The sequence below is a fragment of the Phytophthora sojae genome (genome assembly GCF_000149755.1).
Source record: "Phytophthora sojae unplaced genomic scaffold PHYSOscaffold_14, whole genome shotgun sequence".
Lineage (NCBI taxonomy): Eukaryota > Oomycota > Peronosporomycetes > Peronosporales > Peronosporaceae > Phytophthora > Phytophthora sojae.
The window spans coordinates 651,118-716,933 of record NW_009258128.1 but is presented as its reverse complement, the minus strand read 5'-3'; the positions used below and the strand labels follow the sequence as shown (position 1 = coordinate 716,933).

Below are 65,816 nucleotides of genomic sequence, written 5' to 3'. Positions count from 1 at the left end.
GAGCTCTCGCGGTGAACCAGTACAATGACCCGCGGTTTCTCACGTGTGTGTACGAAGGTGTCGACTATTACGCTCGGTACGGCATGCAAGCTGGAGAGTACTTGCTCAGCGTCTACGGCGTGCCAACCGAGAAGCACTGGCTCTGGTTTGCCTTGGTGTTCTTGGCCGGTCTTTATGTGACGCTGGTGCTGCTGTCGTGCTTGGTACTCGAGCACGTGCGCTACGAGAACCCGACCAGCTCTTCTCTTAGTGAAAGCACTACCTTTGAAGCCCCTGATGAAGACGGATACGGTCAGCTGAAGACCCCAAAAAGTGGAGTTACAAGTGATGGTAACGTGGTGGTTGCAGTTCCTCCGACCAGTAACTTCGTTCCGGTTACTCTCGCGTTCAAGGACTTGTGGTACTCCGTCCCGAACCCCGTCAATGTCAAGGAAGACATCGACTTGCTCAAGGGCGTCAGTGGGTTTGCTCTTCCTGGCACGATGACTGCGTTGATGGGGTCTTCGGGTGCAGGCAAGACCACGCTCATGGACGTGATCGCTGGTCGCAAGACGGGAGGCAAGATTCGCGGGGAAATTATGCTCAATGGGCATGCCGCCACGGAGTTGGCAATCCGTCGGTCCACGGGCTATTGCGAGCAGATGGATATTCACTCGGACACCGCCACCTTCAGGGAGGCTTTGACTTTCAGTGTGTTCCTCCGCCAAGGCGCCGACACTCCCGACAGCCAGAAGTACGACTCGGTGAACGAGTGTCTGGACCTCCTGGACCTGAACCCGATCGCGGACCAGATCATTCGAGGCAGCTCCATGGAGCAGATGAAGCGCTTGACCATCGGTGTTGAGCTCGCTGCTCAGCCGAGCGTGCTGTTCCTGGACGAGCCTACGAGTGGACTGGACGCTCGGTCGGCCAAGCTCATTATGGATGGAGTGCGGAAAGTGGCGAACACGGGTCGTACCATTGTGTGCACGATTCACCAGCCGTCGGCTGTGGTGTTCGAGCTGTTCGACAGATTGCTGCTTCTGAGGCGCGGGGGTGAGATGGTTTACTTCGGAGATCTGGGGGCAAAGGCTTCGGAACTGGTGAACTACTTCGAGGCGATCGACGGCGTGGCCAAACTGGAGTCGGGCTACAATCCAGCAACGTGGATGCTGGAGGTGATCGGTGCAGGAGTGGGCAATGCAAACGCCGACCCGACCGACTTTGTTGCTCTCTTCAAGGACAGCGAGAAGTACCGACAGCTTTAGTGCAATCTGAACTCGGAGGGAGTCACGCGGCCGTCGCCTTCACTGCCTGAGCTAACATTCGGTCGCAAACGAGCTGCCAGCAACACGACACAGGCCAAGTTCCTGAGCAAGCGCTTCGTCAACTTGTACTGGCGGACGGCGTCGTACAATTTGACTCGCCTCATCATCTCCGTGATCCTAGGCTTGCTGTTCGGCGTAACGTACATTGGGGCGGACTACAGCTCGTACCAGGGCATCAACTCGGGCATGGGCATGATCTTCATGGCGGCGTCCTACATCACCTTCGTCACGCTGAGTGGCGTCCTCCCCGTCACGTTCCAAGAGCACGTGGTTTTCTATCGCGAACGCGCTGGACAAACATACTCTGCACTTTGGTACTTCGTTGGCGCCACCATCGTTGAAATCCCGTACTGCTTCGTCGCGACGCTCTCTTCCTCGTCATCTTCTACCCCATGGTGGGCTTCACGGGCGTTGCCAGCTTCTTCACGTTTTGGTTCTGCCTGGCGCTGCTCGTGCTGATGCAGGCCTATCTGGGCCAACTACTGATCTTCCTGCTACCAACCGTGGACGTGGCCTCCGTCTTCGGGCTGCTCATCAACACGATCCTCATCCTGTTCACGGGCATGAACCCTCCAGCGGCATCGCTCCCTCGAGGCTACGTGTGGCTGTATCACGCCGCCCCGAACAAGTACACGTTCGCCAGCTTGACGGCGATCGTTTTTGCGGCTTGAGACGGCGACGGAAATGGCCCGGGATGCCAAGAAATGACTGGTACTCCCCCAACGCTGGCGGATGGCACGACCGTGGCCGAGTACATGGAGAGCTTGTTCTGGATCAAGCATAGCGAGATCTGGTCCAACTGCGGGTACGTCGTCGCGTGGGTCGTCTTCCTGCGAGTTCTAGCTCTGTTGGCGCTGCGGTTCGTCAACCATACCAAGAGATAAGGTCCGCCGAAATGCGAACGAAGTCTTATTGGTGCGAGCGGTCGCTGTGGCGCTCAATGAATTCCCCAAGTTTGGTATCCGATAGACCACTAACATTTTCTTTTCGTGGTACTTCGTGGCTGGCTGCGCTCAATCAAGAGACTACCTGTTCATTAAATGTCTTTACATGAAACTGACCAACCATTTGTTTTTATTGTTGCTGTAAGTTCCCTGGATGTTGCCTTTAGATTATCCCGGTCTTCCTGTTGTACGTGTATCCTGCCTACGAGACGCTGTTCCGCTTGAGGAAAAACTCGTACTATCAGCTTCTAGTGATTTTACTCCTGCCAGCTCTCAAGGTGATCGTCAAGAACATTGTGCGGCGGTGCACTATGCACAAGGAAGACTTGGTGCCGGAGTCCGTCATCTTCACTGTGGACTTCTTCAACGCGATTTACGTCGCCACGTGCATGCAGAGCTCCTCCTCTCTCGTCGGTCACGAACGTGACAGTAGCTACGAAGAGAGAGCTATCGAGAATATCCCCGGTGTCGCGAAGATCGTGGAGAAGTTGACGCCCGACAAGCAACAAGCTGCGAACAAGCTCTTCTCCAAGTTAAAGCTCGACCAAGCCACCTCCGATCTTCTCGCGAGTCGCCAGTTCCAGAAGTGGGTGAAATCCGTGACGAAAGCCTACAATAAAAACCCCGAACAAGCGACTGTGACGATGCTTTCGACGTTGACGGGTAAATACGGCGACGAAGCGCTGGCCAAGATGCTCGCTACCGCCAAGGAAAATCGCAACACGGAGACAATTGCCACTCAGCTGGAGGCCCAAACTATTCAAGAATTGGGCGAAAGAAAAGAAAACGGCGGGCGACGTGTTCAAGTCCCTTGATCTGGACCAGGAAGTGAGCGTTCTCTTCAAGAGTCCCTCGCTGAACTCTTGGGTCTCGTACGTGAATTTCCTCGACGAAAATCCGTACGAGTTGCTGCTCACTAGGTTGAAAACTCGCTTCAGCGATGAAGGACTTGCCACTGTTCTAGCTCTGACGAAGCGATACTACACTACAAGGAAGATTGCTGAGAATTTGGAGAAGGCCCAACTGGATGGGTGGCTGCGCCATGGCGAAGATGCGGAGTCGATTTTTAAGCTCCTGAAGCTCAACAAAGAGGGCGACAAGCTCTTCGAGAGCCCCGTGATAAGCACTTGGGTCTCGTATGTGAAGAAGATGGACACGGAGAATCCATACACTTCGATGCTATCGACGCTAAAGTTACGCTACAGCGATGAAAACCTTGCGAGTATGCTTGTGGCGGCGAAGAAGACTGGCAGTACGAGATTAATCGCCGAAAACGTGGAGACCGCGCAGTTCAAAATGTGGAGGAGCGATGGAAAAACCGCGGACGATCTTTTCACACTTCTTCGTCTCGACAAGGAGGGAGAAGCGCTGTTTAAGAGTACGATGTTTAACACTTGGGCCTCTTACGCGAAGCTTCTGGACAAGGAAAACCCAGAGAAACTCATGGTGTCGGCAATGAAGACGCACTACAGCGATGGAAACCTGGCGAGTATTATCGCTGCAGCAAGAGAAAATTCGCGTACGGAGGCTGTTGCCAGTCGGTTGCAGCAGGAGCTGTGGCTGAGTCAAGATAAAACGTCAAAGGACATTTTCAAACTCCTGAAACTGGACAAGGATGGGCAGCGGTTCATTGAGAACCCGCAGTTGGGTACGTGGGTCTCGTACTGTTCCAAGCTCGCCAAGACCCGGGGCGACTTCAGAGCAATTTCGATGCTGGAAAAAAAGTTTGGAAGCGAAGAGCTGGCGATGAAGATTTCTGCCGCACTGCAGCATGCTTCAGAAGGCAACCAAAACGTCATTCGTGAGTTACAAAAACTGCAGTTCCAGCAATGGGCGCTACTGGACAGGAACCTCTAAGTAGTTACGGCATTGCTGCCCCCACCGACAAGAGGAGGAACGGTGTTCTTCTCGCGCTCAACGATTTTTTCAAACCCAACCACCCCTGAGTTGGGGCTCAGTTTATGGGAACTTGAATAGAAAGAGAGGGGTTTGTCGACCTGCGTTTTGCGTGTTCATCTATCTCGTCTAGAGGTACTGCGATTTCTACACAACCATCTTTATGACTTTTTCAAATACGTTTTATGTGGGCTTAGTTGTTACTTAATGGGTATCATCACAGCTGGGTACAGGGGTCATGACCCGAGTCACTATCAGATTTGGGACCTAACTATGATACTTTTCTTTTTTTACCTGAACTCATTCGAGACAACACAGAAGGTCGCAATATGGGGAGGAAGTCTGGCATCTCGATCCACTCCTATGCGGCAGCAACGGCAGCTTCGGGGCAGGGGCAGCAGGCTGATGACAGTGCGGTGCAGATGCAGATAGAAGCGAGCGAACGGGCTACCCTACAGGCAACTCTAGATACGCGTCCGATCAACACGAAGAGAAAGTATGAAAGCTATCAGACTGAGTTTCAGAGTTGGTGCAGTGAAAAGCATTTCTGCGATGGAGCTACGGTCACATAAGGGAAGCTTCACCTTTTCCTGACGGAGCAGGTGGTAGGTCGAGAATCCAAGAAGAAGAAGGGCACGTTCGTTGGCGGTTCGACTGTTTGCGGCTACGTGAATGCAATCATCGATCTCTACAACCAACAAGTCGCGCTGAAGATTAACTCGAATGTCCATCCCCGGTCTGCTCAAGTCAAGCAGCTGATAAAGAATGTACAAGCCCAAACAACGGAAACACGGAAAAAGAACTACCAAGATCGTGGTGTTGGTTCGTTGCTCGATGGGTATCACTCTAAGGAGCAATTCCGACAGATTTGTGACACCTTTTTTCTTTTGGGCGATCTGCGTGGGCGGGCGGCGTTTCTGGTATCGCACTTTGGGTTGCTACGCGGGGAGAACGCACGTGACCTCGAGCTGGCCGACATGTTCTCTCAGGTGCTGGATGGAGAAGGATTTCAGACCTGTATCGCTCTGGTGATACTAATCCAGCACGGAAAGACAAACACGTACGGTAAGCTCCAGCACGTCGGCTATATTCGCAACAAAGATGTTCACGTATGCCCTGTTGGTGCAGTTGCGTTTTACCTATTCGAGCGCTTTCATATCGATTTGGAGCCCTTTCCTTTCTTTCGTACAGCAAAAGATTGATATGACGTCAAGTTTTTGCGTGGTCGCACTCGTACGAAGTCAATTTCGTACAACACCCACAAAAGACGTTACGAGAGTGTGTTCAATCGTCTCGGATTAACTTTTAACAAGAAGACGCACATCATAGACAGCAGGGCGTTCGGCAGCTTGAACGCTGCGATGTGGACAGCTCCCAAACTCGTAGACATGGCAGATGGGGGCAAGACACAATGGAGGGTGTATACTCAGCTCCGCTCGCACGGGAAGCTATGCGCGCCTTGTCAGGGCACCCCGCACGGTCGCGGCTGTACTATCTGGAGCGAGCCTGTGTGGATCCTCCCCAAGACCTGCAACGGAAGATTTTCCCTGATCTTGAAACATACAAGAAGAAAATATTGGATGGAGACTGGGAACAAAATTTGGCAGCACGTGGATTTATCGAGTTGCTGGAGTACTTACGGATCGCCGTGCTTGAGGACGCTGCGTTCCTGTATGAGCTCCTGCCCACTACTGTTCAACAGCATGAAATCTTTGGTGAACAGTTCCAGCAATACCGCTCTGAGGCACTTGCCAGGGCCAACTCAACTGAGCACCCCGTGGAGATGCAACTTCAAGTTGCAATGCCTTTACTCGCGCAGCAACTAAGTACACAGCACTCCACAGTCATGGATACGATATCATCAGGTCACCGGCAACTAGTCAACTTGGTGGAACACTCGGAGCAGCAACTTACCTCGTTTCTCCAGGGCGAGGTTACTTTCCGGTTGCAACCTGTGCCGGACTCCTCAGGCAGACTCCACAGCCAGACGACAGTACGAGGTGGTGACGGAGTTGAACAATCAGCTGATACCCAACAGCAGCAACAACTGACCCCGCCTCTCAGCTCATCGGCTGTACCACAATACAGTATGAGTCGTCAAACATCAACGGTAAAAGAGCTGTGGGTTGAATGGCGTGAAGGCTTGGCCAACCGACCTTCTATTGAATATCTAGAGTCGACATTTGGGACAAAATGGAGATCATCAGCAAAGGAAACGAAGTATTTCTCGAGACGGTTGTATGTCATCAAGTACGTACGCAAGTTGGTTGAGGGGGGATGACAGCCGATGTAGCCATCGCCAAGGCTGACTCTGAACGGGGGCGTCGAAGCATAGATGGATTCTCGAAGTTACTGCGCAGCAAACAAGTTAATTAGTACCCTTCGTGTAGCATAACATCATACTAATAAAACAACTTCTTACCTGACTGGAGGCTTGAGTGTCTAAATTGAAGGGTCAATCAATGGCTTCTCATCTTCTGGTGTCCATGTCACCGAATCCGATAATGCGTTGGTTAGCCTCCAATTAAAATTCACCGACACTAGAGGGCCTTTACACCCACCCACTTACATGCTGTGCTGCTGTGTTGCGCGCTGGGCCTGGTAAGTCGAAGTCCAGCGACTCGGTCTCAGGTAGGCACAGCACCACAAGGTAGGTGTGCTCATACAAGCGTAGTTTGCTATAGTGCACGTCCAGCCTCATGCTTGTGGATACATGCACACCTAGTGAGCTTGTCCTGCAGGTCGAGCGGAAGCAAGCCAAACTGCAGCAGCACCTGCACGAACACCTGCACGAAGTGCTATGTAAGCTTTCCCTCACATACAGCAACTTAAACGTGATGGGGCACGACGATCACCTTCTTGTGGGGCTGTCGCAGCCGCTTGGTGGCTATTGGCCACGCGTCGGCGCTCGTGATGTAGAGGACGGTCCCGCTAGCAAAGCAAAATGAGGTAGGTTAGATTCATCACCACGGCTACGAAGAGAGAGCCGAAAAGAGTATGCATGCACAGCAACTCACCGTCCATAACGGGCGTCGTACGCGGCGGCAGCGTCGCGGGGTCGACTGGTTCTGGAAGAGTTGTTGAGAAAACGCGAATGTTGAGCCAATAGGAACACAGCAATTAGGTCATGACCTGATTTTGATATTTGCCAGGTAACACGGGGTTAATGTGGTGATACCTACGAATACCATGTGTCTAGGTCATGACCTAGTCGTGACTTGGCCGCTGATACTTAATAATACTTCATGCACTATTTCATTTTTTTTCATTTCATTTCAAGGTTGAGGTTAGATTAAGTTCATTTATCCTAACTAAGATAACGACCGACGCATCCACCGTCAACACCGAGCTCATATCTCCCGATGCCCCGCCGAATAGTTGAAACGGTCTACTCGACTTCCGTCGATTTGGTACCGCGGACAGCGAACGCGGTCCCGCTGCTCCTTCAGCAGCGCCTGCCCTCCGAAGCTTGAGTTCTCCACTGCATTTTCCTGGGCCGACTTGCGTTCCTTCTTCCCAATGTGTTGCAGGCCACCAGCGAGCGCCCCAGCAGCGCTTTATGCGGCGACGTGTCGTCACCTTCCCCGAGTCAGCCGTATCTGGGTCTCTGCCACTGCGATTTTCTTCGCCCCGCCGCGCCATGAGTGCACCATGAGAGGACCACCCCGTCGCAGCCAGCTCCATGTAGCGCAGGCCACGTTGACTGACAGCATGCTCCCGCGCGTCACTACGAGTGCTGTGGAGGGTGTGCGCACGTTGGAGTGCCGCACACCCGACGATCTGGTGACCTGCCAGTATCGCACGCAACCTTTGTAGGCTATGACTACCAGGAGGGCCCACGGCGTCACCCGTGGCCTGGTTTGTAATGGGACACGGCGCGGTGGGCTACATGTAGACCACCGTGGACCCCCCACAGGCCCCGCCTTCCGGCTGACGGTCAAAATACCGCCGCAATACGCCGCCGCACACAGCGACGCAGAAATCCAGCTTGGTCCGCGGCTTCACCGCCGAGCTGCCCAGCCGTGGCATGCAAGCACGCCGGCCAGGTGCATGCCTTTCGCTGGAGCTCCGGTCGCCAGGAACGACTGGCTCCACAAGGGAGTCGCCGTCGTCCAGTCGTGGCCAATCAGAGCGCTCTCGATGCTCGCCGGCGCTCTCTGATTGGCCGAACCGCTGGGTCAGCTGGCTCTATGCCGCACTGCCCGCTGATTGGTCCTCCCGGCGACTTGAGCTCCACGGTGCAGATTGACGAGTGTACTACTTCATGCACTAATACGTGTACATGTACAATAGAGCTAATTTCAATCCTTAGCCTCCAGTCGAGGTTTGTTTGTGAAGTCAAAGATGCCGCCGCCGCGTTGTACTGAGTATGATGGTGTAGAAAATTTCGCATAAGCTTAGATAGCCTGGTCATTTAGCTAGCCAAGTACTCCAGGAGTAACCGTTTCGGGGGATCCGTATCCAGAAGTTGAGAACTGGAACGTGAAGTCGACACCTACGCGCGAACCACAGCAGCTAATCAGAACACCAACCGACCCTGTGAAGGAAGTATATAAATCAAAGCAAGCTTACCGAAATGAACCACGCGGAAGCTTAGAGTGAGAACCATCCACAGCATGAGCTTGCCCTGCACCAACGCTTTCTGTGTCTCCAGCATAAACGCGAGCTGGTACAGCGCCTTCATCCTACAGTTGCGTTTGATAACGGCTAGCAGCACCACGAACCAAACCACTTGAACCAGTCCGAACAAGAAAACCGAGAATACTGTGGATCCAGCATTGTCACGGCTGAGGCCAGCCATGTCGGTATGGTATCGCGCGCTGGGAATGCGCACCATCACACAGACGTACAGGCTGTAAAAAAGCGGGACGAGCACTTCCAGGTACGCGGTGGCAATGAGGCACTCTGTCGTAAAGAGCACCGCCAGTAGATCTTCCTGCAGCGTAGAATTATCCTCGGTCGAAGCCGGTGAGGGCTCTGGCGGCCGATTTTCCTCTGCAGCCTCGAGCTCTAGCGACTTGATAGAGTCTGGAGACGGTTGAACAGTATTTCGGCCCACAAAGCACCGTTTGCATGGCTTTATCTTGCATCTAAGCTTGTTGAACACACCCCAGCTTGGCCTTGGGTGGGACGATGCTTCATTTATCGTATTCTTCGACGAATTCTCAAATACTGGCGCTGTTAACATCTCCGGATTCGGACACAAGAAGAGCAGATGGCTCAGTAAATCGTCTTCGAGTTGACTTCCTCTCATAATCTGGCGCGGCTTTCGAGTCACTCCGGTCGTTTGGCGATACAACCCGTAGAATGTGAACAAAGCCTGCGAGACGTCCGTCAAAGTGAGGGCCAGAATACCGACGAGAGAGGAGGAGCTCTGCATGCACGTGGCGACGTAAATCGCGTTGAAGAAGTCCACAGTGAAGATGACGGACTCCGGCACCAAGTCTTCCTTGTGCATAGTGCACCGCCGCACAATGTTCTTGACGATCACCTTGAGAGCTGGCAGGAGTAAAATCACTAGAAGCTGATAGTACGAGTTTTTCCTCAAGCGGAACAGCGTCTCGTAGGCAGGATACACGTACAACAGGGAGACCTGGGTGGCCACAAATACTAGGAACCGAACCAATTGCTCACGCTGCGCTAGCATTTCGTGGAACATCCGTCTGCCCAGTGCAACTCGAAAGCCAATAACCTGGAGACTATTGAAGATCGGGGCCATCGTGAGGACGACGAATGGAACGGGGAAGGGGAGAACATCTCCAAGAGCCATTAAACACGCGAGAATACTGAGCGCTACCCCTATTGACATGAAGATCAGTCGGCGTGCGAGCATGGATACAACATCGATGAAGTGTATCGCTTGACATCCAGTTGTATGCGATATCAGGAACGTCATCACCACGCACCGAATCCAGATGCCATAGCTCACTCTCCACCCTTCCCTCGGGTCCTGCAGCGGGACAGATTCTTGTGCGAATTCGCGGATGATCATGGGCAGTGGAGTCCCAATTCACACGATTAAAACTCACAGGAGAGAAGTATTCCTCGTGTAAGTTTCTAACGCATCCAACCGCTGAGTGGAGTACTTGCCGCCGTAGTTGCTAACTTGCAGTCGCTTCCAGACGCGAAGGAGTGCAGACATCTTGTAAAGCACCATCCAGCCATTGTCACGAGAACCGAGTCACTCAGTAAAGGACGCAATAGGGGGAGTCGAACCTTAAAAATGGCGACAAAAATATCAACAGAGACGGGGCCGAATAATCAGCAACGTTCTGCCCCAAAAATCAACAAATCAAAGTAGGGTACTCACTCTCAGTTTTCGCATGTAGTTGGTGAAAACAGCGAATTATCACTTCCTTTTTCGCCAGCACGCACAGGCTCTTGCTTAGTGCATATACATCTTCTTATATTCAGCTTTATACCTAGCAATGGCCGACTCCAACGTAACACTGTCCAGCAGCTCACAACGTCTCCATCATCGCGAGTTGACATCTAAAACTTGTTTATAGTGATAGTGAACATGTTTATTTGGAGAGGATTCGTGTGAAAACTTGCCTAAACACATACACAACAATTTCTAGTTGAGGAGGGACTTCAAAAACAGCTGAAATTGTGTTAGAGGTCGAGGAGGGAACAGCAAGCGGTACCACTTGAAGTTCGAAATCATCATGATGATTTTTCAAATCAACAAGGTTTCGCCGAAATAATCAACATCAAATCGCCCTAAAAATCAGCACGTTTTTTGCCAGGTTCGACTCCCCCTAATAGCGTCTTCCTGAAAATCAGAGAGGGGGGGGGGCGGGGGCAGGGGGGGGGGGCTTGACCGGTATTGTCCGGAATATCCCGGGACCAAAAGTCACCAAAAGTGACCGAAAGTGACCGAAAGTGACCTATTCCTGGCAGTTTTCCTGCTTCCCCCGACAACAATTTTAGCCAATATAATTAGCCCGAAAGCAAGCAGGAGCTTACATCACAACAAGTATCCAGGCAAATTACCAAGACAGCGAAGCTCCGCATAGCTCACTAAACGTGACAACCAGCTCGAGAGAGCCGCCGACCATGACGAGATGGCACTAGTACTGACGCTAATGCTGCGTCTTCGCTCAACGCGTCAACGAAGCTCGCTGTTCTCAACGTCGAAGATGGCGACTATCAGTGTGGCGCCTGTGGACGGGAGCAAGACCAGCTCTCGGCAGACCAAGCACCTAGAAGTGGTTTTCATGCGATAACATTAACCCACCGCACCGGTAAGCGTTCCAATGCACCCCCACCTACTCTGAACTGTCTGTGTACTTATGTGTTGTTAGCAAATCGAACAGCTTGAATACAGCAGTATGGAGATTAAGGCATTCGGCGAGGGTTTGGATGCAGCTTTATTCAATCGAGCCGAGCCATTTGCAAGTGCCAGTGACATAAAGAATAGCAGGGCTTTTGGTACGAAATCAATAACATGATGCTCTCACAATTTGACACAAATACTAACTTGGTCGAAGATGTTTGCATGTAGTATTTATTTATTTTGATACGAAAAACGTGGCGATGGACTGGGTTTTAGCTTTCTTTCGCTTTTCGCAGTCTGGGTTCTTGCTGTTTGCGTTGCAACCTCGTTTTCGGGTCCGACAACTCTCGCACGCGGGGCCGTTATCGTTTTCATTGTCTTCCGCTGCTGCTAGCTGCTGCGGCTCTGGCGGCTGGGCGATCTGCTGGAGTGCAAGACTTGGCTGGACAGCACGCGTCACTAGTGCAGATTGTGGCATCCTTTCTGCTACTACGGTACTGCTGTTCACTCGTAGCTGCTTCGCATTCCGACTCCGTTGCTTGAGTCGACAGCAAAGAGCATTTTGGTTTAGAGTTCCAGCCGGGTTCATCTTCAAGTACAAAGCATGGATATTAGCCCACTTGCCGTGTGTTCCTTTGGGTATAGTGGCGGCATATTCTAGCAGCGCGGTTTTCGTTTCTTCGCCGAGAATCTCGTGCGCAGGTCTTGTTGGCGGAGTCACCGACAGATTCGGCTCCCTTGTCGACGGAAAAGTAGGCGCGCCAGACGAGGACAGCTCTGCAGATGAACGCATCGGGATCACGACCGCAGTAGAATCTTGAGGCCTTGGCTGAACGGGTTGCTCGCAGACTCTGCCTTCGACAGAATCAATTTTTGGCTGCTTCAATTTATTTTCTCCAGTTTTCTTGTTGCGACTGTAGTTTTGAGCTCGGCGCAGAGACTCCCAGCGCCGCTCAAGAAACTCGTCACTCTTACGATTAATGTCGGGACATGTGCATACTGCAAAATCATATACCGAGCGGTATACTTGCTTTACACTTTTGATGCCCGTCGACAATCTTAGAATCTGAAACAAATTTTCTTGAAGCGAGCTCTCGCCTCCGCGATTTTCTTCATCGTTGACCATCTTGTTTTGCACCATCAGGGTCTGAGCCTCTTTGCTTAAGGCTTTAGGCGCGCACTGCGTCAGCTGCAAATCTATAGAGGCTAACCGCCGAGCAATCGCTTGGTGACTGTGCTTCCTGATGGCTAAGCTGGGGTTATCCATCCGCCTGGCCGCTGAATTATACAGAATCGTTGTGCCCACCTCACACTGCTCCCACTTTGCTTCTTTAGAAGCAAGTTGCTCAGCACGCACTTGTTTCAACAGCGCAAACTCGTGAGCAGAAAATTCAGAGGTACTCTCGTACTCTGGCTCCAGACCCAAGTTCTCGGTGAAGTCGTGCTGATTCATTTGCTTGCACCCTCGATATGCGAATATAACATTGTTCGGATGTCGTCGAGCGCAGAATCGTTGCGGAGCATATTCCCCTCAGCATATTCAACCCGCAATGGAATCATGTCGTACAGAGTCTCCCACGAACGATGGCCTTTCCGCCTTCTTTAAAACGTGTGAGCTGATGAGGCACCAAGTCATACCCCAAGGGCCTTGGTGCCGACCACCCGTGGCGCACCATGCCGCGCCACGCCATGACGCCGGTCACGACGCTGGACGCGCAGGCGCGCTACGCCGCGGGCACAAAGGAGATCCTCGAGCGCTTCTTCGACGGCAAGCCGCAGCGACCCGAGTACCTCATCGCCGAGGGCGGCAAGGTCACCAGCCCCTCCTACACGCACGGAGACGCCACCTCCGGATCGCTCTAAGTTGGCGAATGGCGTATTGGCGGCGAGTGCGGGGTTATCGACGATGGCCTTGGCCCAAGGCTAGCAGCTACCTGTCTCCCGCGCTCGGACGTCTCCAACTTTGGGAACGCATGACGCAGTGTCGACTCACACAAAGCCATGTTCGTCTTCGTCTTGGCTACATTACAACCTCCGGGACCTTGCTCCACATTTGCAGCACAGATCTCGAAGCTTAGCTGCGAGAGGGAAATAAACCTCCCGTGCATGTACTCAAACACCGCATCCACGCCTCGTCCATTTCTCGACGAGCACATCCGGAGCCATCGTTTGCTGAAGAAACTCACGGTGGGCCCGAGACTCGTGCAATACTATAGTACATACATGTACTGACGTTGGGAGCAATGAAAGCCACTCGAATTGAATACTTCGAGGGTGCTTTCATAAACAAAAAGATTAGTAAAAGTAGCTTCGTCGGCAAAGTATTCCAACTTTGTTCTTTTTAAAAGCAATACGACACGTTCATTTTCCAAGTTACCCAACTCTTTGTTTCGGCCTTTGGTTGTGAGTATACGGGACGCGACTCCTTGAGCCCGTTGGCGTATAGTAGTTTGCAGCTAACACAGAGGGGGGGGGGGTTGGCACCTTCGAGGTTTTCCCTCCTCAATCCCAAAGTTGTTCAGTGGGAAGCACGTGTGTTCCTAGCGTCGCCTTCCTGCTCACTAAGCTCTTCCTCCTACCGACACTCGCCTGCGCATCGTGCCAGGTTATGAGCCCAACGCTCTGGGGCTTTGCGAGCAGTTCTCGTGTAGCTCGTAGAGATGTCTGGACCAAGTGGATCGTCGTCTGGTGGCGGCACGCCAACTGTAGCTGCTCGCGGCCAAACTAGTGCTATTTCGTCGGGTTTTGTGGTGAGCTCAGTAGCTGGAGCGATTGAAATCGCTCCTCCGGCAACTGTGATGACTCCTGCAGCTACTGGACCGAGTGTTGGGGTGAGTGTGACGACATCTGTCCCAAGTTTGATCTCTGCTGGCTCGAGTGGAAGTGCTGGCACGCTGACTGGAGGTTTTACGTTCTTGGGGACAACTGGAGGTGGTTTTGCGGGGGCGACTGGAGCTGGTCGACTTCCTGGGGCTAGAGTGGCAGCTGTATCGCCTGCGGCTTCGACTGCATCGAGCTTTGCGGCCTCGCCGTGGGGTACAGTCCCGTCGCTGCCGTCGCTGGGTTCGCCTGCATTTGCATCGTCTCTGGCGGGTGCTAGTGTACATGCAGCTCCTATGATGGCTCCTCATTTCGCTAGTAGTGGCTGGTATGGAATGAAAATGGAGAATAAACCGCCTGTAATGTCGGGAAGTTTTGACTTGTATGCAGAGGAGCTGAAAACTTTCTTGACCAACATGGACATTTGGGGTGTTGTGGACAATGCGTCAGCGGTTCGTGCAGCTGTAAGCTAGGAGCAATTTCGTCGAATGAATAATTTGGCTCGTGGTGCAATCTTGCGAGGCGTTCCTAAGGCCGATGCTGAGTTGATATGCCATCAGCAGAGCGCGCAAGATATGTGGACTGCATTTGTCGAAAAGCAGACCAAACGCGAGTATGCAAATTACATCTTCGCTCGACAAAGGTTGATTGCGAACGTGTACACCCCAGGGAGGAACATGAATGACTGGCTTCGTGAGATGCAGCTCTATCGTAATGAGCTACTGCACTATCGAAGAGGGGTTTCTGACGAGGAATTCGCCGAGATTCTCCTTGGTAACGTGGTGCAGACACATCGCGACGTTGTTCGACAGTTCTCCAAACACTTTGACCCTGGTTACCAGCGATCGACTCCGTCGTCGGCTCAAGTGATGAATGCATTGAGAGCAGAGTCGGAGCTCGACGCCAGGATGGATGATCCACAGCAAGGCCGTGATATCTCTTCCGCGCAGGCTGGCAAGACGCAAGGCCAGCAGCCGCAAAAAAGGCAAGAAGCGTGGTCGAGGTAGATATAAGGCTAAAAGTGGTAATCCGAAGCAAGTTGGAAAGAAGCCTGGTGGTGAGGACAAACGTGAGTGCTGGAATTGCCATCAAGTTGGCCACATCCAGACAAATTGTCCGAATCCCAAACGCGATGACGATGAGTCTGATTCGCAGCTCCCAGAGCGGAAACGCTGGCAACATAAGAAGAAAGCTGGGAAAAACGGCGAGAAGCGTGATGTGAATATGCTTCTCGTTGTGATGATAGTTCGGCGCCTACGGCAACGCAGAGTTCTCTCGATGGTGGAGTTGAGTGGATCTTGGACTCAGCGAGCGACTACCAATAAGGACATGCTTAACGATCTACGCCAAGATGATGGACCTATGGTGTTTGATTGGGAAGGCAAGCCGTCCAAAAGCAGAGGGTTGATTGGAGAAGTAAATGTTCAAGTGAAGAACGAGAATCAGCCTGATATCCCTGTTTTGCTCTGTCTGGGTAATGTGCTCTACACAGCTGGCGGCACAAACAATTTACTGAGTCTGGATAAGCTTGAGAAGGACGGATGGGACTTCGTTAAGCTGAAGAAACAGAAGTGTGCGTGGCTTCGTAAGGGTAGAGTGCTGCTGAGACTGATGAAGACTCGCGGACGATATCGCTTGCAGTCGGCGGTATGTCCTACAAAGCAAGTAGAGGCAGTCGAGCAAAGCAAACCGGACAAGGAGCGAGCTTTGGTACGGTGGCACGCCCGTCTCGGCCATCTCAACTTTGCTGCTTTACAACGAATGGTCCGAGAAGGCACTGTGACTGGCTTGGAGTTGAGTGGGAGTGTGCGCGCGCCCGAAGAGCAGTGCTGGACGTGTGTGCAAGCCAAGATGCGACGAATGTCGTACAAGCAGGTGACCACTGATAGAGCGCGGGAGCCGTATCAGAAGCTCATGTCTGATGAATGCTTCCTTATCGAGCCTACCTACACTGGTTATTTACATTTTCAGCTTGTGCTGGATGAAGCGACTCGTTACGTGTGGGGCTTTCTTCTGAAGCGAAAGGAGGAAGCTGCCGATGTTGTGATGAAACATGTGGCTTGGATACTCGCACGAGGGCATCGAGTTGAAGCTTTTGGCTCGGACGGAGGAGGTGAACTGATCAGTAACCGGTTTAAGACCTTCTTGAGAACGAATGGAATTGCGCTGGCGAAGACCAACTCATACAGTCCGGAGGAAAATGGACTCGTTGAGCGCATGCATGGGGTGGTGTTGTCCCGTGTGCGGAGCTTGTTGACAACGGTGAATCTACCTAACCTGCTCTGGGGAGAAGCGTTTGATTTTGCGGTGGAGGTGCTCAATATTAGTCCAAGCCCTGCACTTGACGGAGAAACACCTTACACTCGGCGCTTCGGAGAGCGGCCGGACCTATCCAACCTGAGGACGTAGGGTTGTTTGGTCTACACCTTCACTGCAAAAGTTCTAAGGAAGAACAAATTAGAGAATCCTGGACAGCCTGGACTCTTCCTCGGGTACGGCAAGAAGTCGATGAGCTACCGTGTTCTTGATTTGAAGACTGGAAAGGTGAAGGAACTTAGGACAGTTGAATTTGCTGAGAACTGGACTGTGGAGTACAGTTATGATGAAAAACGCCTGATCAATCGATACAAGCGTGGCAAGTATCAGCTTCCGTCTCGAATTCCTTTTGTTCGGCTAGATGACTTGATGTCCCAGTCCAGCTCGAAGACCTCTCGGAGAGCCTGAAAAAGATCACAGTGATGAACATCGCGATAAACGGCGTTGCAGTGAGGACTTACGAGGGCAAGCCAGTACTGTAGTTGAAGGTCCGTTTGCTGTGGGTGGGCCGGCGTTGGCTAGCTCTCCTGCAGGCAGCACGTCGAGCGCGAATCCGACGGGTGGAGGTGAAACTGTAGCTCGGTCGTCACGTGCGCGTGGACTACGAGAAGTGGATCATGTGCCACAGCATGATGACACTGATGGAGACGGCGGTGCAGAAGGTGGAGAGAACCTGCCTCATTGCAGTTGTTCTGCACCTTTTGAGGACGGTGGAGGGCTGTCTAACCGCAGTGGCTCTGCGTCTTCAAGAGACTCGCTAGCTCTCAGTGACTCAGATGTTGTGGATAATGACCCAGATTGGAGTGACTCGGATGATGATCCTGTTGATGTTGTAATTGCGAACGGTGATCCGGTAGAAGAAATTCCTCGCTCAGTGGGAGCAGGAAGAGAGACTGATGACGAGGTAAATGAAGGAGTTGGTGCTTCGTTCCGACGGTCGACGCGCATCCGACGACCGAATGTCTGGCTGAGCGACTATGATGTAGATATCCCGGCGTGCTTAGTGATTCAGGCAGTGAATGAATTGCTAGAGCCGACTTCAGTTGAAGGGGCTTTGTCTGCTCCTGATGCTAAGGAATGGATTAAAGCTCTGGACACGGAACATCAAGAGATGCTGCGCAACCATGTGTGGGAACTTGTGGATCGACCTGAAGGAGTAAAAGTCTTGAAGAACAAGTGGGTCTTCGTAAAGAAGAGGAACGCACAAGGAGAGGTAGTGCGCTACCGAGCGCGACTTACGGTGAAAGGTTGCCAACAAGAGTTTGGAATTAACTTTTGGGAAACCTACGCTCCTGTCGCGAAGATTGAATCAGTGCGGTTCTTACTTCTGCTGGCTCTGGAACTCGGACTGCTGTGCAGACAAGTTGACTTTGTCACTGCAGTCCTGAATGGACCCATAGGAGAAGCAGACATATACATGGAGCAGCCAGACTATGTCAACGATGGTTCGGGTCGTGTCTGCAAGTTGCAGCAAAGTCTCTACGGTCTACGACAAGCACCGGTACCGGATGCTAGACAAGTATCTGCGCAAGTGCGACTTCAAGCGTACCAAGATGGACGCTGGCGTGTATGTGAGGACCGTGGGAGCGAACAAGGTCTATGTGGCTGTATACGTTGATGACCAGCTTATTGTTGGGAAAGAGCCTGACATTGAGATGGTGTTAGCTGAGCTGCGAAGCAAGTTTAAGATTAAGGACTTGGGTAACGTGAAGCACTTGCTGGGGATGGAGATAACGTACGTGCCGGGGCGCATGTTGACGATCTCGCAGAAGGGGTACTGTGAGAAGATCTTGTCGAGATTCAAGATGCAGAAAAGTAAACCGGTACCTACCCCACAGGTGATAGGGAACTTCCCGATGCCTGGCAATCCAGATGTGGAACCAGTGTGTGTTAATGATGACCCGGACATTGACTATCGGCAGATTGTGGGATCACTGCAGTATTTGGCACAGTGCACACGGCCAGATATTGCAAACGCCGTCCGGGCACTGGGGAAATTCCTGAACTGCTTCACGCACGAGCACCACGTGCTTGCAAAGAGAGTGCTTCGGTACCTGAGAGGGACTACAGATTACGGTCTAGTGTGGACACGATCTGAGAAACCCGACTTGCAATTTGCAGCCTACGTGGACGCATGGCGACCCTCAGTGAAAGATCTGAAAGTTGTAGCGTATGCAGACGCAGATTTGGGCAATGAGAAGGATGATCGGCGATCGGTCTCTGGTTTCGTGCTGCAGATGGAGGGATGCACCTACGCATACTCGAGCCACAAACAGCGACTCATTACAGATGACACATGCAGCTCGGAATTTGTTGCTGCAGCAGAGTGTGCAACTATGATACTGTGGACTCACAATCTCTGTAAGAAGCTTGGATTCCACCGCAAGAAGACGATTCTCTACGACGACAATCAAGCTGCTATCGCTGTAATTACGGCAAACACTGGGGACTACACGGTCAAAGGAATTGATCTGAAGTACCACAAGATCCGTGACTACGTGGATAGAGATGAGTTTACTATCGAGTATTGCCCGTCTGAGGAGATGATTGCAGACATATTGACGAAGCCTCTTGGGCCCACGCAATTCAAGAAGCTGCGACCGCTCCTGAATGTGAAGGCAATCCGGCATGAGCAGCAAGCAGCCATGGCCGTCGCCAGTGCCACGAAGTGGGAGTGTGAAGAAGGTAATGACTCTGGCTCCGCCCCAGCGTGCCTGACTATACAGTATACACCTGGGACACCCAAGGTTGCCTTTGGTTGTGAGTATACGGGACGCGACTCCTTGAGCCCGTTGGCGTATAGTAGTTTGAAACTGTGGTTGTGAGTATACGGGACGCGACTCCTTGAGCCCGTTGTAGTTTGAAACTACTATACGCCAACGGGCTCAAGGAGTCGCTAGTAGTTCAACTACTAGTTTGCAGCTAACACAGAGGGGGGGGGTTGGCACCTTCGAGGTTTTCCCTCCTCAATCCCAAAGTTGTTCAGTGGGAAGCACGTGTGTTCCTAGCGTCGCCTTCCTGCTCACTAAGCTCTTCCTCCTACCAACACTCGCCTGCGCATCGTGCCACTTGACACCTGTGAGTCGAAGAGGTACCACCAGCACATACCCCTAGGCAATCGACCGCCACCGATTTATCGTTCGTCAACTTAGAGCGATCCGGAGGTGGCGTCTCCGTGCGTGTAGGAGGGGCTGGTGACCTTGCCGCCCTCGGCGATGAGGTACTCGGGTCGCTGCGGCTTGCCATCGAAGAAGCGCTCGAGGATCTCCTTGGTGCCCGCGGCGTAGCGCGCCTGCGCGTCCAGCGTCGTGCCCGAGTAGTGCGGCGTCATGGCGTGGCGCGGCATGTTGCGCCACGGGTGGTCGGCGGGCGCCGGCTGCGGGAACCACACGTCTCCGGCGTATCCCTGGATGTGGCCGCTCTCGACGGCCTTGACGAGCGCGTCCCTGTCCACGATCTTGCCGCGCGCCGTGTTGACGAGGAACGCGCCCTTCTTCATCTTGCGGAGCATCTCGGCGTCGAAGAGGTTCTCCGTCTCCGGGTGCAGCGGGCAGTTGATGGTCACGACGTCGCACTCCTTGACCATGTCCTCGACCGTCGGGTGCCACTTGACGTTGAGCTCCTTCTCGACGTCGGCCGGCAGCCGCACCTTGTCCGTGTAGTGCAGCTTGACGTCGAAGGGCCGGAGGCGCCGCATGACGCGCAGCCCGATGCGGCCGGCGGCCACCGTGCCCACGTGCTTGGCCTCGAGGTCGTGCGCGTGGTTGGCGATGGCCGCGATGTCCCAGTGGCCGGCCACCACCTGCTGGTACGCGGGCATGTAGTTGCGCACGAGCGAGAGGATCATCATGACGACGTGCTCGGCCACGCTCACGACGTTGGAGCCCGTGACCTCGGCCACCGTGATGTTGCGGTCGCAGGCGGCCGCCAGGTCCACGTGGTCGGAGCCGACGCCGGCCGTGATGGCCAGCTTGAGCTTGGGCGCCTTGGCGATGCGCTCGCGCGTGATGTAGGCCGGCCAGAAGGGCTGCGAGATGACCACGTCGGCGTCGTGCAGGTGCCGCACGAACTCGGACTGGTCGCCGTCCTTGTCGGACGTGACCACGTACTCGTGGCCGCGCTCCTCGAGGAACTGGCGCAAGCCCAGCTCGTTCTCCACGCAGCCGAGGATGTCCGGGTTGCGCTTGCCGGCCTCGCCGCCCTCGTACAGCGCGCACACGACCTTCATGTGCTTGGGCGCGCTGGCGGTGAAGCTGCGCGTGGCCATGGCGGCGGCGGAGTGCGAGGCCAGGCGCGCGGTGATCTTGGTGGAGGCGAACATGCTGGGTGGGAGGAAGAGAGAAAGGCTGCTGGAGCTGGGGAGGCTTGCGATGCGTGGACTTGGGCGCAGGTTGCAGAATGACTCGGAAGTGCCGGCGGTTGACACGCTAACGGAGCGATGGCAGCGCCATGACCAGAAAGCTGCGACGACTACCGTAGACAAGGCTTAGAGCAATGCCGCCGGCACGAAATGACTGCTTTAGATTTGTCCAAGTTGAAGTGAGGCCCAGCTCGTCCGGTGATTTGCAAGGTAGCCGGAGAGGATTCAGCCAATCAGAGCCCGTGATTACTTAAATGATTATTGCTCTACCGACATTTTACCGACAGTTCGTGGCCGACGGGCAGTTGTCTTACTTTGTACTCTGTCTGCAGCAGTTCAAACCGCCGGCAAGCAACGCATTGTCGACTGGCAGTGTGCCGAAGTTATCTTGAACATGGGCTTGGCAGTCAACGAATTCTGACCCGTACTGTAGAAGCAGGAAACTTGAAACTTGTTGGGTGCCTATAGTCAGAGTCAAGTAGCACTTCGCATACGATGAGGGCTCCTAGTTCTTAGGATCATAAAGTGGAGGGTAGGCATATTATAGCAGTCAACAAGATCCGATCGCTGTCTACTTGGCAATCGGCGGCAATTGGCCGCTGGTTCGCGCGTCCCAAGTCCAAGCTGAGAGTTCAAACTCCAGTCGCCGTAGCCCTCGTTTGATTGGAGGAGCTGCTTGAAGTGAAGCTTTGCCCATCGCACTTGACGCATCATCCTATTATTCTCTGTGCCGCCATGTACCGCCAATGTACCGCCATGTCGGCACACCAAGCAGCACATCTTTGGCGCTGCTATGAGCTCACTACTGAAGCGTCCGGAGCGCTGGTCGCTGCGACTAATACAGGGGACACCAGCCCCACCCACGACGCCCGACTGCTACTTGCAATGAGTGCCACGCGCGGGAGCTGCAGGTCGGCCACCATTGGGTCCGGTTCGGCGTCACCTACGCACGACTCCGTCACACGAGCCGCCACGCGCTGGCTGGCGGCCATGAACGACTCAGACGCGTCCGAAAGCGAGTTTGAGGCGACCGTGACGCCCCAAGTGCATAACAAGCTGCCGTCGATCGCCAAAGCTCAAGAAATTGCAAGTGCGAACCAAAGCGGGCAGTGGCAGGGCGGGCACAAGCGCCAAATCCAGGAGACCAGCGATGCACCGCCCCAAACGCCGAAGAAGCGAGCCAAGCGCAAGTTCCGGAAGTCCACGATCGACATTCGCAAGGTAGGAGCGCCTATGGAAATGTTTTGGTAAGTGTAAGGGGTCTTAAAAGCGAATGTGCTGTGTGTCGATGAAAACGATGCAGGAAGAGATCGCGAACCTTTTGAAGGAGTTGGCAGGACTGCATAGTCGTATGGAGGAGCTGAACGCTCGAGCGATGAAGCCTTGTACAAGAAGCGAAACCCCAACGGAGGTAGCCGTCGCCGATAGGGTGCTTCGACGCGCGATTCAGAAGCAGCAGCTCGAGGTGACGCAGTTCCATGCGCTCATGTCGGAGTACGCTCTCTTCGTAAGCATGACTACTATGCACTTGTATGGTGCAGTCTCAGCAACCTTGTTCACTAACGGTACGTGCTCTTTGTGCTGCAGAGTATCCGCGTGGGCAGTCCAATCCACAGCGAAATCCGTCTGACGAAGGATAGCGAGTCACGACGTGCTACGTTAGCAGCGATGAAGATGCACGCTCTGCAAATGGGAGCTAATTTTCTGAGAGATCGCTGTCCTCGAATCGATCCCTGCAAACCTATACGAGAGGATCACGGCTACGAGGCGCCCAACGGCGATTTCTACGCCACGTACTTCTCGAGAACGCAGTTCGAGAACAATGTCAAGAAAGTGTTCGACATCCTTCTCTGCTACTTCAGCAGCATCGAAATCTGCGTGTCGGAGAAGCTCGGCAACGTCACCATCCGCGAGGACGACGACAACTTGGCCCCTGGGGTCACGCAAAATCGCCTGATATCGACGACAATGGGTGGACTGCGGATGGAGTCGAACACCGTCTACTTCTCGCACTACGAGGAAGGCGGAAGCGAACCGGGTCATGAACACGGCTACGGACTGTTCGTCGCTGACTTCGTTGACGAGGACGCCAGGAATCCGTATCACCCGCACGAGCGCATCCGTCGAGACTTCAGCGCTGTTCTCGAACTCACTTCCTACCCGATCCAGCAACGCATGAGTGGAACGAAGGCTATGAGCAGCTCAGGAAGCGGCAACGAGGAAGCGAGTGACTCGCTGGGTGCACAGCAAGGTGCACCATCCACAGTACGACATTCCGCACTCCGGATGGCACGAAATGCGAGAGAACACGGAGCGATGGATCCAAACGCTGCACCATACGATGATGGAAAGGTACTTCTCCATGGTGTAAACTGCTTGAATGGAATAATGAACACAACGTCAGACATTTAAACGTCAACTACAGCATCGAATCGAGTGCACGCTTTCCCTTTCGAACCCTGCTCGTTGAAGAGCTTACTGCCAGCTTTTTCGGCGGTACACTGTCGGCCCAAGGCCGGTAGAGGTTTATGCCGCGAGCTCGTCAATGCGTGCCGCCACCACTTCTCATTGGCTGGCGTCACAGCTGGCTACTCACCACTTCAACTTGGTCCAGCAGTTCCAATAGCTCCGTTAGCGTGTCAACCGCCGGCACTTCCGAGTCATTCTGCAACCTGCGCCCAAGTCCACGCATCGCAAGCCTCCCCAGCTCCAGCAGCCTTTCTCTCTTCCTCCCACCCAGCATGTTCGCCTCCACCAAGATCACCGCGCGCCTGGCCTCGCACTCCGCCGCCGCCATGGCCACGCGCAGCTTCACCGCCAGCGCGCCCAAGCACATGAAGGTCGTGTGCGCGCTGTACGAGGGCGGCGAGGCCGGCAAGCGCAACCCGGACATCCTCGGCTGCGTGGAGAACGAGCTGGGCTTGCGCCAGTTCCTCGAGGAGCGCGGCCACGAGTACGTGGTCACGTCCGACAAGGACGGCGACCAGTCCGAGTTCGTGCGGCACCTGCACGACGCCGACGTGGTCATCTCGCAGCCCTTCTGGCCGGCCTACATCACGCGCGAGCGCATCGCCAAGGCGCCCAAGCTCAAGCTGGCCATCACGGCCGGCGTCGGCTCCGACCACGTGGACCTGGCGGCCGCCTGCGACCGCAACATCACGGTGGCCGAGGTCACGGGCTCCAACGTCGTGAGCGTGGCCGAGCACGTCGTCATGATGATCCTCTCGCTCGTGCGCAACTACATGCCCGCGTACCAGCAGGTGGTGGCCGGCCACTGGGACATCGCGGCCATCGCCAACCACGCGCACGACCTCGAGGCCAAGCACGTGGGCACGGTGGCCGCCGGCCGCATCGGGCTGCGCGTCATGCGGCGCCTCCGGCCCTTCGACGTCAAGCTGCACTACACGGACAAGGTGCGGCTGCCGGCCGACGTCGAGAAGGAGCTCAACGTCAAGTGGCACCCGACGGTCGAGGACATGGTCAAGGAGTGCGACGTCGTGACCATCAACTGCCCGCTGCACCCGGAGACGGAGAACCTCTTCGACGCCGAGATGCTCCGCAAGATGAAGAAGGGCGCGTTCCTCGTCAACACGGCGCGCGGCAAGATCGTGGACAGGGACGCGCTCGTCAAGGCCGTCGAGAGCGGCCACATCCAGGGATACGCCGGAGACGTGTGGTTCCCGCAGCCGGCGCCCGCCGACCACCCGTGGCGCAACATGCCGCGCCACGCCATGACGCCGCACTACTCGGGCACGACGCTGGACGCGCAGGCGCGCTACGCCGCGGGCACCAAGGAGATCCTCGAGCGCTTCTTCGACGGCAAGCCGCAGCGACCCGAGTACCTCATCGCCGAGGGCGGCAAGGTCACCAGCCCCTCCTACACGCACGGAGACGCCACCTCCGGATCGCTCTAAGTTGACGAACGATAAATCGGTGGCGGTCGATTGCCTAGGGGTATGTGCTGGTGGTACCTCTTCGACTCACAGGTGTCAAGAAGGAGGAAAAAAGGAGTTGGGTAACTTGGAATATGAACGTGTCGTATTGCTTTTAAAAAGAACAAAGTTGGAATACTTTGCCGACGAAGCTACTTTTACTCATCTTTTTGTTTATGAAAGCACCCTCGAAGTATTCAATTCGAGTGGCTTTCATTGCTCCCAACGTCAGTACATGTATGTACTATAGTATTGCACGAGTCTCGGGCCCACCGTGAGTTTCTTCAGCAAACGATGGCTCCGGATGTGCTCGTCGAGAAATGGACGAGGCGTGGATGCGGTGTTTGAGTACATGCACGGGAGGTTTATTTCCCTCTCGCAGCTAAGCTTCGAGATCCGTGCTGCAAATGTGGAGCAAGGTCCCGGAGGTTGTAATGTAGCCAAGACGAAGACGAACATGGCTTTGTGTGAGTCGACACTGCGTCATGCGTTCCCAAAGTTGGAGACGTCCGAGCGCGGGAGACAGTTAGCTGCTAGGCTTCGGGGCCAGCGATCCGAGACGAGTGGAGTTGCGGTGTTCGGTTGGGATAACGAGGAAGGTCGGGTGCTAAGCGTGGGTAGTGAGTCAGACTAGCTGACGCCCATGTTACGCTTGTTTGGCAACGAGGGGGCTTATCTTACGCTAGACGGTCAACTGAATATTCAATAGTCCGCACCAGCTTCAAAGCGCATCGTGGCCTACTGTGACACTTCAACGCTGTTTGGGGAAATTGACCTAAACAACTATAATTCTGCGGCATTACCGTATTGTGCCCGATCAATCCATGTTCCTGGACTGCTACGCCACTTTTTCTTCTCTTAACCGTCACATCTAGTGCCCAGCAGCGTTGTTCCCGCCTGCGTCATGTGTGTGCGCTTCTTCTTTGAGCAGCACTTCAGGCCTGTTTGAGGTTGTCACGGCTTCTGGCAACGAGACATTCCCTTACTTAGTATCCGAAGCGAACCCGTCGTTGCTCCGGGGTTGACGCGAAATGGAAAATCATCATTAACAGGGCCGCATCCAGGCGGCCCAATGCACGAACAGCTCCTCCAGTTGATACGTTTCTGTTCCATCCGCTCTCAACTGCACTGATCATCGCAGCTTTTGCCTCTTTTGGGAACTTTTCCTTCGTTACCGGGAGGAACTCGCCATTGAAAACACTGAACCGCTTTTTGTCTTCACACTTGGAAGGCGAGTTATAATGCGGAACCACAGGTCCGAAAATACAGTACTATATTGAATTGAGTACGAGATCAGACCGTAATAAAAATTACAATTCAGCAAGGAGAAATAATAAAAATTGCCGCAATATAAATATACTGCTCTTCAATTTGAGGCATTTCTACAGAAGAAATAAACCACTTTCTGTGCGTCATATGATTACAGAGTCGTTTAGACACACTTTTTGGGGTGTTGCTTTAATAATCTTTGCATGGTGGATGCTTGAACAGTAATACGTGAGCGAGATAAATCTGGATCTTGCTATATATCGTAAAGCTGGTGTAGTGGATTCCAGGGTTTCACCTTAAGGCCTCGATAGCATGTCGCGGCGGTGACCCACGCGAGCCACAGGTAATGAGTTCACTGCATCACGACCAGTCAAGCTTCACACAGACACACTTCATAGTGTGTGCACCTGGTATGAGGTTACAGACTAAGCATTTTGTATGATCAACCGCTTCGCGGACCCACTTCGCTTTTTCTCCTACAATTGCCTCAAAGGCGTAATCACTATATCAAAACATTAAGCTCAAGTCCCTAGTGGATTGCCATCCGCTGCCGTCCCCTGATGTGATGTGTTCGGCGGGATTCACTTCATTGATGTTCTGACTTGCGTACATATTGGTTTCTAAAGATGTTGATTGCCGATTATGGCTTTTATCACACCTCAATCGTTGCGCATGCAGACCGAACTATCATTTTATGACGTACTTTGCTATGTTTGGCGCCGTGCAACCATTTTTCATTTTAATTGTCAATAATTGGTACAATACTGTATTGTATTGAAATCGTTGATCTCGATTAATAAAAATGAGTATTGCAAAACCCAATTATTTATTGGATCGCAATTATTATTTCGGACCTCTGATACAACCTTACTAACGTTTGCCTCATTCGTAGCGTAGAGTCCGTCAAGCACGTCACCAACGCGGACAGATCCTCTGAACAATACACGTACATAGTCATGATGGGCCATCGGCGCAACGCGTCGTTCGGTGGAGACACACGCACTCCAAAGTGCCTCAAGCGGAGATCTTCCAACTCCGGACAGGCCGTCGCCAGCATACATAAATCCACCTGCTTCTCTCGACTCCTAAGTGAGAGTCTGCGAAGTCCTCCCCCAATCAAGCTCAGCACCAATCAAGCTCAGGAGCTGTATCAGCACGGTTTCGCTTTCAAAAGGAAAAAGGTCCAACGTAAGGGAGGTGATACTCTTGAGCTGGCCGAATGGAAGGATTGGGCACACCGTGTCCTTTACAAAATTCACTTCATCCTCAATCTTCGTAGTACACATTCCAAATCCAGGGACAACCACATCCACCGAACCGTCCGTAGTGTCCGGGCAGTAAAGCGCTCGGTATCGCACGCCACGCGTAATTTCCAATCGGATACCATTTCTACCGAATAGTTGCGCTCCATCGTGAATGTCCACAAACCCATACTCTGGGGGGCGATGTAGGTTCTGCTCCAGAAGCGGTTGTGGGTGGTTTCTCCGCAAAACCTCTTGAATCATAATAATATCTTGACTGGTCAAGGACGCAAGAATCCTTACAGGCTCTCTTGAAGCACCGGAAGTACCGCAAAATAGCGCATATACCAACCACGCCCACCGGATAGGCCCCGTGGTTTGCTCGAATTCCCCTCTGAATTCAATATTCAAACGGTCTGCCGACGATGCCTCGGCCACGGCCGAACACAGTGAAGAATGTGCTCCAATGTCTTCCATAGTGCCAACCACATCCAATCGGGATAAGTACTCCCGCTCTCCATCTTTCTCGTACGGAGTGTAGTTCACACCCAGATATTTCGGAACCCCCTTCATGTCGACATGGTTATAAAACGAATCAGCCTTGCCGATAGCTTCTTGAATTAGTGACGATAGGGCTGCCTGGCCCACCGCCGCTGTCATTTCGGTGACATTAGGAGAAACACTTGCAATGTGCACAATAGCCTCGAGCGTATCTGCTTGAATGTTCCGGGACATCCCGCCATTTGGGTGTGTGTCTGAGTGGGGCGGCAGTGTCGAACAACACTCGCACTGACAGCAAGGCCGGATTCAGATGTTCATAAAGTGTCTGCTGGCCCGAGATCTGAAAGCCCGGGAGCTCACACTCCCATCGCACCGTGGATGGACCCAGCAAACGCTTTCTGCTTGCTCCATCAATTCCCAGCGCTTCCAACTGTTGTAAGGCCCCCCAAAACGCTTGGGAATATTCCCACGGATCGTCCGGAAATCCCAGCAAGCTTCCCCACGTGACGGGCGACTTCATTGAGGAGGTGACGCCTCGATGTGACAGCGTACCTTCGAACCAAAACTCCCAGGTAGGCTGGCAGTAAGCGCTTTTGCGAGTACGAGACGGAGACCAAAACTGATTGCGCGATTGAGAATCCATATAGTTCTCCATCAACTCGACAAATACGGCGTTGTCAGTCATCGCGAGGAGAGAAAAGAGCTCGATCGACTCACGTAGGCGCTGTAACTGCACAGGATCGCCTCTATCTTCTGGGTCCAAGGGGAGCCTGAACACGAACAAGACCTCGTATTGAAATGAATCACAATTTGGGGGAGTACGCCATGATGCCCGTAGGCGCGGAAACGGAGACCCCTGCCCCCACCATTTAACCAGTTGGCGACAGAGAGCTGTGTACCAAGGGTCCAAGATGCATTCATTTGAGCCTGCAATATTCTCCACTACGATGCTTTATAAGTGAGCAGATTGGAGTCAAACACAATCTCTATCCATCTTTCAGACAATAATGATTGACAGTGTCAATCATACTGAGTTTGATGGACCGGAACCATGCCCATATTTCCAATTTTGGTTGTGGAGACTACTACAACAGGCTAAAACCATGAATGCAAGCTGGCACTTTCTGACCCCTTGGTATGCCGCCCTCTATCGCCAACTGGTTGAATGGTGGGGGCCGGAATCTGTGTTTCCAGCCCTGCGTGCATCATGGCTTACTCCCTCGGACCCAGATACATCTCAAGTGGGGGTCTTGTTCGTGATCAAGGTCTCCTATGGGGATCGTGTGCAGTGGCAGCGCCTTCGCGAGTCGGTCGAGATCTTTTCTCCCCTCGCGATGACCAACAATGCCGCATTCATCAAGTTGATGGAGAGTTATATGGAGCCTAAGAAGCGGCACGAGTTTGTGTCTCATCCAGACTTTTACTGCCGCCCCAAGTGGGAGTTCTGGTTCGCACATGCAGATATCCTCTCCTCAGCTAAGTTGCCATCCACGTGGGGAAGCTTACTCGGCTGTTCAGATGATCCGTGGGAGTACTCTCGAGCGTTTTACGCGGCTTTACAAAAGTTGAGGGCATTGGGAATCGATGAAACAAGCAGAAGACACTTGAGTGAGTTGTCTACAGTGCGTTGGGAATGTGAATACCCAATTTACCCGGACTTTCAGATCTCGGGGAGTCAGCGACTTTGTGAGCCGCCGAATTTGAGAGTGCTGTCAGCGCGAGTGTTTTTCGACGCTAACGTCCCGCTTGATATCCAGCTTCGCGTGGGTTTGAATGCATGGGAGCACTCTCATACACTCTCAAATGACGCGATCTCCCGGTACATTGAAGCGGGTGCGCTCAAGGCTGTTGTGCACATTCCAGTTTACAAGAAGGAATATTCCACGTAACGCATCCACGACGACAGTAGCGGCGAGCAAGACTGCTCTATCGACGATCGTCGCTGATGCTAGAAGCTATCGGCAGGGTTCATTCATCTGACTTCCATGTCTCCGTGAAGGGACTACCGGGAAAGCTGTGCATTATTTACACCCCTCACCAGAGGATTGATAAATGGGCGTATTTATCTCGATTGGACGTCGTTTGCACCATGCAAGACATTGGGGCGAATTCTTCGCTGTGCTCGGTGTTGGCAAAGGCAACGGATGCAGACCGATTGAGTATTGAATTCAAAGAAAGGTATCGAGCAATGGGGTCTGCCCAATAATGGGTCTGGTTGGCATATGCGGTATTTTGCGGATCACCATGTGCGTCAAGAAAGTCCCCGTCTGTTTGTACGTCCCTGACCAACGAAGACGTTGTTATGATTGAGGAGGTGTTACGGAGAAAATACCCACAACCGCAAAACCAAGATCGTCCCGCAGTGTTTGGGTTTGTGGACATTCACGAAGGAGTTCGACTATTTGGTAGAAATGGCAACCAGCTTGAAATTCTGCACGCCGTGCGTTGCCGAGGGCGGTATTGTCCGGCCACTATGGGAGGTTCGGTGGATGTGGTTGTCCCTGGGTTTGGGATTTGCGCGACAAAGATTGCTGGTGGCGTGAATTTTGTCCCGGATACGGAGTGCCCAATTATCCCATCGAGTCAGTTCGAGAGGCTCACCTCGCTCACGTTGAACTTTACTATATGTATTCTCGAAAGTGAGGCTGCGCTGGTGCAACTGCTGAACTTGATTGGGAGAGGACTTCGCACTTTGGCGCTTGAGAGTTCAACGATCCATATTGATCTGTGTATGCTGGCAACGGCCTGGAGAAACTTGCGCTGAGGTTCAGCAGCGTTCATGTGTCTTCCCCCAACTACGCGCTGAGTCGATGACCTATCAAAACTATTCACATATGTGGCGTGAACGATGTATCTGCCTTGGCGACTTGCTTGACCGACGATACGCTACGAATGAGAAAAACGTTGGTCGAGCTGGATGTGACTCCTCTGGTTAGCGCTGGAGATTTGTATAATCAAGATAAAAAGCGGCTAAGTGCGCTCGATGGCGAGTTCCTCCTGGTGACGAAAGAAAAGCTCCCGAAAGAATCCAAAGCTGCGATGATTAGCGCAGTTCAGAGTGAATGGAATACTGGAGGAGCAGTGGGTGCATTTGGCCGCCTGGATGCAAGTGTATTGGGTTTAATTTTCACGCTCGCGTCAACCCCAGAGCAACGACGGATTCGAACGAGGTAACGTCGGCTTGAGAGTATTTCCGCAATTCACATCGACACGACCTTAAATGACGCATATTTTTTGTTAGAAAGATGTGAAAGGCTTGTATGAAAAGGGTGAAAAAAGATAGTCGTTGCCATTAAGTCCAAAGAAACCACCGTCTCCTGTGCAAGCCGCAGCGCTTTCACTTCCTCGCGTAGGCCCCGAATCCTTTTTTCATCATCACTCCGCTCTTGTCGAAGCTTGTTTGTAGTTCTTGATAGCTGACACTTCAGATGTAACAACGCCATTTAGTAGTTTGACTGTTGTGCTCAGCTCAGCCGCATCACCACTTAGCTTCTCGATCGTTTTCTTGCTTTTGACACATCCTTCACTCAACTGTTTACAGTCGAAGCGCTGGATTGAAGCAATTGTGGCGCCCTTGACGCGAAGGTCGGGAATTTCCTCCTCTAAGTCGCGCATTTTGGATTCCAGCACGTCAATGCGCTCGAGCGAAATCGGCTCCATTGTGAATTTGTAGGTCGCCAGGCAGGTTTGCTGCATCACGTTGACTTTCGTCGTCAGCTGCAGTTGAAACATATCCGCTTTGTGCCGCATAAAGGAGACCGAACTGGTATCCACGTTTTCCTCCGCACTATTGAGTATCTTGTGGAAATACTACAATAAATAGTAAAAGGGTTAGCAACGAGTCATGTTTGGTTGATGATCGTAGAGGTTCAAGCTTACCTTCACATAATCTGTAGCCGTCGCGTTAGGCAGCGCATTGGTAAAATCGACGAAGCCTTCGAGTTTCAGCCTACCTGTGCACCTACGTTCTCATAGTCAGTTTTTACTTCATGGAGTATGTCAAATTGCGACGATACTTACCACTGTTTTTTTGCTGTCAAGGTCCTCGAACCAAATACGCAGTCGTTCACTCTGAACTGACAGACTATATCGGTAGCGGGGTGCCGGGATTGACCCAATCGTGGCGGTACCTTCAAATTCGAGGAATTCATTCGAGCTCGAGTCGACTTCCGAATCGGGGGTAGACGTCTGGGAGGTGCTTGCTTGAAGTGGGGAACGTTCAGGTATGTTCGGCGACAAATCTACGGGAGGATTGCGGCTGGACTTCGTTGGGAAACACATTTCGAGTAACTTGGGTGACACGATGCAAAAGGACAAATGAAGCAATCTTCACTGATTCTCTACATGTAGCTGTTGTCGAATTCAATCAAAATGATGATTGATATCTACGGCTCCGAGACTGAATTGTTCTTACAAGTTAATATGTTGCAGCACTTATTGCACAATTGAGAGGGTGGTAAGGCGCGTGTACAGCGATTTGTTTCCAGATTTCAGAATCTCGTTGAGCATTTGACCCTTCAACCCAGTCGCAATTGTCTTGGTGGCCGGGTTTTGGGCTGCCTCGAAGAGCATTTTCACGAGTTCTTCATCCGTGTACGTTCTCATCAAAATTGGCAGGGCTGAAGCCTTTTTGCGAGGAGACACCCGATTGTACTCGTCCAAGAACTTCATCCAGTACACAAACAGCGGGTCCTGGAACAGTTGATCTCCGGCTTTGTCGAGTCTTAGCGCTCTAAAGGAGTTTGATACGGCGTTGCGTCGATCCATCCAGTTCTTAAACAGCACGCTTGTAACGCGTTTGGCAGTACTCGCAGAGCTCGGATCCTGTTCCGCCGCGAGTATCATGTTGACGATGGAGTCTATCTGTGACTAAACCACTGCTGGATGTGCGCTTCTTCCAGATTGGCGGCTATATTCCTTGTCGCATCAACTTTTTTTCCTGCATCGATCATCATAACCACAGCCTCGTCGACGTAATAACCCGTAAGCGTCCCGATCATTGTCCACTTCTCGTCAGGGTACTTCCGGAGGAAAGTGTTCAAATAGTTGGTCCAAGTGCTCAGAGCTGGATTCGCCAGAACGTCATCCCCGGCGCTGTTCAGCCCCAGCAGCTTGAAGACGTCGTCGGGAGTCTGCTTCCTGCTCAGCCAATACTGGGCTTGCGTCGCCTCGATTCGTTTCGCTAAACCTGCCATGCCTTTCACCTTCTTGGCCGCTTCGACCATCCGAGCCAGAGCGTCGTCGCCATAGTGAGTCGTCAGTGTTGCGTACACCGTCGCCTTCTTGACTGGGTTTCGCTGTTAAATAACTGCATGTACTTGGTCCAAGTGTTGAAGAGAGGACTGCTCAGCAGGTCATCCCCCGCCCTGTTCAGCTTAAGCAGCTTGAAAATGTCGTCAGCCGTGTTGCCACCAGCTAACCACCTCTGCATCTGAGAGAGCTCGAGTTTTACCGCGATTTCTTTTGTCTTCACGACCTTCGAATCTGCTTGCAGTAACTTCGCCAGTGATATGTCTCCGTACTGAGTTGTCAGTGTCGTGATTGCCGACACTTCCTTTCCGGTCTTGGAAGCTAGCTCGTCGGCATAATTAAGCCAGAGAAGGAACTGCGGCTTCTCCAAGAGCTTGTCGCCTGCTTGGTTGAGCTTCAGCCGCAGGAAAACATCGTCGAGCGATTCTCCCTTCTTCAGCGAAGCCTTGAGTTTCTTACGTGCAGACATCGTGGTGAGAGCATTGGCCTTCTGAGCAATAAATGTAGAGATCTTCCCAGCCCTCGCTTCATAATAATCATCGTCCGTGGGTTGAGTCCTCAAGAGCTTCCTGCCTGTCCTTGCCGTAACTTGAGTAAAGAGTATTGGTATGGGAAATACCGTAGTTGCCACTCTGCGCTTGGGAGTAAGAATCAATTCTTGCCAGGGCCAGCGATAGCAGTACAACGTAAATGACCCGCATTTTCAGGCTCAACCTGACGCTCGACGAGTGAAGTTGCAAAGTGAACTGCTGAACACGGTTCAGTTGTGAGAAAATTGCTCGTGCATCATCATACGATGGGGTGAGGGGGATTTATGTACTGAAGACGTCGTGCAAGTCATCGCCAATTGCGTAGCACTGCTCGTGAGGTCGGGAGAAACGAATCCAATTCATATTGTGGTTTTCCAATATTTTGCCGCCCGATTTGACGTGTTATCTCGGAGTCCGATTTATATAAAATGGAGCTCCTACATGATCGGTTAGTCCAATTTAGCTATATCTGGCCTGAGTTAGTAGCATAAGGCTCAGAGGGGAGGCATTCCAAGCTGGCCAATGGCCAGCTTGTGAGGTGAGGAGGTATGGCCAGTGGCCATACCTCCTCACCTCTCATGACGCATTAGAACTGCAAGACATTGGGGACAATAGTACACTGTATATAGCCACTTCATAGCACTATGGTCAGCTAAATCACCTGTGTGATCATCTACGGCCGCTACAACCTCGATCTGAGAGGGCCCCAGACATGTTTTCGCGGCGGTCCCTTTTGCCGGCGAAAAGCGGCATTTCTGGCCCCTGCTTCGCAACTCGCAGCCCCCAGACGCAAATCGGGCCAGATATAGTTTGCTTCCCTCAGCCCCTCCTGCTAAATCGGAGCCCTCCAGCAAATCGGGCCCATATAGCGGATCTTGGACCACCCGATTTGGATGAAAGCCACAATACTGTATATTACAGTGTGCGCGTTCTTAAAGTATGGTGCGAGTCGCACTAGAACTACTGTCTGGTAGGCCATATATGTTTATCAGCATGCATAATACTGTAGCAAAAGCACCACATTAGTATCAATAATAGTATGGATAACGTTGATATCACTATCATCCCATAATGATATTATGTTAGTACTTTAATTACCGGTGCTATTATCATAAAGTATTAAATACTACAGTATTGATACTTCTGTGTTTTCTGAAATTTATTTCAGAGCTAAGGGAGGATCGGGTAGCATACATGTATAAAAATTTGTTGATGGGGTACAGTGTCACTTCCCATAATAAATATCCGAGAAACTTCATAAATTACCTGAATGTTGCCTGTGTCGTCGCCCCCTCCGCTTATGTACGATCTTGATGTTGCTTGAAAGTGTGTTGAAGCCATCGCTGCACTGTCCGATACATCATTCGGTTGCCGCGTATTTGTGTTTTACACGGAACTCCGTGTGTTTTTTTGTGGGCATACTCAGCCCCAGTGCGGCGAGGGGGCACATAGTCCCGTGCACGGCGCATGGATACTGGAACCAAGTCCGAACGTCGACTTGTGTTTTTCGAAAGAAATCCGAGTGCTTTCGAAGAGCACTCAGAGACGCGCAAAACGCTACATTAGAACGCTGGAAATATGGATGGCTGCTAGTCCACACCAGCAAGAACGTTATGTGGTTGCCGATGGCTACTGCAGTGAGGTGCTCGCAGCACAACCGGTCATCCCTGTCGCTCTTACGAGCCTAGCCCCCCCCCCGTCCCCTGCATGGGGGGGCACCCGGTTTAACGTGGCGCAAGAGTTTGACCGTGTAGTCGTCAGCCGGAGCGTCGACGACGGCAAGCGTCCGCCGCTGCACACCGAGAAACGTCCACGATCGTCACTTTCGGTTTGAGCTGCGCCGTGCCGTGCCGACTGCGCTCGCCAAGCACACCGACAAAGGTCTGCCCATTTGGCAAGACCCACCTCCGCTCCCATCACAACTATGCCACTCTATGTAAAAGCTGGTGGGTCGCGGAACGCGACTCCCGCAGCACCAACCCCAATAGGTCGGAAAACCAACTCTGCATGAGCTAGCGGTTGCGTTAATTTTTCATTAAACCAGCGGAGCATCACGGTCGCTACGCTCATGTTGCTTTAGGGGTCGACCCCCAAAACTATGCTGACCACAGAGTTTTGGACGACGTCCCCACTTGAGGAATTTGAGTCGCTTGCAAATTCTAGCGCTTTATTTCCCCTTTCACGCTCCCCGATTTGCTGGCTATTTTGCAAACACACAAGTACCATTCATACGTTGTTATTAACGGTAGACTGATACACCTGACCTGTGGTTCGAATGCCAGAACACTTGTATTTTACTTACTTAGGTAAGTGTAATAGCAGAATGTGCACACTGGCACAATGAAAAGTGAATAAGGGGTTAACTTTCGATGTTTCAATTTCGTGGTGTGTTCATGTTCAGAGTGAAAACACGAGCGAATTATTCCAGTAACCTTTCGCGATCCATGTTGAAATTCTTCCTCCAGATGTCATCTACACCCAGCCGCAATGGCCAATGTTGCTGCCGCGACTATGACATGCACGGCTGTTCAAGCGAGGATGACTGACTGAAACACATAAATGTTTCATAGTGTCGTAGTGCAACTAAACTTCGCTGATGTTGAAGCCGAAGGTTTGCGTGTAATCATACCAAGATCTTGCTTACTGTATGACAAATGATAGCGAACCGTGACGGAAGTACTGCTGGTGAAAATGATAGTGCATCCCCATCCAAGCCTAGTGTTTACCGACAACATTTCGACTAATCAGAGTCCGTCCAATCGTGGTGCTTGGATGGCTCAAAAGCTTTTCGAACTACCGCTGCTAGCAAGTGCACACTACAGCGATCTCACACATTCCCATTTTACGGGTTCTCAAGAGGATCGAGGCCAATTGTACAAGACGAAACATAACCATGAGTGGCTGGCTGACTCTTCTCTACGTGGCGACTGCTCTCGGCCAAGTCATGCTCAACCTCAGCCTAGGACCGGACATGTACACTATCCATCGTCGTCGAAACATCGGAGAGCTCCTTCCACTCTATGCTCGTCAACTGTCACTTGTGGTAAGCAACTATGTAGTTATCCATCACCCTTATAGTCACTGACACTGGTTCGTTGTCAACAGGATGTGCTATGGCATTTTGCTGAACAGCATCTTCCCGACGGCAGCCTCACAGGCGGTCGGCCAGCTCGCTGCGATTGTGTTCAACGCCATCTACTTCAAGTGGAGCCCGGCACAAACGCGCAGGGACGCGTTCAAGCTGTACGTGGGAGGAGCCGTACTCCACTGCTACTTCGTCTTGGTCCTTGCTCGGGTTACAGGCCAAACGAACTACGAGGCGAGTAACGTCGTGGGATATGCCGCAGTCGTCATCAACATCTGCATGTTTACCTCCCCACTCGCCACGTTGAAGCACGTGGTGACGACCAAGTCGGCCTCCTCCATCCCGATCAACCTCAGCGTCATGATCTTCACGTCTTCGGCGCTGTGGGTTGCGACGGGTCTGCTTGATAGCGACTACTTTATCACGGGGCTCAACGCTGCTGGCGTTGTGCTGGGTGGCATACAAATAATGATGTACTATATCTATAGACCCGGTCGAGGTGTCAACGTGCTGCCGGACCGAGAGTACGGTGCGATTAGAGATCAGTTGTCCGCTGTGTCGCCGACATCCAAGAGCGCCATACAAGCCCTTCTCATCGCCGGTTGATAGAAGACGGTCTAAAGAACCGAAGAGCGCAGACAGGCAACAGAATGGGTTGGGTCATGCGAGGAAGACAGGAAGATACCGTATAATGGAAAATCACCCATATCTTTGCGCCATGCAGGAGTTTCCGTTCGTGGTATACCAAAAGTTTTGTCGCCTACCAAAGTATTTTATGTCTTTGCAAGGATGTGTATCTCATACTCCTATTGATGGTGACCGCCGCTCAAACGAAAAGCACAGCACGATGTGATCAGCGACAGTGATGTGCTGAGCTATATGAGCTCAAAGTGCATGAAGGCAGCCTCCTCAGAAAACCATAACGTATTTGTCGATCTGGCTGCGCGTGAGATTCAAACTACAGCAAGCGTATCTATTCATCGGAAACGCTATGGTTAGTGTTGGTTCTTCATCTTACACCGACGGGCTGAGCAGCAATCTACCCTTGAGGTGGGCCGAGGCAGGGTCGAAAACCAATGCCAAGTCCTCAACGTTACCCAAGAAGCGAAGCATCGGCGTGATCACGTCCGCCTTGTGGTGCAGGCTTGATACGCGGTCGTTCTCCTTGTCCCATTCGAAGTAGATAGACCCAGCGATCTCAAAGCGCTGTCCCTGAAGTTTCGTCGCAATGTACTCACCTCTGTCCGATCTAAACAGGTTTGGGAACATGGCTTCCAGTGTGCTTCGACACATGACCATCTTCGTCTTCGTGGTAGCCACGATGGAGCCGTCGGGGCCACTCTCCAGTCCGACCGACTGGATCTCAAAGTTGGGCTGAACCTGCGAGATGAACCGCCAGCGCTCGAGAATCGCCTCCACCCCGCGTTCTCCATCAACGTCGACGTCCTGGGTCATTGTGGCGAGCAAGAACTCTCGGTGGACGTGCGACTCGTACACATTCTCCGAGTCGGAAACACTGCACCGCTCTGCACACGGCACGTACGCCGTCAGAGCGTAGCGAAAGAGGCGGAAATATCCCGCCGCCACACTGAGAGGGGTCTTGCTTGGGTGCAGGCGGGGAGCAATTTTCTTGCGCTGAGTCTCGAGCTTGCGCACTTCGTCACGGAGAACTTGAACTTCCTCGTCCAAGGTTTCTCCGCGGTTCCGCAGCTTGGTCCTGTAGCGAACTTGCGTGAGCCGGCGGCGCTCTCGGTGGCGTTCCAGTGCGTTGAGCTCGTTTGAGTTGTGGCTATCGTCACGGCTACTGCTCGCACTTGAACGCCCTCCTCTAGTAGTTGAAGCGGCTCGCGCTTGACGCTTGGGACTGGGAGGGCTGTCGTCACGAAGATCTTCGCGGTACCCTTGCGCCCTCGTCGAGTCATGGATCTGGAAACGACGGGCGCTCGGCTCGAATGAAGAAGTTGCGTCCTCAAGGCTGTCGTCGTAGCCGGCTCCGAGATCCGCGTAGTAGGCGCGTTCCCTCTTGCCCAGAGATCGATTCCGCTGAACCACTGAGCCGATGACGTTGTCACTCAGCCAGTGACCGTTGGGCGGATATAGCGCGCTGTCTGTCATTTGTGTGGCCTTGAGAAGTCGTCGGTTGTCGGCGAAGAGGTGGAAATGGGAGTGATGTGGGTCGGGCCTCTTCACAAGAGTTTCACCAACGCGAGCGAGGGGGTCATCACGCAAATAGCGCGTGATCAAATCGTAAGATGGCAGCTGCTGCGTGTGCTACACTATCTAAGGTCTAACCGCTCGCAGCGTATACAAGCACATGGCGCTCTCTGTATCGAAATAGATGATGACCACGGCAAGACACACGCACAGCATCTCCAAATGCGTTATCCTCCGCCGTGGTAGTCGGTTCTGCAGTACAGTGCATGTACAGAATCTGTATATGTAGTTTCATCGTCGTCTTCACAGCCAGTCGTGACCCCTTCAGTGGGCTTGAAGAACAAGGACAGTATCCGTTCTGCCAGAGTTGTGGGACACATAGTTGTGGGACAGTACTTTTATATAGGATTTTGTATGGGGGATCAAATACGGCATCCTCGATATCTTCGTAAATCCCGCAGAACTAGCCAAGCCAGTACGGGTACAACCTAAACTAAAGTAGAAATATCGCTTGGGCAAGATGTGAGGTGGAAATATGCTAGGTCTATCAACTCTCGCAGGACTTGACAAAAAAGGCCGATACGGTGGTTTTGGGCGGCAATACTGCATGTTTGTATGCAAAATACATATGCTCGCTAATCTTGAGCCAAGCTCTATATGAACACATTTGCACCTCTCCTTCGCGACAGAGCTCGTTATGAGACGCAATAAGCACGGATTCGTATAATCTTGCAGCGATCTATTCACTGAAGCTGGTCATTTGGTTTAACCCTTTAGCTACGAGCCTTCGTACGGGTCCAGCCAGACCTATACGGCAGCTCATACAGGGTTGCAATTGGCTATAATACGCTGTGAGGGCTAGGTAGAAGCTGGTCGAGTCACCCAACAGGTCCAAGGCGACCTGTACCACAGCCATACATGAGCACATCAACAAGCAGATGCTGTCAATATAAGACTCGGACAGGTTCTCTTCCATTCTCAGACTTACTGGCTCCAACACAGAGCGATGAACGACGACATCACCGGCGACTGGGAGGTTCAGAGCGACGACGAACAATACCATGACGGCGATGGTAGCCCAACAATGGAGGAAGACGGCGATTTCTCCGACGACGACATGATGTTCGAGTTGCCGCTCGATCGCGGCAGCAACGACGCTTCGCGTCCCGATCCAGTGCGCGCACCATCGCCCGATCGACCTGTAGTGACGCCAACATCGGCGACGCTCGATGAGAATGCATACATCACCTCAATTCAACAAGAAACTGGTCTACATTTGGCGATGGACACCAGAGTAAGGAAAGCGTACGAGAAGCACGGCTCGTATGGGCTGTTCTCGCTGTTCGTCACGGCTACACTGAGCGAAAGCATCCGCGGGTGGACTTCGACTAAGTTAGAAGCTGCGTGGAAGAAACCTTTGACCGAGAGCGAACTCAATGCGTACCTGGGGCTCGAGATAGCGATGAGCTTGTGCCCACTCAACGACATCGCCGACTTTTGGTCTACGGACCGGTTCCTCGGGCAGCCGGCCCATGACACGCGACCGCTTTCAGCATATTTGGGAGGCACTGCAATTTCACGCGCCGGAACCAGTCACATTCAAGTCCGTGCGTGACTCGCTTTGCCGCTGCAGATGGCTGCTGCAGCATTTCCAAAAGCGCTTCGCTGAGACGGCGGTGCCTATGGGTGCTAGCAGCCTCGATGAGATTTCGGTGCGCACGAAAGCGCGTAGTCGAGCTCGGACGTATATGCCCTCAAAGCCAGACAAATACGGCCTTCGGTTCTATGCGGTGGTTGGGTGGGACGCACTGTATGTTCACTCTCTTTGGGACAATGGATCAGGTAATGCTACCCGGTCTACCCCTGCGGAACGGTACACAGAGCTGTTCCCGTCACTCCGGACGCCACTGCACAACACGCTATCGCTACCAGAAATCAATATTGAGCCGAAATCAGCTACAGCGCTGTGGGAGGCTATGGCCGGTCACCAAACAAGAACGTACCGATCGCCCAGTGGTCGACGCCTACTGATTTCAGACAACTTCTATACACGGCATACTTACGCCCGCGCGATCAGTGCATTTACGGACGGCGAGGTTAGACTGCTGGGGACGGTACGAATGAACCTCGTAGACCGATTCAACAAGTTTGCGCTCGAACCTGCTGTAGAGCGGATTGCAAACCAGGAGCGAGGCTCTTGGGAGCTCGTGGCTGCTGTGGACCCCGAGGAAAACTACAAAAAAAATGCCGCTGCTCATGACAAGAAACAGAAGAAGCGCCCGAAGCACTTGCGTACAGAATATATGCCGACGCTCACGTACGCCGAGCATGCCGGTTATATAGTCTTCAAGGACAGAAAGGTTGTCGTGTTTTACACGAACGATTTGAAGGCTACAATGTCGGCTAGCACGCTACCTTCAACCTCACCTGAAGCAGTATACTGTTGCCATGGCACTGTACCACTCATGCGCTGGACGGGGGACATCGCAAAGCTCTCGTGGCGCCGGCGCTAATAGCGGCCTACAATAAGTGCATGAACGCTGTTGATCGACTGGACCAGCTAAGGAGCACGAATCCTACCCGGCGCCGCGAGAAGCGCTTGCACATGTCTGTCTTCACATGGTTGCTGGACATCTCAATCATCAACGCGTACGCACTGCAGCGCGTCATTAGCGGATCAACATCAGCCCGCGTGACACCTCGAGAGTTCAAACGCGAAATTGCGGACACACCGACGCGCAATGAAAAAAACCTGAAGCAACAGCGAGATCGGCGACAGCAAAAACGAAAGGCTGACACACTGGACGAAGCCGTTGGCAGCGTGGATTCACTCCATATCATCACTCCAAATTCGACAGAGCACAGTAATGGAAAGCTGACGTGCTACTTGTGTAGCCTGCGGGGGATGGCAAAAAAAGCAAAATACGGGTGCACCAAGTGCGAACGCGGCTTTCATGTCGAATGTTTCAGCGCCTTTCATTACGAGGGTGTCTTTCGACCACACCAATGCACCACAGCTGCAGGACGCTTTAGAAGCTATTGCGCGCGCGCCGACGGGTGATCCTGTCGCATTCACGAGAAAGCGTAGCAACAGAACGATTACACCCATTAGTGAGCTGAAGCTACCGCAGTAGGAATAACACCACACCGAATACATATTCTACCTTGTCTGAGCTTTCAGAGCTGTCTGGCCAAAGCTGCAAAAGCTTTTTGCTCACACAAGCAGGCAATTGGCCGTGCATCCTCCCTGTTTCAAGATACATAAAGACACGACCGAGGGCCGTGCGAATAGACCGCTGCAGGTCTCCACGAGTGAGTCGGGGATGCATACGGGCTGCTCGCTCCTTCATCACAGCTTCGTGCGCGTCCCACGCGCATGGCGACCGCCCGCAGAACCCGCACAACGCGTCGCTGGTGTCGGGGGGGCATCTTGAGATCACGAGTGCCAAATCACTCTGAAGCCAAAATAGACAAATAGAGGTTTGTTAGTGGTACATGTCAGAGGCGACCTCTACTGCAGAGCTCGTAGCTAAAGGGTTAATTGTGTGGCCTAGAACCAAAAATTGCATTATCGGTAGGTTGCTGCATGTGGAAGCCCCCAAATAAACTTGGATTTAGTATTTTACAAACATATGTTTGATTATCACCGCTGGAGGACCGGTAAAAGGTATAGAGGATCCACAGAGGATGCCACAACTAGCAGTTAAGAGCTCCATCGCTTCGTGCGACCCGGTACTTCAAGGTATGCGGCCTCTGATTTGGCAACTTTAGTAGTTTTAGATTTGTTTTTGTATGAGCTTATTCAGAAGGTACCTCAACAAGCAACCTTCTTTAAATCCTGGCATATACCACGAACCTTCGACATACAGTACCTGTGCAGCTTTGATATTTAGAGAAAAAAATCGAGATTGAGTATGACAGGTGTCCAGTGTAAGTGTAGTGCACCACTAGAGGCAGCAGTGTCCCACAATCGCGTTCGTGAAATTAGCGCTTTTTCAGATGCAGCATTCTACTGTTTTCATGTGAAGAACAAGCAAAAGAACAGTACAACACAGTTTCCTTCTACTTTCTAAAGATGTCGTTTGGTCACCGCAAATCGTTCAGCAAAGTTACTTTTGGTGTCCCTCTCCAACTGTCCCGTAACTCTAGCAGAACGGATAGAAGCTGTGAAGATCCCGCAGCGGTCTTACTACGCTTGGCGCGTAGTCGGCTCTGGTGCTTTGACGGTGACATGGGTGAGCAAATACGCGAACTGGGCGTGGATCGTCGGAGCGTCGAAAGCTTCCGGGTTATGAGCCGCACTCATCTTGGCCGTGATGCGCGCGGTGTCTGGGAAGAGGAAGTTCGGCAGCGAGTCCCGTCGGCGGGTGTTGGACCTCGGAGCTAGTGCCAGCACCGGCTGATCTCGGACGTACTTGATGCCTTCCCACGGGGTCACAATGCCGTCGCTCTCCGCTGCGGCGTCATGCAGTTGACGCATGAGATGCCAGAATCGCGCCCACACAAGCTGCGACGACACTCCGACGTACGAATTGCGTCGACCTAAGCCCCCTGAAAGCTTCTGCTGCTGCTGGGAGAGCGCAAACTCGCGTCTCATCTTCTGGAAGCCGATGTATCCATCCAAGAGGCATTTCAAGCAGCCGCATCCAGCACCTTCACATATGCGCAAGAAGTGCGTAGGCGGGAGATCCCGAGCCAGAGCTTCCAGTGTTCCAACGAAGAATCCTCGGACGTGAGCCCACGTGGCTTCCATGTCTGTCACCTCGTTCACGACACCGTACAGATCTCCATCACCTTGCCACACCACGCGATCCAGTTCATGCTCGCGCGCAACCTGCAGAAACACTTCGGCGTTGAGCTGGTCGCACTGCGTGCGTCGCAGTGTATCACTGTACATCAGTAGAATATCGCCGAGATCCCGAGACGCGTCGATAGACAGCACGATTTGCGTGAACTCAGCCGACGTCAACTGCCCGTCGCCGTTCACGTCTCCAGCACGGAACGCGTCCAGCAAGTGGCGCTCGCGTCGAACCTGCTCCAGTCGCCACTCAGCGATCGCTAACTGCAATAAATGATCAACATTCAGCACTTGGTCCCCACTCGTCGGCTCTGCTGGTGCTGGTACTGCAGCTGCAGATGATAGCACTGCTGTTGAGTTGCCTTGAGCTGCGATCATTGCCAAATTATCGCAGAACGTGGCCACGTTCGCCTTTCGCATGTCTCGGAAGCAGAGCTGCGCGATCTCCTGCGCTCGATCGACTGAGATCGTCCAGTTCTCCTTGTCGGGAACGTTGAGGCGAGCACCGAAGCGTGATCGTTTCGTGTTGACAGGAGGCGTGTTCTGCGCCATGCCACGTGAATTACCAGTGTTATTCAGCATACTTCCTCCTCCGTTAGCAGAGGACGGCATTGTGACTGGTCCTGAGAGGTGGCTGGCCATCATAGTCCCTGTCAGATCGTCCGACACGATACACTCGAGAAACTCCAGATAGTTTGTCAGCTCCGACTTGGGCACTTCTTCGAAGCAGAATTGAGCGAACTGCTCCACACGCAGATGCTGGGCGCGGTAGGTCTCGATCGCACAGGAGAAGGCTAGGAGATGCATGTCCGCGATCCCTGGTAGTCCATAGCTGTGAAGGAAAGACTGGTACACGATCTGAGAGAGCGACAGCGTCCGCCCGCTGCCTCGTGGTGTAGCGTACGGCACTCGCTGCTGCTGGTTCTTACGCTTTGTTGCACTCAGCATCTCGCTGTACGCGTCCGCGATGATCTTGAGGACATTCGCCAACGACTTTTTGGCGAACTGGATGAGCTGGTCCGTGTTCATGCGCCACGAGGTGATCAGCCCAGAAATTGCACGAGGAACCGCGACGCTGTTGATCTTCTGGTACCTGTCCTTCTTGTTCTTGCCACCGCTGTTCTTCCCAAGCAACGCAGTCAGAGTCAATGGTGCAGCTTTTACGGGAGACGCGGGCACCCGAGACGATTTACGAGCGGAGGAAGCGCCGTTTGATGAAGCTCCACCGGACAAATCGCCAGGTTCACTCTCACTCTCGAAAGTAGTCTGACAGCCAACATCAAGACAACCGACTTTGACGTACTCCTGCCATTCCATCGGCTCGGACACAGCGGTGACAGCCGTGAGTCTGCGCTTTAGTCTCCGCGACAAGTTCGGCCCTTGCGTTCCTTCTGCCTTCCCACCTTCACCATTATCCGCCGTGCTCTCGTCGAGAGGATCAAGAGCATCTTGAAGGATCTCCAACACTTCTCCTTCCTTTTTCTGGTCGAGCAGCGACTTCAACGCCTGCTGGATCTCTGGACTAGCTACTCCTTGAAGAGAGAATTGTTCCAGCTCTTGAACAGGCGACGCCGCTCGGTCGACTACCTCGGATTGAGCCTTATCAATCGATGGAGGTGCAAGCTTCGCGAGCAGAGCTGCTCTATCCGCAGCGCTCAACTGACCAAGCAACTGCTGGATGGACTTTTCCGCAGACGCGAGAGTAACTTTGCCCTGTTGTTGTGGAGGTGGCGGCATTTTACCATTCGCAAACGGCTGGAGAGCCTGCTTGAGCGCTGCCAGCCTCGCTGAGCCCTCCGTCTCGTTCAACACGTAATCCATGATCGCCTCCAGCCAGCGCACCTTCAGATCCGCCTTCATACGGGAAATATGCACCGCAGGGTCACTGAGATCGGGAGGAGCGTTCTTGGCTGCTGTGGCGGCGCCTTTCAGGTCTTGGATCCTCTTCTTGTAGCTATCCGTCGGGTATTTAAAATTGAGCCGGTCAATCCACGCAGCTCGCTCCTCTCGCGACAACATCTTGAACAGTGTCTTCAGCATCTTGAGACGGATAGCGGCGACGTATTCGGAGTTGACGTCTAGCGGTGAAGCAGGCGTCCTCCCGTTGCCCAAGTCTTGCACCACAGCCAGAGCCTTGGTCCACTGTCCTTCCAGAGGGAAACGCGCCCAGCATTTGTCAATAAGCTGGCTGAGTTCCTTCTCCTCCAGCATCAGCAAGAACGTGCTAGACATGAGCTGCAGTAGCTGCGCGCTGGACAAGCTGTGGTGGCGCAGGTAGTTCAGCATGATCATCTGGAAGCGCTCGATCGACGCTGCTGTAGACGACTGTGACATGGGCCGCCCGTCGTTCGTGTCTTCTTCGATCTCAATGTTAAAGTCCGACCCGCTCATGCTGGCGCGTCGTTGCTTCCTAGTCTTACGCTCATTGTCGTTCTTCTCGTACTCCTTTGAGAGTAGAAGCCACTGCGCCTCGGTCAAGTACGCGGCCAGGTCGCTCAAGAAGAAGAACTCCATGTCGGCGCTCAGCAGCTTGAGGAAGAACACGTCCTTGGGACTAGCACGCGGCACTATCTCACCTCCCAATGCCTTCTCGTCCGGTAGATCTCCGACCCTGCCGGAGCACGTAGCGAGGTACAATCGGAAGAGCGACTCGCCCGCATTGGGCAGCGCGTCCACGACAAGCTCCAGCTGATCCATGCCTTCAGTGTAGGTCAGGTTATGCAGGAAGCACATCTTCCCGTGCAGGTCGAAGTGCTCAAAGACGTCTCGAAACGAGTCGGCGTCTACCAACCCCACGATAGCGCAGAGGATCATGTCTCGCCCGCTCGAGCTGAAGCTTGCGGCGTTGTGTGTGATGGCGCGACAGATCTGCGCACTCGTAGCCAGCGGAACATGTACAGGGTAGTCTGGATCATCCATCCCCATGCCTTTCCGTCTCAGTAACAGCAAACCTTGTTGCTCTTGCAGGGCGTTCACAAGCTGATCCAGCATGGCCGAGTTGGTGGCGTAGACCATTGCGATCCCCGCTTGGACGTGAGCGAACGGAACGTACTGGAAGATCCGAGCCACGTCATCCACACTGACGGCACGCAGCACGTTGGGATCCGTGATACTCCGACTTGCCAGCAGTGTCTTCTCCAGCTCGCGAACGCGCTCGAAGTACGGGGTGCGAGCGTAAAAGCTCTGCACGAGCGCGGACATCGCGTCCGGCGAGGTCGAGTCGGTGACTATGGATGGCAACGAGGCGTCTGGAAGGTAGATGGCGCCTTGGATCCCCGCCGACATCTTCTCCAACAGCGTTCGGTAGCACCCGACGATACCCGGCATCTTCAGCAGCGTCGCACAGCACGCCGCTGCTTCCACGGCATTTGGGCGGCCGACTTGCTCCACGTATCCCTCCTGCACCTCATCCAGCTTGACTTCAGTGAAGACAGCGAACGAAGCAAAGTTGCCTCGCTCCTCTTCGTACGACCAGATCCACTCTTCGACCGTCTCGCCCGATGCCAGGTGAGCATTCAACCGCTTCAGCTGGATCATTTCATCGTCCGACTCTTCAGGACCGTGAGCTCCTTTCGGTGCGCGAGGTGAATGGGGATAACGGGACGGCGATGATGGAGCAACTGAAAGATGTCGCTGCTGTTGATGGTGCCGTGGATATCGCGGAGACTCGCTCTCGAGAGGGTGGAGCCGCTCTCGAGCGTTCTTCTTGCGCTTAAAGTTCTGTCGCAATACCAAACCAGCGTGAGTATGTTTTCCAGACGCAGGGGGAATAGTGCACGCACGCACCTTGATAGAGCTCACGAGTCCACTGCCGCTACCAAGTGTGCTCGAATCGCCAACAGCTTCAGCAGATCTCGGGCTCAAAGCATTCGGCGACACCGGAATATGCACGCGCGAACTGGAACTCGAGGCTGTAGTAGCTGCTGCAGAAATCGTCGACACCTTGTCGGAGCGGGACAGCCCTGTACTGCCGTTCATGCCTCTTTCCCTCTCCTCAATGCAAACCTGTCCAACGAAGCGCTCGCTTCGACGACTTGACATCAAGAGCCCCTGCTGCTCGTTAGTTCACAGGCGTTTCAGACCTCAGCAGAATTAGCACCTCAACTCTGCACAACTCTGAACGAGAATGATACGTGTTAGTACGGATGGGGGCAGCTCACCTACGATTTCCAGACCCCGTTAAGCCTTGATCGGTCACCTTCTCCTGCATCTTAGATCTGCTCAATCAAGGACGCGTACGTGTCACGCAGCACCTGCTCCAGAAGCTGTCGCTGCTCTTGGGGCTTCCCAGTCGCCTCCGCTGCTGCCCTCCGACTGCTGTCCCTCTTGCTGCTACCCGAGCCACTCTGCAGCTGTCTCTGCAGCTTCAACAAGAAATGCACCAGCTCCGCGCTCAGGTCGGCGTTCTGCGAGCACGCGTGCACGATCCAGGGCAGCACTTCGCCCAGCAGGTTGACGTATCCAGCGCTGTTCTCGCCCGAGCTTCCAACGCCGTTGCGCAGCTTGTTCCAAACTACGCGCAGCGCCTGCTGCATCGCCGCGCTCTGCTTGCTGCCGGATAGATGCGCGGCACACAATGAGAGCACCACGCGCAGTCGGAAGCGCCACTTGGGGAGGTCCTTCTCAGCGCCTTCAGCTACGAACTCCATCAACGGCTTCGTCCCAGGCGTAGCCGAGCGAGACGACGAAGAACCTGACGAGTTGGACGAAGTTGGCGCCATCCAGTGGTCCCACAGCAGCTTCATCGCCGGCACATGAGCGACTAATGTAGGCACCAGAGTGACATCGTAGCCCTGCGTGTGGATCGCAAGTAGCAGTCGTGGTGGCGATGGAGAAGACACCTCGGCGTCTGCAGTCAGCAGCTCGTTGACGATGGTACAGAGCAGAGCGCGACTCTCCTCGGCCACTTCGTTGTCGCTAGACTCGGAGCTCAACGGCTGTAGTCGCTTCAGAATGCCATGCACCAGTAAGCAGTCCTGAAGGAGCTGGTGCTGCTGCACACTGGCAGTAGTGGATGCAGCCGCAGACATCCCCTCTACAGGCACCAAGCTCGGGTCGCACTTAGTCACGTGGACATTCGCCGCTGTTCGCACGTCGCGCACAAGTCCGAGCAGCACCCGCAGCAAGGCTGGCTGGCGGAACACGCCGTCGTGGGCGTCTTCGACAAGGCGGAATGGCTCCTCTAGCACCTGCATGTATGTCAGTAGCTGCAACGTCCCTTGGTTTGTCTGCACTTGTTGCTGACGCCAAAGCGCGTCCGGGAAGCAGAGTGCGTGGACCAACCGCATCAATAGCGAGATACTCGCGCCTTGTTCGCGACGCGCGCGAGTCTCATACAGAGCTGCCAGCTGCGCGCAGAATGCAGCCACTTGTCGACACGATGCTGACGACTTTTGCGATGACAGCACTGCGTACGGAAGGAATCCATCGACCAGCACCGGCAGCTCGCGCATCACAACTTCAATAGGTGCCGACTGCAGCTCCAGTAGCAACGCCTGGACAGCCGTCCAGGAAGCAGGAGACTGAACGACGCGGATGTCCGGCAGCTCGCCGCGTTTCCGACGTCGGCGGAACCAGCTGCTGGCCAAGTCACGCTCCGCTTCGTCACGAGGGCTTGCTGCCAACGGGAGCAAGTTCAGCGTCGTTCCTGACGGTACTGATGCTGTAGCAGCATCGAAAAGCTGCGGGTGCTCCTCCATCATGAGCTTCAGTAGAGTTGGCGCCACGTACTCAAAGGCGCCGCCTTGGTCGCCGTGGGCGAGGGCTTGCGTCACGATGTTCCTCAGCGGGAAGGCGCTCAGGTCGTAGTGAAGACAAATGTCGGCGCCTGGCCCCAGAGCGGCCGACATCGACGCACCCGAGACCACCGACGACGTAGAAACCAAACTGCTCAGCTTGCTACCCGCCACCATCGTGGCGTGACGAAGGCGCTGATTAAACTGGAGCGCGTACGTAAGTCCCAGCACTCCACGTGCCCACACCAACTCATGATCCTGGCCTCTCTTGGGGTCATATGAACGAGACAGGCACGGCGCAGCAAGCCACTTCGACAGCGTAGAGCTGCGAAGCGGGACGATGGACAACTGCAGCCGACGTGGAGCTTGTGCAACGGGGTACTCGAACGCCATGACGTAGTTCTCGATCCATTCCAGCAGCAGACTCACGAGCAGCGGGTGAACCGGCAAGGCAGCTTGCTCTCCGACCTGCGTAGCCAGCCAGCTCTCCAGCTTGTGTGCGTGATGGTGGCGCAAGAAAGACTTCTCACAGAGCAGCCCGTGCAAGCCACGCAGCGTGAACTCGTGTTGGCCATGGCCCGAGGACACCGCATCTAAAGCCGACACTCGAGCCGCCGGAGGGAACGTCAGCACCTCACGCGCAAGCAAGTTCTCCGTCAGGACCGGCTTGAGCACCACATCGCCGAACACGTGAAGGTATTCCGCCCGAAGCGCCTGCTGCACCTGGATGCCACATCCCGCAGCGGACGTCGACGCAGCGTTGCACGTATCACCATCAAAGCCAATCACGGACGCGAGGAAAGGCACGAGCGCTGGCGCCTTCGTGTAGAACAGCACAGCAGAGACGACGAACAGCGGTCCTGCCCTAGCACCTCGCGCGTGGAATAGCGCAGCCAGTACTTGCTGCGATAAAGCCACCGCAGTCTTGGTGTGCTCGTCTCTCTGGCCTGGCGTCTTGCTCAGCGCCGGTGCGAGCGGGTACCACACGAGCACCACCACAATGAAGGCCAAACTGATCGCGCGCGACGAGGACGACCTCTGTGCGAGCTTGTCGAGACTCTGCAGCAGCCGGATGCGTTCACTCTCCGTCAGTGGGAAGCTGCCGAGCACTTGAAGGCCGACGCACACGCCCAGCGCAGCCGTAAGTTCATAGGGCGTCACACTCGAGTCCGCAGTTCCCAGTACATCCAGCAGCACTCCTCGAATCTTGGCCATGTTGGTCGCCGCATCCTGTTGGAACTCGCTGGTCGCTCCCGTCGCCTCTCGACTCGCCAGCTGCACATACGTCCTGAGCGCGGATCCGGGCGCGCCGTCCCTCTTGAGCCACTGATACAGGAACACACTGACGTCCTCCCGACTCGTGCACTCCGTCAGCAGCTGAGCCATTGCCGCGCAGTGCAGCGACGCGGTCTGCGCGCTGAGTTTCTCCCTCAGTCTCGCCGCATACAGCGGCGTCAGCTTGGCCAGCTGCACGCAGGCCTGACGCGCGTTCTCCAGCAGCGGCGTGGACGCCGCCAGCGCCTCTTGCTCCTGCTGGGCCATCGGTTTGTTGTCCGTCGCTGTGGCATCCACCACGGCCGACACCACAGCGTCAAAAAGCTGCTCGACGTTCGTCGGGTCGTTCACCGCCAGTCTGGACAGCAGCGTGGGGCCCACAGGCACCGCCAGGGCACGGCGTGCCACCGCCTGCGTGCCCAGAGGACTCGGAGCACCGCGCGGCTGAGTCTGCAGCTTGGGGCTGGTCAGCGCGTGCGCCAGGATGGCGGCCACTTCCTCCTGGTAGATCTCGGTCACGAAGAGCTCGCTGCTGTCCAGACTTCCGGGCGCGGCGAGCAGCCACTCACACAGCACGATCTGCACTCTCTCGGCTGCTGATCCGCGCTCGAAGCGGCGGAAGGCGGGCTCTGCGGGCGAAGTTATTGACCCTTGAAGCTGGGACGGGCTCAGATCCGCGAACACTTGGGCGTATTGACGCCATTTCGACGCCTTTTCGACGCGCAGAAGCGTGGCGTCCAAGGCGGTGGGCTTGGGGATCGAATGGGACGTATGAGAGGCGCGGCGCGAGGTCTGGAGACGCGTGAGGAGGGGCAAGAAGGGCGTCAGAAGGTCGTCCAGAGACTCGCTCGCGTCGGCTGTAGTGACGGATGGAGGCAGCGATGGTAGCTCTCCTGCCGCGACGATGGAGAGCAGATCGGGATCCACAGAATGGGCTGCAGGTGGACGAGTGGACCCGTCGGGAGCAGCGGGGGGACCCATGACAACATCGCCGTCCGGGTCCGTGGTGCTCATGGCTGAACGTAGTTTCCGACGAATGAGGTTTTCGACGAGGCGGATGTCAATAATGGTGTGTACTTTTTGACAAAATATAGATTTGTAAGGGGACGATTTTTTTAAAGTATATCTTTAAAGCGTAGGTCTAGCGAGCTTGCTCTTCAGCAAACACTTGGACGTCTTCCATCTGTAGGAAAAGTCCTCCTCGAAGAAGCTAGCTGCTCGACGTCCGCGGAGATGCAGGAGGACCTCCTCGTTGTACTTGACCAATGCAGCGGCGGAGAAGTTTGCGGAGCCCACGCATACGTCATTGCCGTCTGCCACGAGGTATTTCATGTGCATCTTCTCGGACCTCGCTCGGCGGTAGTTTATCTCGATCTTGTTGCTCTCGATGAATTTTCTGGGCCATTTCGGACTCTTGTACGCTTGTCCGTGATCCAGGTAGATCTTGATTTTCACGCCTCTATCCGCCGCGCCGAGGATTGCCTGCCCCAACATATCTTCCGTAAAGGAAAAGACCGCCACAATCAGCGTGTTTTGGGCGTCTTGGGCGCCCTGAACCAGAGTCGTCCGTAGTGGGGTCCGATCTCTCGCTGTAGCGGCAGCCGCGGTCTCGGAGCTGGCGACCTCCTTCGTCTCCTCCTGACCTACAGGGCCGGCAGTAGCTGCGGGGCTGGCGTCCTCCTTGTTCTCCACTTGGGTTGCAGGACTAGTAGTCTGCAACAGGTCGTCCTTTCTTGGCGGGTGAAAGAGGACATTGATCAGTGAGTCGTTCTCATCACGAGGGGGAATGACAACTGGAGCAGGGCGTGGGCCGGGGCGGTGGGGCACAATACTATCTCGGCGTTCCCATATCTCCGAAATCGTCGTGCGGTGGTGGCCGAACTCGTTGCCCACTAACGTGTAGGGGGGTCGGCCCCGTGCAACGTGCGATAGTCGTAAATGTGGTGGATGATCGTCAGCCGTTCGTGGATCGAGAGCGGTGCGCCTGGGAAGAGTCGGGCACCTCGGGGTGCCTCCTGATCCGCTTGGGCGATGAAGCGACCGCGCATGATGCCGCGGCCACGGCCCCTGTTGCCCCTGTGACGCCAGCGCCTGGCCCTACGGGGAGCGTTCGTGCCGGCGGTGGCGTCTCCGTTGCCTGGGCTCATGTTCACACCGTCGTCCCCGTTCATGGTGTCCCCCGTCGATCTTTTTTCAAACTGGGCGAACGTCTCGCTCTTCAAAACTGGCGCACTTCAATCCGAATGCATCGGACATGTCGCGCTTCCACTCTAGAGTTGGTCAGCCCTGGATGAGTCATGTGCATGAAGCACGAAGCTGTTGCAGAGAGGAGAAGGACGCATTTGTTTTGGCGAAAGGTCCAAACTATACAGCTTTCAGTACGAAACATACACTGGTACATATTGTGGGTTCTACTCAAAATTTCCGAACCGAGCCAAATCGCTCCCAATCGCCCCGGCCACTTGAATTGTCTACTGGAACTCGATTAAGTACGATTTACATATGGCATTCTTGTTTGGAGCGGTTTCGATCTGTACTTGAATTTGTATTGGTCGATTTTCGAAATCGGCCCGATTTGGAAATTTTCAACGGAATTGACAATAACACCTTGCGAGCGCAGCGAGCCGATCCCGGCACCTAAAGTGTGACGGCCACGAGCTCCGAAGAACTCTCTCAGTGGTGCGTTCCAACCAGTGCCCGATGTCACTGGCCGCGTGCTGGGACGCATGTTGCCATTTGTCGGCGGACAGTAGCGGCAAGTTCGAGGGGCGTTCGTCTTGGGCCGACCGACCTTCCTTGGAGCTTGAACGGGAGCAGGCGGGCCAGCGACGCGCTTTCCGTTTCGTAGCAACTTGTCCATGAGCTAGATAGTGCAGCGTGTTGAACGTGAATGAACCGGAAATGTCGCCCCCTAACGACAGCGCAGCGACGCTGTCATAAACTGTCAGTTTTTTTCAAGGTGTTTCTGATAATTTTGTCGGCGAGTGCCAGCATTTGTCGAAGGTAATCATAATTTGACTAGATTATTGCAATAGTGCCAGCATTTGGCAAAAGTCCGCCAGTGTCGGAGCGGTGTAATGCTTTGAGTTCTCCGTGCGTGTACGAAACGTATAAGCACCGGGACTTCCTGCGGAAGACGATGGCTCCAGGCGTCATTATTGAAGATGATCGTGGGGTGGAGGCGATGCTCGAGCACTGGAGGCTCGTCTCAATCTCGCAGCCGAACTTCGAGATCAAGGTGGTTCGCCTGGAGAATGGGCCCGATAGCTCCATCATAGCCACGACCAAGATCAACATCATCATGTGCAAGAGCATGCTGCAGCACACATTCCCGAATCTGGACAAGTTCGAAAGAGGGAGGCGACTGGCAGCGAAGCTTCTGGGTCAGCCATTCGAGATCAACGGCTCCATTCAGTTCAATTGGGATAATGAGAAGAGCTGCATGCTGAGCCTACAGCACAAGTCGGACGTGATGATGCCAATCATCCGCTTCCTAGGCGACCTGGACGACGTGGCTTTCATCTTCGACCAGCAGTACTCAAGGCTACTAGCCAGGCGGTTGCTGGCCCCATCGGCTTGAGACTTTTTGTAAAGCCCGACGCTAAGGCTGTGAGCGTGGCCCTGGATATACTGCAGTGGCTACGACCAGGACACGGATGGTGGTGGGCGAATCGATGCTGACCAGCGCGTTCCGAAAGCTGACTCTGTCTGATGGGGGCTCTGGCCGCGAAGGCTATCGGACAAGGAATTTGATGTTGCAGGCTCGGCTATTTCGAGTGGGACCGCGGGAGACGCGTGCTGAGTGTGCTAGACTCATCAGATCTGGCGACGCCTGCTTGGCAGCCTCGAAGACCTGGCACTGGTTTCTTACGGGGCTCGCGTTACGCTCAATGGTGGACTGAGACTGCGTTCATCTCGAGAGATCGCGTGAGGCTTCAACTACCTTTAGACTAGGATCATGCGTGATAGACTATGGAGTGACTAACAACAGACTTAAGTTAGAGGTTATCGATAATTTTCCATGGCAATCGTACTTTTCACAGCCTGAAGAGCACTCTGTACGCAGAGTATACTGCTTGCTTGCGCTGAATTGGCCTCGTCAAATTGCCGTTTTGCCGAATAGATGTGTAGACAATAACGGCATTGATAATTGATGTGTGTGTTCATGCCAACTTGGGGCCTGGTTATCCTTCACAGGTGGACGGACTAACCACACGGCTCAGCTTTTCTTCGGAACCGCTAGCGTACGCCTCCGCCTCCGACGCCAGTTCTCCGAGATGCCTGAAAACCTATACGTAGTCTTTTAGGCTCGCTCTCGAACTCTCGCCTCACAGGATGTTAAGCGTCGACACGCTTCGGCTCATGGTCTGCATCGCTTTAAGGTTGGCGGTCCTCCAGCCGCTTCTGTCGTTCGGGTACAGTATGTAGTAAGTATACATGCACTTGAGACATCGCGGGCGCACATCCGTGAGAGTAAACTTCGGATCGACTTGAAGCGGTCGTACATGAGGGAGTACCGTCTACACCGTAGTTCATAACAAAAACACCTAAAGTGTTCTCTCAGCACCGTAATTCCTCAGATTTGCACCACAGAACTACTATCCGTACAGATTTGAAGGAGGCCATGTGCTCACCTCCGTTGATCGACCACTTTTGGTGAGGGTTTTGGAAGGCGTCCAGTGGCAAAACCCTCACCAAAAGTCGCGCATAAAAGTTTAATCACGGGAAATTGTTTGATGAGACCAAAAAGTGGTCTCATCAAACAATTCTAATGCGACTCTTAACTAGCAACGTGATTAAACAGGTGACTGAACTCCACTATACCCGAAGGTCGCATTCCAGCAACCGTTTTGGGGCGCATTAAACGCTTCGGTAATTTAAAATAAATTACGGATTAAACTGATCGAACGGTTTTATATGGGTTTTGGAAGGCGCCCACTGACTGGTCTCTCGAAACGGTGTTTTGCTGGTTTTGCAGCGAAAACGGACGGTGTTTTGGTATTTACTCGTCGTACATGTGCACACCACCTTGCGAAGAGTATTCACCGACCGTCAATCGCGCAGTCATCCCAGCAGCAAGATTGGAGTCCTCCACGATAACGACGTTCGTGATTGCACGCCTGACTGTACATCGGATTTGACTACCCGACATCACCACAAGTAAGCACTCCATCGATGAGGTTTCATCGGCTGCAGGTACCGGTATGCACAAGACAGCAGGCGTGCAGCGTGGGAGAGGTAATGTATAGTGAGATAGCCGGTCATCTGCCATCATAGGATCTGATCATCTGGCGTAAGCACGTTTCGCGTTATGAGCTCACTCTCGCTCCGACTGTACCGGTCACTCAGCCACTTGTCTTCTTGTCGAGTACTCTTCAAGCCCCAATGAGCAGCGCCCTCTACCCTCCCAACGCTCGCTGGCTCAGCGACGACGTCATCGACACCACGAGATGCGAAGTGCCATCCCACCGCCGCTTCGACCGCGCTCCAGCCCTCTACGACCAAAATCTCCAATACACGTCTCCCTACGAACATGCAGCGACGCGTGATGTCATCCAAGCACCGACGACTTCAGACCACGGGACTATACCTCGTTATACCGGCAAAAGGACGGCTCCTCCTGCAGCACCCGACACTCCACCGAGACAGCTTAAAGCTCCCAAACTCCAACAACAACAACTCAAAGAAGAAGACGCTGCAAAGCTGAACCGAGAGCGTCGTCGTCTGACTCAAATCCGGTACCGACAGAAGCTCAAGGACCATGCCGACACCCTCGAGCAGCAAGTCCAAGCGTTGCGTCAAGAAGTGCAGAAGCTCGAGTTCCAGCACCAGACCATCTCTCCACGCATCATCGCTGAGGCTACCCCCTGGAGTGTGGTGGCCGACTACTTCCGGATGTTCCGCTTCGCCATGACGGCATACATCCCCATCTCCGAGCGTTGCAATGCTCCTGGATACAAAACGCTGCACGAGTCGCACACTCACCGCGAGTTTCTACAGCGAGTGATGGCCCCGGATGTGATCGCGGGGGATGAACGAGGACTTGATGCGGTGCTGGAGTACTGGAGGTTTATTTCCCTGTCGCAACCGAGCTACGAGGTCCGTGCTACCAATGTGGAGCAAGGACCCGAAGGCTACATTGTCGCCAAGACGAAGAGCAAAGTGGTTGTGTGCGAGAAGATGCTGCGCCATGCGTTCCCAAAGTTGGAGAAGTTGGAGCGAGGGAGGGGTCTAGCTGATAAGCTACTGGGTCAGCGATTCGAGGCGAGTGGAGCTACCGTGTTCGGCTGGGACAACGAGAAAGGTCGGGTTCTGAGTGTGAGCAGCGAGTCAGACTTGATGACGCCCATGCTTCGCTTGCTAGGCAACGCAGAGGACTTGGCGCTTGTGTTTGAGGGGGCTTGCCTTACGCTAGACGGTCGACTCAATATCCATTAGTAATCAATTCAATTTGCATTGACAGAGCCGATATGCACGTAACGTTGGTGTCATTATGTCAGGTGAACTCGATAACACACGTACGAGTCCACTTGTAAAAATGAAAATGTCCGACTTGGAAGATCACGACTGCAGTATACAGGCCCCAAACGTTTGATAATACTTCACGCCAATAACGGTCTAGCAATGTCCTCATCGAAGCTTACGACGTGTACTTGAGTGCGTCTTCAAACGCGCATAATTGGACAACTGGCATTTTGACATACTACTTCTGCACCGCTGATCGAAAATTATGGTCCTTGAACGGCGCAACGATTAACTTCTCGGGAATTCGACTAGAATTTCCCTGTGGTCGTGCGCTTCTTGTCGAATACATGTAGCGACACGCACTTGCCTTTTTTTTTCCTTTCAGGGCTGGAAGTCTGACTTTATACTTTTGATTACCAAGTCCCGGTCGCCACCACTGCTAAATACAGTGTGCAGCGCTGCCCCAATTCAAGCATAACGCTTCATACATGTGCACTTCTTGTTTGAGAAGCCCCTCAGGTTGATTTGAGGCCGTGTCGCAGCTGCTTGGGAAGAGCTACACTTTCACTCGCTGTCTTTTACGTAGGTGGACGAATTGTGCCTTTCACTTATTCTGCCGTGATAATTATGGCATAACTCTAATCCCTTATCGACCTTAATTATGCCCCGAGTTAGCTAATTCCCATGTTTTTGTGGGTTTCAACTATTTTGCCGCCCGATTTGAGTGTTATCTCGGAGTCCGATTTATATAAAATGGAGCTCCCACATGATCGGTTAGTCCAATTTAGCTATTATATATCTGACCTGAGTTAGTAGCATAAGGCTCAGAGGCATTCCAAGTTGGCCATACCTCCTCACCTCTCATGACGCATTAGAACTCCAAGGCATTGGGGACAATAGTACACTGTATATAGCCACTTCGTAGCACTATGGCCAGCTAAATCACCTGTGTGATCATCTACGGCCTCGTGCCACGCCGATCTGAGAGGGCCCCAGACATGTTTTCGCGGCGGTCCCTTTTGCCGGCGAAATTCGGCATGTCTGGCCCCTGCTTCGCAACTCGCAGCCCCCAGACGCAAATCGGGCCAGATATAGTTTGCTTCCCTCAGCCCCTCCTGCTAAATCGGAGCCCTCCAGCAAATCGGGCCCGATATAGCGGATCTTGGACCACCCGATTTGTCAAAACGGATGAAAGCCACAATAATTCCGGGTCACCTATTCGTGGCCGACTTAATAGCGGCGATGGTGAGGCCGAGTTAATGCGGAATAAGCTAATCCAGCCTGCGTTAGGCGGAAACAGAGCGATTGGCGGTTTCCTACCCGCCAATCCATGCCATCCTGCTCGTATCTCCGTCGATTGGCTCTCAAATGCTGATCGCGGATGTTAGGGGAAGCGCTGACAATCCTTAGGCAGAATTAGCACTAAATAAGCGTTGATCGCCCTTTTATGACTCTAATTCTGCCTGAATTAACAGCTCACCCGCCAAAATACGTGAAAGGCACACAATAAACGCAAATTAAAAATTCGGCGCCATTGCTGCCACAAAAGTTTGTGGCTCAATTGTGGCTCAAATAAGGTGAAACAAAAATGGCACTATCTGCGAGACTTTATACTGGGATAGGAAGCGACGAAGTGCTGATAGCCCAGTCCAAACAGGATTAATTCGGGCGATGTCCCCCCGTCCAATCGACACCGGTGATGAACCGGTAACGTCTTTAGGTCAATTTACAGTAAGTGATGTCTATTGACCGAGTGTTTTAGACTTCTCAAGAATGATGGAGGCTGCTCCAGTTCATTTGCAAATTCGTCGAGTTAGATTCGTCATTGATTTTGCTCTGAAATCGGTTGTACGTCGTGACCATAGCGGCGATACATTGTCGGGCAGATTCTGCGGCTGCGAAGCAGGCGCAGGAGATTCCCGTGGAGCGTGCGGATTGAGTTTATCAATGGCGATCAAAGGTGAGTTAACCAATCCTATCCCAGCCTTCGCGAAGCCCTAGTTACATATGATAACGTATGGCATTCGAGTTCCCATATGACTACCGAGTTACCATAACATGGCGGACTCACCGACTTATCAAAACGCGGCAAGCCCACCAAGCTACCGGACGTTGGAGCACACTAGAGCTGTTGCATGACCCTCGATGCATGTTATACCTGCTCTGCAATCTATTTTGGATGATCTAAAACGGACATTTGAATCTCAATCGGTGTGGTTAGCGTGTGCACAAGGCAACATGCCTCCTAAGCACATAGCCGGTATCGGCAGACATCAACAAACTAGGATATTGTGCCTAATGCCCATTTGGACTTGAAATCGGCCCTTTGGAAATCTTGAATTAGGCACCATACAAAGATCTATATATTAGTATGGTAACCTTTTAGTGAAGCATATGATTTAGAGAATGTGTTCTACAAGTCGCTATTAACAATGTTTGTGTTCCTGGCAAGAGATATATTCATGGGGCCGAGTGTGAATCGTTCTCACACCGGGAATAATTCACGGGTAGTCCCGACACTGCGTCGATCAAGAATTTCAGTCTGTGTGGTGGTGATGCCAGGTCCACCAAGCTAGAGAGCTGTTGTTACCCATAATATGTGATAAATTCCATGATGCGCAACAGAGCGCAGGTACAGTGTAGCTGCTCCTTGCTCGTTCTGTGGTATCCACAAGCCAATGTAAGATATCGAAGATTTGATAATAAGTCGATTGCCAGGTTACATGTAGTTAGTTTATTATACTGGGATAGGAAGCAACGTTGTGCTGCTATCGCAGACCAAATAGGATTATATCCGTGGTACGTCAAGTCAAAAGGTGACCCCTCCTGACGCCTAACTGGTACATTGTCCTGAAACCGGTGTGACCCCGGTGCCGCACTGGGCCGTTTATATGCGTGGGCAAGCTGAACTGGTAGAAAACCCATTACCAGACCACTTTAAAAGTGGCAAAATCAGAAAAATTTCCACCTTTTCCACTTTCTGGCGAACCTTAAAGGTGGAGCAAATTTTGGTAAGAATGACCAGAATTCAAGTCCCTTCTGAACGATACCACGTACAATAGCACTTACATAGCTGTCAAAAGGGCGCTGACACAGTACAGATGCATGCCATATATGGCGGAAACTGCGAAAATGCTGTTGGAGTCGACGAACACGACTGTGCTTCTATTCGTAGCGAAATACACTTGAGGCATCGCACGTTATAGCTCATCAACGCAAGCAGTATGATTCATCGACGCAAAGGCGTCATAGGTGTCCTATGCGGTAAACGAAGCTAGGAAGCAAGACGGGGTTCCCGTACAGCCACGAAGGGGGACACCATGCCGCCACGCGTATGCAGGTATGCGGTTGCCGCTGTTGTCAATCTATACATTTGCGTATTTTAATCGATGTAAAACGAGGTTTGGAAGTGGCAGCGGGGGCAGCGATCCGATGCACAGCGAGCTCGCAGTCTAACACAAAAGTTATCCATAGATAGGGTTAAGTACTTACTACTGACCTGCAATGTGTCTGCCACCTGTAGGCTCGTACTTAGCCAGACGGTTAATAATTATACTTGTATGGATTCCACTTTTTCCACTTCCTGCCGCGAAAATGTGCCACTTTAAAGCAAAAAGTGGCGAAATTGACAATTGCCACTTTTAAAGTGGTCTGCCCATTACACCGGTATGGTATAATACCCAATCTATTCCAACCAAGGCTTGTCCATGTCATCCCCTACTTGTGAAGTCCACCAATGAAAGTGCCGGGTTACGATATTTTTATCCAATGATTGGTCTTACAGAAATTGTCCAGCATTCCAACCGATCCGACCATATTTGGTTGGAATTTTTACAGAATATTTCTTATGCTATACAAATTCTCATATAAACACATATTCTAAAAATATCGTGAAGTTTCCAACCGAGGCAGCTGTATTTGTGGTTTCATTAGTAGAGAAGAACCAACAGCGCAAAAGCGATGTCGATCGCTTCCCTTGCTCCAGCTAACAGCAAGAAGTCGAGAACGACGGCTCTCAACTCCTTCAACGCGTTCCTCGAATGTGAGAACGTAACAACCGACGCCGCTCATAAGCTTATTGACGCTGACAAGACCGGTAAGGTGCTGAAAATCATGTTAGATAAGTATGCATACTCCCTAGCTAGATCGACAGACAAAGTGTTATCAACAAATACGTGTCTTGCGTATTTCGGAAACGTGAAAAACTGGTTGCTGGATAAGTATCCACAACAGGGAGCAATCGTAAAACCACAGCTGCAAAAAATCCTGTCTGGGCTTGGAAAGTATTGCAGCAACCGCGAGGACGGTGCGCTGGAAAAGAAGGCCCCACCGTGTTCCAAACAAGATCTAGAAACTATAGTTCGACTGCTGTATACGTCGGATTCGGCGGATACCATCTACTTCGACGCTGCCGTTGTCGTCACGATGTGGCACCTGTACGGGCGTAGCTCTGATGCCGAGCAGCGCGAGAAACATCAGCTCTCAATTCTTCCTGGCAAGTCTTGAAAGGATAATTATTGCCATTGTTTTATGTTTCTACTGATAAAAACTATGCATTATTAGGTGGCGTACTCTTCCTTCGCTTCAAGAGACTTAAAACGGCTCTTCTCCAAGGAATTTCGCTGTTCAAAGACCCGGAAAACTTTTTAACATGCCCTTTATTCGCTATAGCTGCAGCACTTTTAATGCAGAAGGCTCCGTGCAAGCGCATGTTCCCGCAGTTTGTGGATACGAAACGGAGTGCCGCTAACGTGGAGGACGTTGAAGAGCTCAGCCTGGTGGAGCTCCTTGAGGCTGATGATGTCCCGACAGCACTGGTTGAAGCCGAGCAGGTGTCGGGGAAGCGTAAAGTCCCTGGTGCCAAGCCTATGTGAACCGGTTGTTAGTCAGAGTCAAAGATATTGCCGCAGCAACGGACGTTCGACTTACCCCAGAACTTACCTCTCACTCGTTTCGGCGCGGTGCGGCCATGCACGCCAACGACGGAAGCCTGGCCGAGAACTGGATTATCGAGCGGGGAGGCTGGCAACTTGACCGTGTCAACAAAGCCTTTGGGTACTTGCTGGGTACCACGCAAGCCGACCAAAACGTTGCCCGCGTTCTGAGCGGATGGAAGCCGAAGGAAGGTGCCCGCCTTCCTTCGCTGTGTGCACTCGACGACCCCATCCGTGAGCACGCAGGTAAACTACAGGCCCTAGTCTTCTCGAGCACGCTCGGAGGGGTGAAGGCACGCCGGATTGTTTCGCTCCAAGCCAGCACCTCCGACTCTCCTATGGCCCGAGCTTCCATGGCTTCTCGCATCCGGAGAATGAAGTCGTTCTGGTCGGACAGGATCAGCATGTCGGGGTAGTGCATCACGAGTGTCGCCATCAAGATATCAACTACACCGTCATCAAGATTGAGTGCTGTGTCGTCAACCCCCCCCTCCCAAGGTTGAGCCGCATGCCAATGACGCCCAGTCCGCAGCTGTAGTAGCGCTGTTAAAGCGCCAGTCGGAGCAGATCGATGTCCTCATTCTGCAAAACAAACGGCTTGATGAACGACTGTTAGCAGTGGAGGAGCAGCTTCGAGCATAGTCAGACGTAGCAGCACCAAACGCGCTTGAAGGAGCTTCAACGTCAGGCGGGCTGAGCCCTGTCACCGTGCAGCCACCGGCCACCAAGTCCGTGCGCCCGAAGAAGAAAGGTTCGCAGTCGTTGTCGGCACTGTGGTACGAGTGGCTCACTGCCGAGCCTCGTGTATACGCATCACGCTCTGTCAAAAAGACAACACTGTACGAGTTTAGACACGCCGTAGGATACATGATGCTGTTCTTACCGAATGGCTTCGCACTAGACGTAGCCGCCTCTGCGTTCAAGAACGAGGTGCTCAACATGGGGCAGCATGCGCAAGCGAACGCTCTCGCCTTCTTGAAAGCAAACGGATCTTCGGCTCTCGCTGCCGGCACCGCGTTGAAGGCTCTGCGCAAGCTACACAAGACCGGCAAACTGGATGCCCTGATCGCTGACTTCCACGAGCGCGTCACCAATGGTGCCATCGTTGATCCAACCCCTGCCGCCGCACTTCCAACCTTCATTCGACTACAACCAAACCTATAAACCCTACATCATGATGCACAACAATATAAAACACAATTAAGTAAAGACGATGACCGGATTCGAACCTGCCTGCAGCGAATGCTGCTCCTCCACCAAAAGGCACCATCGCGGGTACGTACATATGCACCGCAGCTACGCCATCAAATAGCAGCAGGGCAGTTGAAACCAGGTAGAAGAGAAACTGGTAGCATGTACGTACACTGACAGCAGCTGTCCACAACGCCGTCGGCCACTCTCAAGATACCACTGCTGGCCTCGAGCGCCATCACCTCGCCCGAGGCCACGCTGATGTCCAGGCACCCGCCGCCCCGCACGACCTTCTGCACCTCCACCGCCCCGCGCGGCAGCACCCCCGAGCTGCTGCTACTGCTGGCCTCGAGCGCCATCACCTCGCCCGAGGCCATGCAGCTGTCCTCCTTGCCGCCGACGCCCGTCTTGCTCTTGGTCCTGCTGGCCCGGGGGTCCTCTCCACGTCCGAGCAGTCGTCCGTATTGCCGCTGCCCGCTGCTGTGTCCGGCTCCGAAGCTGAATGAATGAATGAAGGGGATTCAGTTGAGATGTCATTATAATGAAATAGATGTCACTAAAATGTTTTGCTTCAGTACCGGTACTGGTTGGACTCCTTGGTCGGACAGTTGGAATTTTGACGGTATGGCCGCGGTACCACACTGGGCCCGTTTATCGAAGTGATTAACGCAACCTTAATAGGAACATAAAAAATCCCAGAAGGTTGCTCGAGCAACCTTATATTTTTTGTTAAAGTTGCTTGAGCAACCTTGCCATTTACGATAAATTTCCTCTACTGAGTAGCTTACCGCAAAATTTCTACTTGGGGTAAGATATTCGTACTGTAAAATTGTCAAGGTTGTCCAACGCGGCCGGAAGCTCGTGTGAAATATGCTTCATTTCGCAAGATCCAACGTGGAAGGCAAGCCGAAGACGTAGCAGCAAGCGCCATGTTACCCCTGCTCGATGACGTGTAAGTAAGTGTGTTTGCCATGGCTTGGGGGTGCGAGTACATCTAACCTGTGCCTCTGGACAGTCAGTAGCCACGTCCAACGGCCAAGCACTGGACGGAAGTGGACGACAGCCAGCGACTGGATGGCCGGAAGACGCTGCGAGGGCTGTGCGTGGATGCCCACGCCAAAGAATGTGCGTGGAGGGCTGCGGCGAAGACTGTGGCAGCGAAGCGCACCTGGAGGCATCTTATGGTACGTTGCACTGTGCGGAGAAAGTTGTAAGGTGCTTGCGTTCGTACTCCAACGTGTACCGCCTGTGCGCGTTCGAGCAGACATGAAGATCACGGTTGCGGTCCGGCAAATCGAGATCACAGCCAAACCTAGATGGGAAGAAGCGAAAGCTAAGCCGCGTAGGGCGTAATATATGGTGTGGATAGGGCTTGAACAGCTATGTTGGCTATTACTGTATGCTTGACGGATTGGGTTTGACCGGGAAGTCCTTAGCAACCGGAGAAACCAGTGCTATGAGACGACGGTCTTGGTAGATGTAGGCTGCACTTGTATATACTCGATGTCTTGGCGTGATGAAAATGAATTCTGTTGGCCCATGGCCCCATGCTCGAGGCCGATTGGCTTCGCACTTTTGATCTAACGCAGTGCCAACAAGTGGCATGCTTGCACCAGGTAAATGTGCTGCTTGAGTTGCGACTATTTTACGCCGAGCTTCGCCTGCATCTCTCTCCTTCTGACACAGAACTTGCGGTGCTTTTAACTAAGACTACTTCGTGCTGCACGCGGTACCCGTAGAACCTGGCGGGCTGCTGAACCACGGCGGATAGCGTCGTGGTGGTGATAGTCTCGCTTGATGCGGTGCAGCTCCTTCCTCTTAGCGTAGCCCGTATGATCGTCAAATTTTGATCTCAAAATTGACGCCGCTATTGTCATTTTCTCCTCGATAAATTACCGGTTGCTGAAGCAACGAGTAATTTTAGGGTTGCCAAGTCGTTTTTAAGGTTGCGGAAGCCTCTTTAAGGGTGCTGTAACCGGTGCCGTTGTGTCGAAACAAAGTTGCTTTACGGACTGCCCCCGTTTATACGCGTTGGGAAGCTGAACTGGTAGGATACCCATCACACCGGTATGACCGCGGTACCACACGCGGCTTCCAATGCGTAATATATATAGAATAGTAGGAGTGAAGTAAGGTGAATGATTGAAGCGGACGGACTGCTGCAGAAGCATACAAAGGTAAACATTTTTATTTTCTACAAGCTACAAACAGATGTCGAGCAAGGTTCGTTTTATCACTGTGTATAAGCACCGCCAAGGCATATCATGCATCTACAGTTTTGAGGTGAATTACAGGGCAGACGCTGCGGCTGCTTCGCAGCCGCAGGAGATGCCCGTGGTTCGTAAAAAACAACTCATAATAATAGAAAGCGATTATACCAAAACCCTCCTATCCCAGCCTTCGCGGAGCCCTAGTTTAAAATACTTACTTTGGTATATTGGTCTGTTACGATTGCCTGGTCGACCCAGCCCCATCTAATAATTTGGCAGATACGGCTGCCGCGGAATGCGCTGTCATGTATGAGAGCTTCATTG

The 65,816-nt window shown here is 53.1% G+C and overlaps 24 protein-coding genes across 24 annotated transcripts in view; 15 read left to right on the top strand and 9 right to left on the bottom strand.

Moving 5' to 3' along the window:
- The window catches only part of PHYSODRAFT_341559 (hypothetical protein), a gene marked incomplete at both ends in the record, with an annotated part of 5,974 nt that extends 3,996 nt beyond the window's left edge, over positions 1 to 1,978 (top strand). Inside the window, 3 exons of the mRNA XM_009539891.1 lie at positions 1 to 1,231; positions 1,328 to 1,654; positions 1,726 to 1,978. The exon at positions 1 to 1,231 is cut by the window's left edge and continues 364 nt beyond it. Coding sequence (XP_009538186.1) covers positions 1 to 1,231; positions 1,328 to 1,654; positions 1,726 to 1,978 — 1,811 coding nt within the window. The remainder of the gene's footprint in view (positions 1,232 to 1,327; positions 1,655 to 1,725) is intronic.
- A 33-nt stretch (positions 1,979 to 2,011) lies between these two features.
- PHYSODRAFT_341558 (hypothetical protein) lies at positions 2,012 to 4,108 on the top strand (the record flags this gene model as incomplete). The annotated part of the gene is made up of 3 exons (XM_009539890.1): positions 2,012 to 2,170; positions 2,419 to 3,057; positions 3,098 to 4,108. 3 exons carry the CDS (start codon positions 2,012 to 2,014, stop codon positions 4,106 to 4,108), a joined length of 1,809 nt encoding a protein of 602 aa, XP_009538185.1.
- Positions 4,109 to 6,975: 2,867 nt separating this feature from the next.
- On the bottom strand, positions 6,976 to 10,139 carry PHYSODRAFT_341557 (hypothetical protein; the record flags this gene model as incomplete). Its single annotated transcript, XM_009539889.1, has 9 exons — positions 6,976 to 7,078; positions 7,165 to 7,215; positions 7,562 to 7,659; positions 7,727 to 7,935; positions 7,975 to 8,032; positions 8,105 to 8,335; positions 8,578 to 8,642; positions 8,720 to 9,175; positions 9,257 to 10,139. 9 exons carry the CDS (start codon positions 10,137 to 10,139, stop codon positions 6,976 to 6,978), a joined length of 2,154 nt encoding a protein of 717 aa, XP_009538184.1.
- A 4,442-nt stretch (positions 10,140 to 14,581) lies between these two features.
- PHYSODRAFT_531394 (hypothetical protein) lies at positions 14,582 to 15,253 on the top strand (the record flags this gene model as incomplete). Its single annotated transcript, XM_009539888.1, is given in 2 exon segments — positions 14,582 to 14,710; positions 14,723 to 15,253. The coding sequence occupies 2 exon segments, from the start codon at positions 14,582 to 14,584 to the stop codon at positions 15,251 to 15,253; spliced, it is 660 nt and encodes a 219-aa protein (XP_009538183.1).
- A 4,457-nt stretch (positions 15,254 to 19,710) lies between these two features.
- On the bottom strand, positions 19,711 to 21,198 carry PHYSODRAFT_307273 (hypothetical protein; the record flags this gene model as incomplete). Its single annotated transcript, XM_009539887.1, has 2 exons — positions 19,711 to 20,589; positions 21,193 to 21,198. The coding sequence occupies 2 exons, from the start codon at positions 21,196 to 21,198 to the stop codon at positions 19,711 to 19,713; spliced, it is 885 nt and encodes a 294-aa protein (XP_009538182.1).
- Positions 21,199 to 21,807: 609 nt separating this feature from the next.
- On the top strand, positions 21,808 to 23,293 carry PHYSODRAFT_319765 (hypothetical protein; the record flags this gene model as incomplete). The annotated part of the gene is made up of 4 exons (XM_009539886.1): positions 21,808 to 22,143; positions 22,226 to 22,429; positions 22,510 to 23,101; positions 23,151 to 23,293. The coding sequence occupies 4 exons, from the start codon at positions 21,808 to 21,810 to the stop codon at positions 23,291 to 23,293; spliced, it is 1,275 nt and encodes a 424-aa protein (XP_009538181.1).
- A 370-nt stretch (positions 23,294 to 23,663) lies between these two features.
- Positions 23,664 to 24,836, top strand: PHYSODRAFT_341553 (hypothetical protein; the record flags this gene model as incomplete). Its single annotated transcript, XM_009539885.1, has 1 exon — positions 23,664 to 24,836. The coding sequence occupies one exon, from the start codon at positions 23,664 to 23,666 to the stop codon at positions 24,834 to 24,836; it is 1,173 nt and encodes a 390-aa protein (XP_009538180.1).
- A 370-nt stretch (positions 24,837 to 25,206) lies between these two features.
- Positions 25,207 to 25,488, top strand: PHYSODRAFT_531096 (hypothetical protein; the record flags this gene model as incomplete). Its single annotated transcript, XM_009539884.1, has 1 exon — positions 25,207 to 25,488. The coding sequence occupies one exon, from the start codon at positions 25,207 to 25,209 to the stop codon at positions 25,486 to 25,488; it is 282 nt and encodes a 93-aa protein (XP_009538179.1).
- A 1,720-nt stretch (positions 25,489 to 27,208) lies between these two features.
- Positions 27,209 to 28,550, bottom strand: PHYSODRAFT_307271 (hypothetical protein; the record flags this gene model as incomplete). The annotated part of the gene is made up of 2 exons (XM_009539883.1): positions 27,209 to 28,119; positions 28,226 to 28,550. The coding sequence occupies 2 exons, from the start codon at positions 28,548 to 28,550 to the stop codon at positions 27,209 to 27,211; spliced, it is 1,236 nt and encodes a 411-aa protein (XP_009538178.1).
- A 322-nt stretch (positions 28,551 to 28,872) lies between these two features.
- On the top strand, positions 28,873 to 29,754 carry PHYSODRAFT_307270 (hypothetical protein; the record flags this gene model as incomplete). Its single annotated transcript, XM_009539882.1, has 1 exon — positions 28,873 to 29,754. The coding sequence occupies one exon, from the start codon at positions 28,873 to 28,875 to the stop codon at positions 29,752 to 29,754; it is 882 nt and encodes a 293-aa protein (XP_009538177.1).
- Positions 29,755 to 31,240: 1,486 nt separating this feature from the next.
- On the bottom strand, positions 31,241 to 33,584 carry PHYSODRAFT_341552 (hypothetical protein; the record flags this gene model as incomplete). Its single annotated transcript, XM_009539881.1, has 5 exons — positions 31,241 to 31,675; positions 31,745 to 31,814; positions 32,337 to 32,689; positions 32,824 to 33,152; positions 33,209 to 33,584. The coding sequence occupies 5 exons, from the start codon at positions 33,582 to 33,584 to the stop codon at positions 31,241 to 31,243; spliced, it is 1,563 nt and encodes a 520-aa protein (XP_009538176.1).
- Positions 33,585 to 36,538: 2,954 nt separating this feature from the next.
- Positions 36,539 to 37,336, top strand: PHYSODRAFT_319763 (hypothetical protein; the record flags this gene model as incomplete). Its single annotated transcript, XM_009539880.1, has 2 exons — positions 36,539 to 36,678; positions 36,751 to 37,336. 2 exons carry the CDS (start codon positions 36,539 to 36,541, stop codon positions 37,334 to 37,336), a joined length of 726 nt encoding a protein of 241 aa, XP_009538175.1.
- Positions 37,337 to 37,789: 453 nt separating this feature from the next.
- PHYSODRAFT_368976 (hypothetical protein) lies at positions 37,790 to 38,497 on the bottom strand (the record flags this gene model as incomplete). Its single annotated transcript, XM_009539879.1, has 1 exon — positions 37,790 to 38,497. A coding segment is annotated over one exon (708 nt), but the record flags the coding sequence as incomplete, so codon positions are not given.
- A 1,507-nt stretch (positions 38,498 to 40,004) lies between these two features.
- On the top strand, positions 40,005 to 40,499 carry PHYSODRAFT_532198 (hypothetical protein; the record flags this gene model as incomplete). The annotated part of the gene is made up of 1 exon (XM_009539878.1): positions 40,005 to 40,499. One exon carries the CDS (start codon positions 40,005 to 40,007, stop codon positions 40,497 to 40,499), a length of 495 nt encoding a protein of 164 aa, XP_009538173.1.
- A 91-nt stretch (positions 40,500 to 40,590) lies between these two features.
- Positions 40,591 to 40,929, top strand: PHYSODRAFT_421249 (hypothetical protein; the record flags this gene model as incomplete). Its single annotated transcript, XM_009539877.1, has 1 exon — positions 40,591 to 40,929. A coding segment is annotated over one exon (339 nt), but the record flags the coding sequence as incomplete, so codon positions are not given.
- Positions 40,930 to 41,842: 913 nt separating this feature from the next.
- PHYSODRAFT_289118 (hypothetical protein) lies at positions 41,843 to 42,304 on the bottom strand. Its single transcript, XM_009539876.1, has 2 exons — positions 42,049 to 42,304; positions 41,843 to 41,947 (listed from the first exon to the last, which is right to left on the bottom strand). The coding sequence occupies exons 1-2, from the start codon at positions 42,232 to 42,234 to the stop codon at positions 41,921 to 41,923; spliced, it is 213 nt and encodes a 70-aa protein (XP_009538171.1). The 5' UTR covers positions 42,235 to 42,304; the 3' UTR covers positions 41,843 to 41,920.
- Positions 42,305 to 43,073: 769 nt separating this feature from the next.
- PHYSODRAFT_531619 (hypothetical protein) lies at positions 43,074 to 47,660 on the bottom strand (the record flags this gene model as incomplete). Its single annotated transcript, XM_009539875.1, has 5 exons — positions 43,074 to 45,061; positions 45,206 to 45,994; positions 46,103 to 47,402; positions 47,484 to 47,541; positions 47,623 to 47,660. The coding sequence occupies 5 exons, from the start codon at positions 47,658 to 47,660 to the stop codon at positions 43,074 to 43,076; spliced, it is 4,173 nt and encodes a 1,390-aa protein (XP_009538170.1).
- Positions 47,661 to 47,893: 233 nt separating this feature from the next.
- Positions 47,894 to 51,706, bottom strand: PHYSODRAFT_341547 (hypothetical protein; the record flags this gene model as incomplete). Its single annotated transcript, XM_009539874.1, has 1 exon — positions 47,894 to 51,706. One exon carries the CDS (start codon positions 51,704 to 51,706, stop codon positions 47,894 to 47,896), a length of 3,813 nt encoding a protein of 1,270 aa, XP_009538169.1.
- A 114-nt stretch (positions 51,707 to 51,820) lies between these two features.
- Positions 51,821 to 52,863, bottom strand: PHYSODRAFT_307263 (phospholipase D-like protein; the record flags this gene model as incomplete). Its single annotated transcript, XM_009539873.1, has 2 exons — positions 51,821 to 52,485; positions 52,590 to 52,863. 2 exons carry the CDS (start codon positions 52,861 to 52,863, stop codon positions 51,821 to 51,823), a joined length of 939 nt encoding a protein of 312 aa, XP_009538168.1.
- A 968-nt stretch (positions 52,864 to 53,831) lies between these two features.
- PHYSODRAFT_307262 (hypothetical protein) lies at positions 53,832 to 54,272 on the top strand (the record flags this gene model as incomplete). The annotated part of the gene is made up of 1 exon (XM_009539872.1): positions 53,832 to 54,272. One exon carries the CDS (start codon positions 53,832 to 53,834, stop codon positions 54,270 to 54,272), a length of 441 nt encoding a protein of 146 aa, XP_009538167.1.
- A 2,129-nt stretch (positions 54,273 to 56,401) lies between these two features.
- Positions 56,402 to 57,118, top strand: PHYSODRAFT_437305 (hypothetical protein; the record flags this gene model as incomplete). Its single annotated transcript, XM_009539871.1, has 1 exon — positions 56,402 to 57,118. A coding segment is annotated over one exon (717 nt), but the record flags the coding sequence as incomplete, so codon positions are not given.
- A 3,999-nt stretch (positions 57,119 to 61,117) lies between these two features.
- Positions 61,118 to 61,663, top strand: PHYSODRAFT_531731 (hypothetical protein; the record flags this gene model as incomplete). The annotated part of the gene is made up of 1 exon (XM_009539870.1): positions 61,118 to 61,663. One exon carries the CDS (start codon positions 61,118 to 61,120, stop codon positions 61,661 to 61,663), a length of 546 nt encoding a protein of 181 aa, XP_009538165.1.
- Positions 61,664 to 62,832: 1,169 nt separating this feature from the next.
- Positions 62,833 to 63,255, top strand: PHYSODRAFT_532321 (hypothetical protein; the record flags this gene model as incomplete). Its single annotated transcript, XM_009539869.1, has 1 exon — positions 62,833 to 63,255. A coding segment is annotated over one exon (423 nt), but the record flags the coding sequence as incomplete, so codon positions are not given.
- Positions 63,256 to 63,462: 207 nt separating this feature from the next.
- PHYSODRAFT_246637 (hypothetical protein) lies at positions 63,463 to 63,792 on the top strand (the record flags this gene model as incomplete). Its single annotated transcript, XM_009539868.1, has 1 exon — positions 63,463 to 63,792. A coding segment is annotated over one exon (330 nt), but the record flags the coding sequence as incomplete, so codon positions are not given.
- Between the last annotated feature and the right edge of the window lie 2,024 nt (positions 63,793 to 65,816).

Bases quoted from the DNA above. Each gene is read 5' to 3' on its own strand.
- PHYSODRAFT_289118 (XM_009539876.1), bottom strand. From the start codon at position 42,234: ATGAAGGAGCGAGCAGCCCGTATGCATCCCCGACTCACTCGTGGAGAC. The intron at 41,948-42,048 runs GTAGAATATGTA...TGAATGCGACAG, and splicing joins GCTCTGAAAGCTCAGACAAG to GATCACCCGTCGGCGCGCGC.